The following is a 72,089-nucleotide window of genomic DNA, read 5'->3' as shown; positions in this document are numbered from 1 at the left end:
TCTTTAACTATTAGCTTCCCACGTCATTTTGTTTTCAAAAGCATAAATAACCAGTCTTTTTGTTCCGTTAATCAGGAGGCATCACTCTTGTTAAAATATTCCTCATTCTATTACTTTTTAATTCAAACTATCCTTGTTTTATGTTGTTGTATTATCATGTTGCTGTCTACTGCTTTTATTACCTACAAGTTAGTGACTAATAAGTTCCGGACCCGGATGACGGAGCAGAGAAAACGTGAAAAAAGATCGGTTATTATGGTAGCTATAGTTCTTGTGGTGTTCCTTATATCAGAAGTTCCTAGAGTGATTTTGAATGTTTGGTTTTTTTTGCAGTATGTTAATGATAATCCCAAATATAACTTGATACAAGGTCCCTATTCTGCAGATGTGATGATTAAATTCGAAAAAGGAATGGCATGGATGCTGGCTGTAGTGACGGGTGGAAATAACTTTAAAAAAATACTGAGCGATAACATTCTTTTTTCTTTTTTGATCGAAAGTATAAAATTTTCTAACTTGATTGGATGTCTTTCAAACTTTATAATCTACATTATAATGAGCAAAAAGATGAGACTCGAAATAAGTTTTCTTTTCCGAAAACACGATACCGTTCAAGGTAGACAGATTATTGAGATGCATTCATAAATGTTTTGAAGTAGCTGTTTATACATTTTGACAAGCAATCACAAAAATACAAACAAATAGACGAGAAAGTTCTTCGTTGTTCAATGAATTATAAGAATAATACCGAAGTAACAGGATGTAGGATCATAGGTCTTTAAACCTAGTTAAAAATACATATTTAGTTAAGTATTAAACTATAAAAAAATAAAAAGTAAATCCTGTTGAACTCTTCATTAGTATGCAAAACAAAGAGAGGATGAAGATACCAACGGGACATTAAAGCTCATAAGAGGCATCGCCGGTAGAGTGGTCTAAGTAGTCCAAATTCTTTATCACTAACCTGTCAACACTGAGGTTGAGTCCCCCATGTGGGAGGTGCGCTCGGCACCAATCTTTATTGGCTAGGATTGTCAGTTTTCCTGCCGATGGTCGGTGTTTTTCCCCGGCCGATCCGACTTCCTCCACAAATAAAAACTGACCGCCATGATATAGCACAATAATCTAAAAGTGGCATTAAACACCAATCAATCAATCAAAAGTAATAGACTACAAAAGTCCACAAAACGCTACATACGAAACTAAACACTGTGTAACATGAACCTCAACAAACACTGGTCGGAGTTCAAGTGCTCTGGAAGGGTAAGCAGATCCAATTGATATGATATTCCAGAACTGGCGTTTCCGTGATAGAGGGTTGATGCTTATAATGATGCTAATGAACTAAGGATACCTATTGGTAAAGTTGAAGTCATCGCTTCGAAAAGAGGACGCAATCATGATATGAGTTACCATTATGTGAAATACTCGGGTCTGTCATAAATTCTAATTCGAATCTGCCTATCTGTGTCACGATATGAACCATACCTTCTAATATCGATAATGTAATTATTACTATTTTATGGATTAACTTACCAATATCCCTGAAAAAATCGACCTCAGGTACAAGCTCATTCAAAAAAGATTAAGAAAATTACTTGTTGGAACATTAAAAAGCTGTGTAATTTTATATGCATAATAATTTTTCACACACTTACTCTAACTTTAAATATTGTTCAGGTAATTTGAATGATGCTAATACTATATGAATTCATCACTTTTACCTGTTTTGAAAATTGTATATTTCAGAACAATTTTTTATTTGATTTTTCTTTTGTGTGTACTTGTTTGATTATTTTGTAATTGTTTGTTTGTTATATTTCAATGCATTTCATGAGGGCCGCAGAAAAGATTAGTTTTATAGCTAACTGTGTAACCCTCTTTAAATAAAGAATTATCATCCTTATCATTATTAGTATTATTATACTCATTTGGTCTCAGGGATATATTTCATGCAAGTATACACTGTAATGTGGGGGTTTTTTGTAACAGGACTTAAGGAAGTGGAAATTAAAATTATCTCTTTTGTCGTAAATAAACTCATCATATTTACCAGGATTACAATAATATACGTCAGACGCGAAAAAAGACGCATCAGTGACGCGTGAATCCAAAAACATGAAAAGGCCAAATAGTTTACGAAGTTGAAGAGCATTGAGAACCCGAAATACCGAAAGATTTTGCCAAATACAGCTAAAGTAATCTATTCCTGGGGAAGAAAATCCTTCGAAAATTTCAAAATTACATATGGTACCAGTCGCGTTAATCAACAAATTCCACACAAAGAATTTCTATACATTGTAGTTTCAAATGCACAAACACTTCTAAATCCAATTACTCCTGTCAATTTTTTCGAATCAAAACAGCAATGTGGAATGATGAAATCAATATTGTGTATAACTATCCTACAATATTTCAGTAAAATCAACTTGCCGGCCTCAGAGGAGCAGCTTCCACAAAATACCAGAGACAGCCAGATCCATGGATGGACAGACAAATGGACGGACGCAAACCATATCTAAGCCCCTTCATCACATTGCCGCGGGGGACAAGCATATTTTTGATCCAAAGATTTTTATTAATCAACAGTCATTTTTATACAGATTTTCAGCAATTAAGGGTATGAAAATATTGTTTCATTTACAATTGTTTACAAATCACAGAGGCTTATTCTCAAAATTGCACTTAAATCCTTTTTTTTTTCAGATATAGAAATATCATTTGGTACAAAACGTATGTATTTATTGACCTACAGTAAACAATTTACAGAACCTTCATTTCAAAAGTTGACTGATATACCACAAGGCTATTGTATTGAATATTTATCTGTGCCTAAGAAGTTTTAGAATCCATTCAATTTATTGTTCCCTGCTACACATGAAGCAGGGCACATAGAAATGCTGGGCATCTGTCTGTCCGATCCCCATTGTAAGCACTCTTATGTCTACATTTTTTTTACAGAATATGAGTATATATGTAATGTGTTTTGATAACATCTGGTATATATATGTGCAGTACCTTGATTTTTTGACAACATAATTGTTCTTTAAACTTTGACAGGGGGGAACATATAGCACTGGTTTTTTTTTTAGGTTAAATTTCTAAAATATTAGGAATTTTGTCCTATCAAAATGGAATCCTATGTTTTTGTATGTATGAAAGGAAGACAACATTGCTGAATTTTCTATATCCCTTCATTGTAATTCCAAGAAAAATCAAGAAGCGGCTTCTTGATTTTTCTTGGAATTACAGTACATACAGATGTGTATGTTTTTTTGGTAAAACAAAAAGAATTACATATCGTCTTTAGTAGTAATTTTCTACAAAGAACCATGTTTTTGTTACAACATAACATTTGATGAAAGGGAGCTCTTCTCTTTAATCGAAACATTGCATGTATCTATCGCTAAACTATCAAGATATGGACAGAAAATTAGGACACTTACATATTTTTGTTTTGAATTTTACAGGTCGTGGTGAATAGCTTGTCTACATTGTTTATGCCATATCTTCAATTAATCCAACAGAACAGAACAATATTATATTATTATAATATTGAATATATATATATAGATATATATGATTGATCCATGGATTCCGGTAGCGATAATAGCTCACTGGTACCTACACTCTTCAATCACACAGTAATAGATTCAACCAACATGCAGTATATGATATTTGCCAGCTTTGCAAAACACGAGAAAAATTATAGATGCCACTTTATACTAAAATATAAATATATAATATGAAAACATCTAAAATTACTAAGACAGCTGTTGGCCACTCATTTCAGCACTGAAAAAGCAGCTGAGATATTCAACGATAACATACAACTCATGCACTGTATTCTGGATTGTTCAATGTTAACTAAGTTTGTGAAGTAGTCAAACAAAGTGACATTATTGAGGACATAGAAGAGATCACTATGATGTATAAACTGTAAATATTAAACCGGATTGAACTTTTAAATGGTAGTTAATGGCTAAAGAAATCCTTTTATACCGTACACCATCACCAAACACTAAATACTGATAGTGACAAATGTATATCTGTCTTATAACAGGGTGCTCCGAGGTCAACAGAGGAAATTACCAGCAACAATAACAATAGCGCCCTCGTGTGGAATCTGTGGAACCTATTTCATTCTTGATTTGTAACTTCTTGATTTGTAATCCTGACTTGTAACTTGTAGTTTTTCTTATGAAAGGAATTTCTCATTGGCTGGTAGTAGATTATAACAATTACACTGACACATTCTCCCAAAACGTGACTCAAATTCACTAAGTAGGAAATGTAGAATTTTATGTAACGAACGGAGAAAAATACGTTAACAAATGAAGAAATTGCATTTACACATTAAGAAGTTACATTTAACAAATCATGAAATGTAGAAATTCATGTAACGGATGGAAAAAATACATGTTACAAATTAAGAAATCACATTTTACAAATCAAGAAATTGCATTGTACAAATTAAGAAATTGCATTTTACTATTTAAGAAATGTATTATTATGGTATATATTCCCTTCCATACTAGATAGCTAAAAGTATATTTACACATTAAATACGCATTTCAAAATTTGATTTAGTGGTTCTTGAACATCAATATTTGAAATATGGAAATATCTTCTTAATGTCTTTTTATTTCTATGCTGATAGAGATAGATATTTATTGATTATTTTTATCATCGGGTGTGTTATATCGTATGTTAATATGCCACTCAACAGTTTTGTGTTTGGTCTACTGTGTCGAAAAAACTTGCTGTCCTTTAACAAATCCATATTTGCATATTGCTGTTCATTTTTCATTGATGTCTTTGACATTCCATAACGCATCGGTCATCACCACAATATGTCTTTGCATACACGGTAGCAATTCCTATTTGGACGAAACGTTATGTGACAAACGAAAAAGTCACTATATGTTATGGTATGTGTTTCTTGTTTTCTATAACTATACGTTTACCACGATATTTTGTTATTGAGACTGTAACCATACAAAACTGATCTTTATGTTCCGCTATAGAATCACCACTATTGACAAAATACTCCTCATTATTTTATTATTAATTTAAACTGTTTTATTGGTATTACATTGTAATATTGATTTTCTTCTCAGTAAATTAAAATCAAACTAAATATTATTTTTATATACATATGCACATTCATGGCTCTACAATCTGACAATACCTGTATCTTGGCATTGCACAAGGTAATTTTTTTCTCTCTGACTGTTAATGACGTCTTTACACTAAATCCATTGGATGTTGGATGTGTACTGTTTGATATTTTAGTCTTAGATGCATGATTTTTTTTTAATAGTTGTTATTGGCTTTGAACTAGCTGTCGGTAACTGCGAGTACTCTCAGATCTGTACTTAGTGTCTTTTTGTTGTGGAGATCTATAAGTACCCTGCCACGTCAGTTATTAGATGTATTTCTGCTTTGTATCGATCTTATGAGTTAAGCCCATTTTAACTGATTTTTATAATTTGTTCTTATGTTGTACTGTTACACCACTATCCCAAGTTATGGGGCCTTCAAACTAGTCTAACCCGCCACATTCTGTATGTGCCTGTCCCAAGTCAGGAGCCTGTAAATCTGTGGTTGTCGTTTGTTGCTGTATATCATATTTGTTTTTCGTTCATTATTTTGTACATAAATCCGGCCGTTAGTTTTCTCGTTTGAATTGTTTTATATTTGTCATTTCGGGGCCTTTTATAGCTGACTATGCGGTATGGGTTTTACTCATTGTTAAAGGCCGTACGGTGACCTATAGTTGTTAATTTCTGTGTCATTTGGTCTCTTGTGGAGAGTTGTCTCATTGGCAATCATAACACATCTTCTTATTTTCATATCCTTGTTTTATGTTGTTGCATTATCTTGCTACTGTCTAAAACTTTTTTTTACCTAAAAATAAGCGACTAATACATTTCGGACTCGGATGGTGGAGCAGAGAAGACGGGAAAACAGATTTGTTATTATGGTAGCTATAGTTCTTGTGGTGGTATTAAAAAATATTCAATATTATATATGTGAAGATAGCTGTCAGATATTCATCAAAAGACTTTCAATATCTAACCGGCTCGAGTGAGCTCGATATTAAGATCCTTTTACTTAAAAGTAATACGATTTGAATATTTTGCAAAATAAAATAAAGAAAAAAACACAGTTATTGATAATGGCTGGACCTTAAAGTCTGGTAATCGTGCATTATTAGTATGTTATATAATATCTATGTACATGATGTATGTGAAGTTACCAGCCACTTCGATATTTGTGAATCTATATTCAATATCCAACCGATTCGAGTGGGTTCGATATTAAGGTTTTGTTTAATTAAAAATAAAGAAATTTGAATATTTAATAAGATACAGAAAAAAAATATAGCCATATGCAGTGTCAAAGCAATTGAAATGAGTAACCTCATTTCCGTGGTTGTTCTCAGTGAAGAATTTAATCTACAAAAAGTACATATCGAAGCAGAAGTGTGTTTTTTTAATGAATCTATGTATTAACATAATCTTGATATTACGAAGTATTGTAATTTTTCCAATATTCAATCAAACAGAGGGAACAATGGCAGGTTGCGTAAATGGAATGAATCGAGCATTATGATCACATGACACAATATAAAAACACAAAATACCCAAATTTCCTTTGACCTTTTTTTTATTGCATTGGACATTGAAATAGTGTAACAGTGTAACAGTAAGCAAGTTCATTAACGATAAAAAGCATTAACAAAACTATTCAGTATATGTTAAGAATCAAGATAATTCTTCGTTTTTATGTGAACTTCCGTTTTTGATTTGCTCTTTTTCATAACGTTTATCCCACATCTCCTCTAATTCATATTTATCGATTATTGGCAAGACAATACGATAAAGAAAACATTAAAATTAAAGTCAAAGTACTTTATCTATTGAAAAATAACACTATCTTCATATAAAATGCAAGATTCCTTACAAGATAAAATTCAAATCTAACAAATGACATTAACAAAGATATGCGAACGGATACATAAAAATTGATTCTATAAATGAAATTCCCTTGCGTACCACACGTATGTCATGAAATAACTTCTAACAAGAAAATCTCGAAAAATAAAAAATAGAATATTTAAATCAAGTCTGAGATCCTTAAAATAAAAAGTGGTGAAAAGAACAGCCAAGATCTTCTGAGGTCTATATGAAGACAATTCTACTCGAAAGTATATATAGACCTAAGCTTTGACACTGTCTCAAATTTATAATTTCTAATTTCTAGAAATTTACAGTTTCATTTTATCATATAAGACATATTAAACCGAAGCATTGGCTACTAGGCAAATATCACCCTTGACTAATATAAAAATAAGAAGATGAGGTATGATTGCCAATGAGACAACTATCCACCAAAGTTCAAATAAAGTAAGACTTGCCTAGCAGCGATTAAGAATAATGAATAATGAATAAAAATATAAATGTATGAACCCTAATTGGCGCCATCAAGAACAGATTATGAAAATGGTCTACAACTTGTGTCAGTGATTATTTCAATTATTTTGATTTTAATCGTTCATTGTTTTCTTGTTGCTGGTAATATTAATGCCTATTTGCTAAACTAGCATTGAAAAATTTCCCTAGACACAACAAATGATTAAATTGCAAATAGTCCATTATAAAATGTTCCAAGTTTCATATGAGTATTCTACTAAAGAAATTTTAGTGATCCGTGGAGGATAGTAAGATGAAAATACCAAACCAATGCACACTATAACCAACGTATGTGCATGATCAAACAAGCTAAAACAAACTAACGAAAAAAGGGATACATTCAATATACCCATTTGCACTAGATAATGAATAAACGAGATGTCTGATATATGTCAACAACGAGATAGCAAGCCATTACATTAAACAATCAATGTCCAGGTTCTCGACTTTGGAGAGGCATATGAATGTGAAGCAGGGTAAAATAAGGTATTTGAGGTCTCAGTTCAATCATACCCCTATTTCAACACAATGTGTGGACAATATAAGGTACATATAAAAAAATCAGTACAAGAAAAAGCCCTTCACACTGATACTTATTATTACCGTTTTAAGAAAATTTGAAGTTATTGAAAGTAAGCAGAAATTACTAAACCTGCTGATAAGATATTGTAATAATTGTCGCGTCTGCTTACCTGTGGTAGTTCGTCCTAAGATGGTTTGACTAAATAACTACCGGATATTACAATATTGTTGTGTACTACATCTTTATATCAGCTGCTGTGCTTCATAGTACAGGAAGGCAAGATCTTGTGCAATTCCAAGAACAGATGAACAAAATTTCACAACAGATAAATATTTGTTTACACTTATTTTCACATAGCTGTTATGTCTTATTCAATATAAAAGTATCAGATAAACACATAATAAAGGCAAGGAAAACAAGCTAAATTTAAAATCTTCTATAAAAAGCAATGCCTTTTTATTTCTGAGTTTTCAACTCATAATAACATAAATAATAAAATTAGACAAACATTCTAAAACTGTTATTACTTTGATTATTTCTATGATAAAGAAGAAAATCGTTACTTTCTTGTTGTAGATATAGGTAAAATTTATACTTATCAATTACCCTTATTCATCATCAAATTTCTTTACATATTTCTATATCTAACAGTGGCGTCAGTATACAATAAAAACAACTTTGCTAAACCAAGTGCATACTTCACTGGTAGCTGTATGAGGAGGTTAAATAACATTTAAATATATGATATAATAGCAGCAACGGTGAATACATAAAATATACCATTGTTCTTCTCTGCTTTTGTGTTATAATCCACTTCCGATTCACCATTTTAGTGAAATTATAGGTCGTCTTTTTTCTTGCAACACATTTTTAAGTATGATCCGAACGATGTTTAAATTATTTTCTTACTTTCATAGCTTTGAAATTATTAAGCTTTTTTTTATTTTCAATTATAAATCCATATATTAATCGTGACATAAATGAAGAACAATTCAAGGTAAGATTCTAAGCTTCGCTATCATATAACCAAGACTATTACGCAAACTTCTTCGGACTCTCTAAGTTATAACTCTATCTTGTGTGATGATTTGCAGTTTAAATTTCGTTCAAAACGTACGCACGACCACGTGATGACGTACATATTAAACAGGTTCACTTGGAATAATAATACAGTGAACGCAGTATATTCATGACAAATCAAAATTGAAAATTAAAAAAAGCATCGTTTATGTTTAGTTCAAAGTTTTCTATGTAAGAATGAGAGATAATTAACAAACCTCAAAATTACGAAATCTACATTCAGCAGTATCGATTTGTTTGATTCATAAACCAAATATAAATTTTTAATTTAAACATATAGGTTTTTTATAAAAAGAGAAGCGAACAATACCAAAGGTATATTCATACTCGTAAGTCGAAGATAAACTGAAAAGTCATTGCTAAAAAACTACCAACAGACAAACAGACAAACAACAGACGTATAGAAACCATAGCATAAAAAAGTTAAGACTGATCAAAACGGAACCATCTAAAAACCGATCTTAAAACCTAGAATAGGCAATAATGATTAGCGTTTAAATAGATTGACTAATAGATAAATGTTTTTATCAAATGGACAAAATAAGGATACAGTAGTTTACCCATGTTCAAATTTCGTTTATCGATTGGCAACAGACAAATGGAGGTAACAAACAAAAAATGAGAGACTCGCAGTACCTCCAAAAGCTGCAGCTATGCATGTATCGCACGCCATGAAATATCTAGCTATTTGGTGGCCTGTTGTCTCATTGTCAATCATACCACGTTTCCAAATGGATTTTCCCTTCGAATATTTTACGGACGCAAATACGAGTTGACTAATATAAGATATCTTATTCACATATGGCGAAGGATATGTTCCAGTTGTCTTAACCACAAAGCCGTCTAATTTTCCTCGAATGTACCCTACTGAGTTACACTTATCACCGAGCTTATACTGATATGGGCATCACGAATGAGTGTAACATGTGGAGCAGGATCTGCCTACCCATTTTGGACACCTAATATCACACCTGGTTTATGGTTGACTTCATTTTTCATTGACATATGATTTTTGATTGCTTTTTGGTATCTTCTAATCTCTGTAGATTTCAATATCCTATCAACCACGCCTACTCTTTACTAAAAGTACTTTTTGAAAACTATTTAACACAAAGTAACATGAAATGTATATTGGATACACTGCATCTTCATTTTCCTTATCTATTACATAAATCGGAATTACAACCGATAGATTTGACAATAAATTTCTAAAATTATTGACATAGACTTAGTATGTAGTCTCTTATATGGTTCAATGCATTCCTTTGGGAAATTTGATTCCGAAAAGCCTAGCACGCGTCCTTTTTTACTTGTTTAATTCTTCTTGCATACATTATAAGAGATAACACCGTTGTTGATTGTTTTAGAAAAAAAATCATGCTTTTGATTTTCTAATTTGAGCTAGTTTACAAAGTTTTATTTTAGGGACTTGTATAGCTAATAGTACGTTATGGGTTTAATCTATTTGTTTTATGCCGTATTAGCTTATAATATGCCATTTGATCTTTGATGGACAGTTGTATCTTTCGCATTCATACCATATTTCTTTCGTTTCTTATAACGTTCAAAATTTCGTATTATCTATTTTTCATTTTTAATATTTTTTTAACTAAATAGTTGAACTTATTTCATAAATAATGCAAGCACAACATATCAAACGTTTAGAAATTTCAGCAAAGCATAAAGTAATCTTAGGTCTAGTTTTCTATTTTGTGTATAATGTTGTTTGTCTTTTGGTCTTTTTCCTTTTTTGACATCATGGACACGGCGTTGTCATTTTATTTTCAACTTATCAGTTTTAAGATCCCTTTAGTATCTTTCTTCTCTCTATTACTGTCTTGTAATGGAATTCTATGCGACTGTCATACAAGTGAGAGCGTTAGCTAGCTATAATTCACCATTTTCTACATAAGGAAATGCCTGTACCAAGTCAGGAATATGACAGTTGTTTTCTATTCGTTAGATGTGTTTGGGCTTTTGATTTTGCCATTTTATAAAGGACTTTCCGTTTTGAATTTCCCTTGGAGTTCGGTTTTTTTGTTATTTTACTTTGTACCGTTAAGTGGTATCTGAAAATGAAAAAAGAACATGTAATTCATATAATTTATTATTTCATAAACAGATTATTTTTCAGGAAATTAGAAAATGAATTTGGTTTTATATTCTTTTAAAGCAATAACAAAACATCGTAAAAACTGAATAATTGTTTCTCTATTATATTTCTCATCGTTAGTACCTCTGACAATTTAACAGATTGTTTCATTCTGCTTCAATGCAAACAAATTTTCAATCAATATAATAACAAGGAAGTTGAGTGATTGCCAATGAAACAATTTTCCACCAGCTTTGTCTACTGATACAATCTTCTTTTAAATCAAAGTAATTAAAATTTCCCTCGCATTTCCGATGATTCATTGTTAAGTTCTGTTGTTATGCTCTAGAGCACGTAATGAATTAGATATTAAAATCAAACAAAACGTTAAACATATAGTTTTTTTTTCCCTGCCTTGTATAACGTCATGTTGTTATATCCTGTTACTATGTAAACAGTTTCAAAAGTAACCACAAAAAATGCTCCCATATATATTATGATAAAACAAACTGGCTTATTAAAATTGATTCAGAACAAGATCACAAATGCACATTTAAAGTTTCAAATGATAGTTTTACTCTGGGAGCAGCCACATTTCGAAATATTCACGTTTTAAATGCTGGACACAATATTTCATTACATTTGTACATTGATAATATTTACAAAGAAAACTTAGGAGTTTTGCAGAATGTAATCAGTGTTCTTATTTCCAAACTGGACTTTGATAAACAATATTATTGTTTTAAGAAAAGGATGTTAGCACTAGGATACTACAACATTACAAGATGACTTTAACCGCTTATCAAATAATTGAAATTTGATAGAATACCTAGAAATGAATTGGGTAAGATATGGATTTTTTGTCGATAAAGACAAGTATTTATTGGACATGTATATTGTCGGATGTGCTATAACTTATGTATCTATGCTACTTAACAGCTGTGTGTTTTGTATATTGTTTCGAAGAAACTTACTGTCCCCTTCTACGATACTTATGCAAGGCCTAGCCTTAGCGGATTTCCTTACAGCCATGTTTACCTATGGTCTTGAACCTTTGTTTCAGTCACAATATGATTGCAGCTTCCATAGCGATGATAATGCATACTTGTGTTATTTACCATACCCATACTGTCTCATTGCAACACATTTGTCATTGTTGTCGTTGACATTCCACACTTTATCCGTCATTCTCACAACGTGTCTCGGCATACAGAAAGTTGTAGCAATCAAGTTTCCTATTTGGACTAAAGTTCATCTGACAAACAAAAAATCCACTGTCTGCTGTTTTATGTGTTTCTTGTTTTCCATGACTATTAGTTTGCCACGACATTTTGTTTTTGATATCATAAATTACGAGTCTGCATGTTCCGTTAATCTGGAAGCATCACTCGTGTTACAATATTCCTCATTTTATTATTTTCTAATTCAAATGGTGCTGATTGTATGTTGTTGCGTTGTTATGCTGCTGTGTACAGTTTTTATCACCTACAAATTAGTGACTAATAAACTTCGGACCCAAATGACGGAACAGAGGAAACGGGAAAGAAGATCCGTGATAATGGTTGTAATAATCCTCTTGGTATTCCTTATATCAGAAGTTCCTAAAGTGATTTTGTATGTCTGGTTTTTTGTTGAGTATTCTAATGCTGATAATGGGATAAAAAGTTTCTTTTTAGGCGATTTGCTTATAAGATATGAAAAAGGAATGGCGTGGATGATGGCTTTATTGAATAGCGGCTGGGACAAATTAGCAAGCGCAAATATTCTTTTCTCATTTTTGATGGAAAGTATGAAATTTTTAAACCTGATTGGATGTCTTTCTAACTTTGTTATTTATGTTATAATGAGCAGTAAGATGCGAATCGAAATAAGTTCCCTCTTCAAAAAGCCCGTTATTCGTTCAAGCTAGAGCATATCGTTGAGATACATTCGTGATTATTTGCAGAAGTTCAATTAAGGAATAATTTGACTGGTTAATTAAAAATTAGAAATTATTTACATGCAACAGGTCGTCAGCTAACATGAATTTTTAAGAATTTGCGATTTGAAAATCGGTAAACTACCGACGTATATAGATTCGACGTGTGAGAATGGGTTACTCTCTTATGTTTTATAATCATGCAATTTTGATTTTATCCTGAACGTGCATTTATGTCACTTAGATTAATCAATTGAAAAGTTAATCATGCGTTTCTTTTTTCATTTATTGTAGACTATTCTTATATTAACACTACATAACTGACAAATCCATGACAATGCTTTCTCTTGTTTCAATAAACCAAGTGTAGTATCAAAGCTTTACATAAAATTCAAATTCAAAAACAAGTCAAAACTAAAGTACCTAATAAGGTATTATTTTATCAAAGTACCAGTGTACAAATATTTTTCGTGTATGCATTTCATCAATGTCATTTGGTCTTTCATCTGTAGTTGTCTCATTGTCAATCATACCATGTCTCTTTATTGTTATAGTATAATTGTCCATTAGTCCAGTAGCCAAATATGTTAACTTGCTTTTCCAGAACATCATATTCATAAGGTAGAAAAAGATAAATTACAATTGTTTCTTTATGTGTTTATATGTATTACAATTAAACATATTTCAAAGGAAGGTATTTAAGTTTTATTATAGTTCATATTGCAACATGGAAGCAACAGTCAACAGGATGAACGTGAAAAAGATGAAATAGATACTCCAAATGGGCGAATCAGGCTGGGACGTCGATGATACAAATAAGAACTACACCACTGAATGGTTTCATAAACCATCATAGTATTCCTCTCTTAGAAAACTCAAATGTTGCTAAACTCCTGTCCTAACTCTTTTTAAAAATGTGATGTTGTCCTTTCAAACAAAACCCCATAATCATATGGTATGTTTGTAGATCACATTATCGACATTAACCCATAAGGAAATCTAAACAACAATAGGTCTGTGTCATGGTCATTGGGCATTTCAGCCAAAGGTTAAAAACTGGATCTTCTCTCAACTTTGTGAATTTGAAAAATTAGTGTTTTTATAAACGTCATGTATTACTGTGTTTTCCAAATACTCCACACAACCTTTTTCGAAATTATAAGTTATTCAAAGTGACTATGTGACTTCAAACTCTAGGGGCTGTCTGAAAAAAAGATCTACAAATCAGATTTTGATACTAAATAACAAAGGAAAGGTGTAAGTTGAAGTTCACTTCAGTTTTCTGTCCTGTTGCTTAATTCAAAGTTTGTTTACTATGTTGAACACATCTATCCAACTTGAATTAAACGATTTAACAGATACAGTTAAGTATGCCTCATGACTTGACTGCACCGTTATATTTATTAAGAAGAACGACTGAAATCGATACTGCATAAGTGTTACGGTCACGATCACGAAATGGTTGACAAATACGGAAAGTCTCTGTATCAAATAATTACAAACATGTTTTCAGGTCTTAGATATTCAGATACCAGAATAGTCGACTAATTTGTGACTGTACAGAATTTATCCTCGTAAAGTTTTGCCTGAGTGTGAATTCGCATGGCGAAGGATGCATGTAAAGCATGAGAAACACCCTCGGTCTCGCTCCTTTTGGTGGTCACCAAATTCCCCATGTTTCTGTATGTTACCTTGTTACCAAACACAAACCGAGAAAAACGCATGAACCCTTAAAGGAGCGAGAACACATGCGTCAGCAGGATAAACGTCTCCTCCTTTGTATGCATCACCCATCGTACGAATCGACACCACTCAAATGTCATACATATGTCGGTTAAAAGCCAGTTAATTAATAAGATATGAATGGTACTCCAGCTCTTCCAACACTTTACAGAATAAAATCTATCTAAACTGTTGGGGTAAATTCAGTAAAAAATCTCCCATTGACTGTAATGCTAATCTATGTCTTGAATTAAATTTATACCTGATTTACCTTTAGAAATTAGAAAATTTCATATATCATTCATGAAAGTACAAATGTAGCCCTATCATTTGCAACAATAAAAACATAGGGTCATGCGGCATTTTTGGGCATTCACATGGCCTTGTTTACAAACACTGTAGATTCGCACTTAATTCCTTCACTGACCCCCATTACTTTTCAACCCTGTAGTAAAAAAATTTAGTACATTCAGCATTTATTTTTTATTTTTTTTCAACTCTAGTTTTTATCCATCTATCAAAAAATATTTATTACAAACATTATCTACCAATCAGAAGAGCACATGACTTCAGTTTTATACAGAAAGCTCTCCCCCAAATGGGCGGTCACTGATGAGGTATATTTATTTACTGAATTTACCCCTATAAGGGACTTTTTAGTAGCTTTTCCCTCTTTTTTTGTAATAATCATGTAATGTATCCAATTTTAAAGTTCCAGTTTCAATACAACATTCATAAATGCTGAACTTGTAAAGATAGAGGAAAATTTATACTACAGCCCATACTGCGGCCAATGTATATTTGGTATATAAAGTTGCATATTGACTGTTTGTAAAAGAATGGTGTAAAATACTATGCTTAATAAATATGAATTGTTTTCTGCGTTTGCTTTGACCAGTATTGCAAGTACATCTAGAAACTAAAGTCTTGATGTACTCTTAGTTAAATTTTGCCTTATATGGAAGTTTTTGATTAAATACCCTGAAAAGACCACAAAAACACTTTTCAAAGGCTTTTTTAAGCAGTTTCATACAAAAAAAACCAACAATTATGTTTCATTTTACTAAATTTGTGTTTTAATTACTTGTAAAGTTCACAAAATGTCATTGACAATCACTCTGCAGAAATTCCTGTTACCCCAACATCAGGATGGTTTCTTCACCAAAACTAGACAGACAAAACTGAAGTAGAAAAAAGTGCCAAATATGAAAAAATAAGACTGGGTATGACCAAACTTTGCATTTGGAAGATTAAAGTAACAATATAGAATATTTAAAAGCAATTATTTAACATAGTAATCCAATTAAAAACATTTCAACACTAGTTTCATAGATGATGGGCATGTAATCATAAAAGTTATCTACAATTTTTTTTAAATAAAGAAACGCAATGCGTTATGTAAAAATAAATGAATATCTTCATGCGGTCAGATTATTCAAGTGTTAAAATACTTGAAAAGTGCTTATTTACAACTTGTTCTACAACTTAACATGGTGAAACACAGCTAAAAAAAATACACTGTCAAAGGGAGGTAATTCTGATTTTCCATATGATTTTACACATAATGAGGAGAAATATGTGCAAAATGTGTTGTAAAATGGGGGGAATATTTATGCCTTTCATTGATATCATAACTCTCAAGTGTAATTTCTATTGTTTCTTTCAATCTGGACACAAAAACTGATTTTTACCATATACCCCATGCTTCCTCTCACAGTACACTCAGTGCATCTTGGATAGCCGAGTTAAACATAGAAATTTGTGTAAAAAACAACTTCAAATGGTTCCAAAATGCTTCCATTACATTAATATACACAGGAAATAAGTTTTGTGATTATTGTGTGGCCTTGGACAAGTACAGTGACAGAATGCATATTTTCCTATAGGGGTAAATTCAGTAAAAAATCTCCCATTGACTGTAATGCTAATCTATGTCTTGAATTAAATTTATACCTGATTTACCTTTAGAAATTAGAAAATTTCATATATCATTCATGAAAGTACAAATGTAGCCCTATCATTTGCAACAATAAAAACATAGGGTCATGCGGCATTTTTGGGCATTCACATGGCCTTGTTTACAAACACTGTAGATTCGCACTTAATTCCTTCACTGACCCCCATTACTTTTCAACCCTGTAGTAAAAAAATTTAGTAAATTCAGCATTTATTTTTTATTTTTTTTCAACTCTAGTTTTTATCCATCTATCAAAAAATATTTATTACAAACATTATCTACCAATCAGAAGAGCACATGACTTCAGTTTTATACAGAAAGCTCTCCCCCAAATGGGCGGTCCCTGATGACGTATATTTATTTACTGAATTTACCCCTGTAACACTATGTTTGTTATCTCCCTTTTCACATAATTGTATTACTTTAGTTTATTGTGGTCGAGATAGACAAAAATATCAGATGGTGGTCACGATTGTCGATGATTTATCTATGGTGGTCAGGATATACAAAACCATTAGATGGTGGTAAAGATAGCCAATGACATAAGATGGTGATCACGATACTCAATGATATCACATGGAGGCCACTACAGTCAATGATACAAGATGTAGGTAACTATAGTCAGTGATATCAGATGGTGATCACGATAGCCAATGGTTTCAAATGGGCATTTAAATAAGATTTGAATCGCGATATACAATTTTATCAGATGATGATCACGATAGACAATGACAGGATTGGATCACAAAAGTCAATGATATAAGCTGACAGTCAAGACGAAAAACGAAATTAAATGATGAACACGAAATCAATGATATTATTATTTTGTAAAATCTAACTAATTTGATTCATTCAAAATTATTCATTTGTTAAACTGTTTTTTTAAAGGTAACACGAAAACTGAAAACGGCGTGATATTGCACAGTTAGTTTAAAAAAATGAAATCTAAAAGCATCAAGCCTTTGTGACACAATCATAACAAACAATCATATGAATTTTTGCTCTTTTTCGGGCGTATTAAATATAATAATATATCAATCGTAGCCTTTGTATTAGGTCGATACAAGGATATATCGATCTAGAAAGTATATAAGATTGTTAAGATAAGTTTCAGATGTTGGCCACAATAGTCAATGATATAATATGACAGACACTATAGTCAATTGATATATGGCGGTCACGATAGTCAATGATATAAGATGGTGGTCACGATAGATAATTATATAGGTTGATGAACACCGTTTATTAATACAATAGATTACGATTCGAGTTATTAAATGTCCATTCAATCAGTTTACCTCATTAATTTGTAATCTAATTAAGTAGAAAAATGGTAACTTTCAACAGAGTTGACTACATGATCAATAATACTGATCTTGAAACTTCGTATTAATATGTTCGAATGGTAATTAATTTCATCGTAAGGGGAAAGTTCTGCTAAATAATTCCAATTAAGAAAGGTGATAAATGGAATCCCTCCCTCACACGTGTTAGACATGAGAGAAGTCACATGAATTGATATCCCTAAGATTATAAAGAACTTAAAAAGACTTCCCTTTTTTCTAGGGTAATTTCATTTTTCGTAACCCCGACTACTGTTTCAGTTGCCTTTTAGTAATCCTAAAATGTCAAACATATGTTTTCTCTGAACAAGAATAAAACTAAATCAGAATATCTAACGCAAAAATATAATCTATAGCAGAATTTTTTTTTTTTAGAAATCTACATGAATTTCTGCAACAGAAGAAGTTCAATTTAATCAAAATTAAATAGTCAATCATGTTCCATTGCAAATAATGAGTATTGCTACTGGGAAAAAGTAAAATATCAAAAATACCGAACTCCAACGAAAATTCAAATCGGAAAGTCCCTTTTCAAATGGCAAAATCAAAAGCTCAAACACATCAAACGAATGGAAAACAACTGTCATATTCCTGACTTGGTACAGAAATTTCCTTATGTAGAAAATGGTGGATAAAACCTGGTTTTATAGCTAGCTAAAACCTCTCACTTGTATGACAGTCGCATAAAATTCCATCATTGGGAATGGAGGTAATATAGATCGATTAGATCACATTTGTCGTTAAATATAAAATGAGTAAATGTGATATAATGGCCAATAAGACAATTATCCACTAGAGTTGAAATGACGTGGATGTAAGCAACTATTGATCACACTATTGTCTTGATAAAACATCCTTCCAAATAATTTACACATTTAATTATTTACAATATAACGGTATTTAGCATGGGTTTAATGTTAAATCACACATTAACCTTTAATGAGCTAGATTGTTCTGAAGGTCCCGAATTGCGTTATACTCTTCTAAGTCAAAACACCTTTTCGTAATACGCCATTAACTGTCTTTGATATCGATAAATGTTGTTTAATCATCTTCTTTAGTATAATTTAGATTTTAATAATAATAAGAAAAAGAATTTTCAAATATGAACAGACGAGTTTTGCCTGTTTGAATTGTTTTGTAATGTATGCCAAAAAAAATGCTACATAATGAACTGGATCTGTATATTCTTCCGAAGCACCTAAGATCAGTCCCGGTGTTGGTGGGGTTCATGTTACTAAGTCTATAGTTTTCTATATTGTGTTTTGTCGACTGTTGCTTGTCTTTTGATCGATTTTCGTGTTTTGCCATGGCTCTGTCAGATATTCTTTGAATGTCCTTTTTATACATTCCGCCTCTTTTTCAACAACATATGTATTTGAAAGATCACTTAGGTACAATGTATCTACTAAGATTTCAATCACTTAGAACTGAAAGGTCCAATTTTATTTCTGGTATATCATCTAAATTTACTAATTCTAAATCTTTAGATGACAAATCAAAATGTATATGGTTGATATCAAATGAAGACTTTATAGTTAACATTATAGTTATCAAATGATTAAATACTTTAATTAAGACCAGAAAAGCCCAGTTAATTGATAAGATGTGAATGGTCCTGCAGCTTTTCCAGAAAAAAATCTATCAAAACTGTCCGCGCAGTGTTCCTTGTCAACTTTTTCATATATTTGTATAACTATAGTTTATTGTGGTTCTCAAATCAAACGAAATCATCACAACCATGTGAAGACTTTGATTATACTTAATTACTCTGCTCCTTTGGGACGTTAAAATGACAAGTTCCGCTATCGTATAATGAGGCAGTTTTAAGGGTATTTAAACAATAGATTATATCCACATCACAAAAACAAACATAATACAGCATATCTGATTTATAACACGAGAACAGGTATTATATATAAAATGATGTGAGGCTGGGCAATATGGAGTCCGTTTTTTATCTGACTTTTACATGAATATACTTTTTTGAATATTCTCGAATTTATATAAGTACGACTCTTTAATTCTGGACTACATGTTTTTACATTCCATTAGTTTCTTTGCCAAGTGATTAAACCTAATGATGTTCATGACAGTCAGTGATACAAAGGGTGGTCACAATAGTCAATGATATATTGGTCATGACTGTCAAATTGTGATCACAATAATCATTGATATCATATGCCAATCGTTATAGTCAATGATATTAGATTGTGATCACGATAGTCAGTAATATCAGATGCCAGTCAGGATAGACAATGATATCAGTTGGTGATAACGATCGAAAATGATTTCAGATAGTGGTAATGAAAGTCAATGACTTCAGATGGTGGTCACAATAGTCAATGACTAAAGATGCTAGACAATGATATCAGTTGGTGGTCACGATAGTCAATCAAATCATATTATGGTCACGATAGTCAGTGATATCAGATTCTAGTCACGATAGTCAATATTATCGGTAGGTGATCATGATAATCAATTTAATATGGTGATCAAATATACAATAATATAAGATGGTTGTAAGGAAAGACAATGATATCAGATTGTGGTAACGATAGTCAATGATATAACATGATGATCACTATAACCAATGAAATACGATGGCGGTAACGATAGCCATTGGTATCAGATAGTTGCCACGATTGCCAATGATATCAGATGATGGTAACGATAGCTAATGATATCAGATGGTGGTCACAATATCCAATGCTTTCAGATTGAGATCATGAAAGTCGATGATATAATATGATGATCACAATATACAATGATGTAAAACGACAGCCAATGATATCATATGGTGGTAATGATAGCCAATAATACCAGATGCTGGTCCAGATAGCCAACGCTGTCATTGTAATCACGATAGGCAATGATATACTATGTTGATCGCAATATGTTAATCATAAATTGTGTTTTCTTTACGATTACCAAATACTTTTGTTTGAACTGGTTTGGCTTTTAATAATATTTCAATAGGTGTTTCTTAAATTATTGATTAGTTTATTGTTTACATAATTAGTACATGTAGTAATGAGCTATTAATTATAGTATTAAACTCCTTCGACAATTATCTAGTCCAAGATAGTAATGATCAGAGTTTGAAGGCCATCAGACACCGACCCACAATACGTAAAATGGGTATAATTTTGTGTTTTCCACCGAATACCAAGGTTGATATGATTTGCTATGCAGCATCACCTTTGATTCCTAATGTGCCCCATATAATGGAATAACAATTATTGGTACCAGGTTTTTGCACGCAAAGGAACGTACACGTTTCAGACGTTATTTTTTCGAATATATTAAGTTTTAACTTGATTAAAGATTTGTGTTTTGATTTAATTACCTCTTTGACTTTAAGATTGGGTAAATATTTATTCCACATTCCGTAGAAGGCTGATGGCATCAAAAAATTTTCTGATCTTTCCTTCATATCTTCTGTATATCTTATATAAATCATGCACTGTCGTGTCCGATAAGGTAGTAAGAGTGTATTACAGTCGGGCATCCTGTCAACGTCATATGTAGCTAGACTCAAGCTATCAGCAACTCGCTAGCAGCCACTCCGCTAGCAGCCAGTTTCAGATATGTCTATAAACCCAAAAGTTGCATAAGATTCAAACTTACTAAAACGTTTTTATCTTAAATTACCACTACAATATCTGTTTAAACTTCAATTTAGCCGTCGAAAACACTATTCAATGAATTTTGAAATTTCATTTCCTGTTTAATATTTTAAAAACAAAAGTATGTGCTTTTAACATCGTGCAGCACGTTCTGCACGCTTTAAGACTTCACTTCAACTGTCAACACTGAAAAAATGACATTATTTAAATGTTGGCCAAATTTTCTTGGTACATGGTATCGACTTTTCCATCAAATAAATTTTGTGCGATATTGTGTGAAATACGTTTCCATATTCTCGCCATCCTGTAAAATAGTTCCTAAAAAGTAAAAATATTTCTACGCTACAAAAATACAAAGTTGTGTTCGTACTCTAATACTTTCATGTCAAACAAATCTGTTTAATCGAATCATTCTTTTTCTGTAACAGTGGGTTTCGCTTAGTTTTGATGACACGCAGGGTTTATTTTTAGTAATCAAAGTATGGTGTGCAAGGACATAACTAATTAGCTATATTAACATTTTTTTTTTAAATCCGTGCTATAACCTACCTGGATTTTTCAGTCAAGCATGCCTAAGGGTCCCAACTTTCATTTGCACCTAGTGTGGATAAAAGCATTGCCTCAGAATGTTTTTTATTAACTTTGAAAGTTAGGGTGGGGTAGGGTGTCGGACCCCAACTTTGGATCAATTTTTAAAAAAAAATCCGTGCTATACCTCACCTGGATTTTTCAGTCAAGCATGCCTAAGGGTCCCAACTTTCATTTGCACCTAGTGTGGAAAAAAATATTGCCTCAGAATTTTTTTTATTAACTTTGAAAGTTAAGGTGGGGTAGAGTGTCGGACTCCAACTTTGGATCAATTTTAAAATAAAATCCGTGCTATACCCTTCCTTGATTTTTCAGCCAAGCATGCCTAAGGGTCCCAACTTTCATTTGCACTTAGTGTGGAAAAAAGTATTGCGTCAGAATTTTTTTTAATTAACTTTGGGGTAGGGGGTCATATCTTAACTTTGGACATACTAGCTATATATATAGTATTCAAAAGAATCCCAAAGTAACTACATCCTGAATATTTTTATCAAGCCTTCCTTAGTTCCCCATGTTCTGTTTGTACCTGGTATGGAACAAAGAACTTTTATGCCACTTTTAAAACCACTATTTTGTCATCTGTTTATCTTCTGTTGTAAGTGATCGCTTAGATTTAGTCGTATGTTTCAATTGAACCGTCACCTTGCTTTTTTCGCCAATCGATAACATGCTTTCAATTAGCTCATAAATCTTCTTTTCATATTTGCGACCAATTTGTGAAAACTCTTTGCATTCCAGCTAAAAGTCATTGGCTCATCTGCTGACTTTGCTCAGGTAGATAACTGATTGAGTGGTTCTGCATATTTAGATGCGTCCTCATTAAACTATTGTTGGTTGACACACATTCAGACTTTTATAGTTGTATTCTTTTTTGGGTTCCCTTAATCAATGTTGATGTTTGGTCGTATTCTTTCTCAAAGTTTTTTATCTCACAGTTTGGGCCTACCCGGGTCTCGGGTATATGATGCGATGATCATTCGCGTCGAGGTTTACGAGAAGAGTAACAATGCTCGCTCTATATATAGTTTGATAAAACTTTGCACAGCCATATAATCTAGGTGTTTCAAACTTGTATAACCGAGTTCGTTGTATGCAAAATGTAAATAACACTTTATAAACGTTGATGATTTATTAATTGGTGCTGTCTTGGGGTTAGATAAAAGTCAATTAACAATCCATTATTGCGTGATGCTGAATCAATTGATATAGCTAATGAACATACCCAGCAAACACAAAAACATCTTTAAAATGTTTTTAAAATGTTGTGTCTAATGTCATGAAAATATTACAAAAAAACGTGAAAAAAACATTAAATGTATGGTAGAATATATATCACTAAAACGTTTTCTAATATATTTTCTAAAATATTTGCATAATATAATTAAAATGTTGTAAAGAAATATCATGATAATGTGAAAAACAATGGCGTATAAAACATTTCGATAATCTTTTAAAAAATATTTTCTAGAAATATTTTCTGAACGTTTGAAAAACATCATGAACATCAAATAATGTTATAAAAATGTTTTTTGGATGTTTTCTTGCAAGTTAGACTGTGCCTAAAAAATGTTTTCAAATTGTTTTAAGAAGATGTTTTTAGTTGATATCAAGATCATATCAATATAAAAATTTCTGTACTTTTGATTGAGTTTCCTGCTTTTTTAAATAACAAATCATTAGTTAAATTAATTTATACACAGTGATTAATTCTATATACAAACAAGAATAAATCAGTTGTTTTGCTAAGCATATGAAATTCACAATTCAAAGTCTCTAAAAACAAGAAGTATCTACAAATTTTGACACATCCAAAATGGCAGACACAACTCATCCTGGTCAAGCCACTTACCAAATATGAAGTCATTCTGTTCATCAGCATTACTAATTAAAGTAATGAAAAATTTGAGAACATTCAACATTTTGAAATACAATGTATAAGCAAACAGGAAACAGGTGCCAGATACAAAAATGTTCACACATCACAGTCCATCACTATCAAGCAGCTCATTTTAAAATATGAACTCATCTTTATCAGCTGTTTTGGGAAAAACAGTGATGAAAATATTTATTGGACAAAATCCGACAAATATAGGTGAACAGACGACAGACAGTGCAAGAAAGCCCACATTCCAACCACAATGGTATAATGTTTAGTTTTTCACTCTCAACTTTTATTACCTATCTTATACACATCATGCATATGTCAACCTGAACATGCATGACATATATGCCATTGGACATTATGCAAACATTATACACATTTTTAAGTTCAAGTTACATTGACTAAAACTTGTGTCCCAAATTCAGATTTTTCAATACAACTTCTCTTTCTAAACTAAAATGCTACACTTCTAATAGGGTTACATCTTAAGTCAATAATCATTGATACTTGGCTGAAGAGATGAGAACAAAACACCATTTTACATCAACTATTTGATTTATTTTAGAATACATTGAAAAAGTCAATCAATTGTCTTATTCAAAATCACTTGGAATGTCTTGTAGTGTCTTATATCTTTTTCTTGCTGTGCCATGCTTCTGAAAAAAAAAATTAATCTTACATTCATATACAAACTTCTTGCACATTCCTTTATCATAGAACGATTCACGTTGCCTGAAGGATATACATCCCCTCCCCTTTAAAGTTTTGAAACAAATAACGATGATAGTCTGTCGGAAGGGGACGATAAATGGCTGACCGTGTTAAGAGAGAGCAATATGCCACGCTGAACTTCATTTAGTTATTAAAAAAAAAAACATAAAAAACGTTAGACTAGATATGTGTCCAGTCAAGAGTCTTATTTCATTAAATTCGTTGATTGTTGTCTATCATAATTTTTTTCTTTTATTGTTTTGTATAAATCAGGCTGTTGTTTTTCTTGTTTTTGTTAGTTTTCATTAAATGCATTGTATATAATGTAGGGGCCTTTAAAAGCCCTGCTACATAATGTCATTAAACATCTTATTGTCCTTTTTGCATGTTTTGAGTGATAAACTCTGTAGAGTGACATAGTTTATAACTTGTCATTTGTATCTAAGGGCATATGATACAGTCCTAGAAGTATACTATAGGCACATAATAACTTATCGAAGTGTTACGCATTGTTTTCGCAATGATGATAATAATATAACTTAACTTCCGAGAAACACACAGATGTCATTAAATGAGTTGTTTATATGTATTTGAAATACTTCAAAGGAAAGCAAATATGTTGTTTATGAAAGCACACTGTTGGACTAAAGGATTGATTTAAATAAACAACTTGTTTCTATTTTGTCACAAAAAAAATAATTTATTCAAATATCCAGATATCTTTTCTGTATTGTATGCCCTTAATCTTGAATGCAATGCATTGTTTATGCTAAATATTTGAATTAAATATGGAATAACAGTAATTCTGTATAAAAATCTTACTTCAAAAAAAAATTCTACTGAAAGGTTGTAGACATTCCAAAGAACCTGCGCCACTTCCAAATTGTAAACCTGCATATTGAACTTGTCCTTTGTGGCTTTTCTTTTAGCTCCTGTTAACAAATAAAAGATACATTGTATGTACATTGTGTGTATGAAGCAATAAATATAATTTTAAGCAACAGTTTATATTATCTTGCTTGTACTGAAGTCTTGCATAGTCTTTGTAATGTTTATTAAGCTGTTAAAGGAAATTTAATTTACTGTTTTGCAAATACAACATGTACATACATACACTGATTTTACTAGAAAAAAAATCTCCATATTCAAATGGTGCTTATATTAGTGTTATTGTAACTTGTTTTTGTGCCTCGGAAACAAGGTATTGAGTCATGCTTATTGCAATAGTTGTTGTTGGTTTAAGTCTGTCAAATTTCTTTTTCATAATGTGTATTTAATGTAGGCAGTTAGTTGTTTTGTTTCAATTGTGTTGAGAAAAATTTAACATTTGTTTGTCAAGGCTTCAAAGTGGACTATATGGCATTGGTTTTCTCAGTTTTGAAAGCCGTACAGTGACCTATAATTTCTTTTATCCAAGTCATTTAAATTCTGGTGGATAACTGTCTCATACACCTTATCGCTATTTCAGTATTTGGAAATCTGTCCCGCTTGAACTTTTTACGTCAGCATACGTCATACAATAATACACCTTATCGCTATTCCCGCTTGACCCGAGAATCTATCCTGCTTGAACTATTGACGTCAAACAACAATCACTTTTCCATTGTGGCATCAGATATTTTTTATGATAACGTCAAAATTTTAAGGGAACTTGTGACAGTTGTGTGATGTCCAGTAATGGTGGACAAATAGCAATAAGGTGTATTACTTTCAATTGTGGTGTTAAATATTTTCTAATATGACGTCAACATTTTACGGGAACTTTTGTGATGTCCATGGCCAGTAATGGCGGACAAATAGCGATAAGGTGTATTGGCAATCAAACACACAAGCCACATATCTTTATAATTTTTTTATATCAATGAACAAATTCATAATTGGTGTACGTAGATGCTTGAACAGTGTCGGATTTAGAGGCCCCGACCCCCTTATGGAGCTACTTATAAGATAAATGTATAGACTATTTACAAGTATCACTCCAAACGTTTGCTTGCCTTGGGCAGGGGCCCCCTTTTTTCAAAACCATGATCCGCACCTCCAGAAACAGATGTAATTTGGTTCCGATTATGATTGAACACACCCAATGAATGCACAAGTTTCATCTTAACAGATTAATCATTCTTACCAAGTGAGTATATATCGCGTAACAAACAATTTTCTTGGCTCTCTTTGTTGATATCCTGTCTTCGTTTCGAAATTCAAATTTCAAAATCATTTCCGGTGATAAAACAAAAGTCGATTCCGGAAAAGGTCGGTTTTCCGTAAGGCATATAAACGATACGAAAATTGAACTTAGTACAGTTACAGTTTTCATTTCTTAATTTCTAAAATATACACGAACGAAATGAATAAACATTAAAGAAAGGTGATTGTCTATTAATACATTATTGCTTAATTTAATGTTGACTCTTTTGAATTTTAATATAAGAAGGAATAAAATCTGACTTCAAGGATCTTCAAGATATCAATTAAGGATTTCAACCATAGTATCTTGCTTGTCATGATATTGATGAAATGTAGTACTATATCTTATCCTAAAAAAAAACGAGCTAATTCCACAAAACGTTGTTTGTGGGGTTTTGAATAAAGTTTAAATAAAATGTTATTTTTATATCCGTAAAATGTTGAATAAAATATCAGTAAGACTATTAAGTAATGTGTATGTCAGAATATTTTATAGAAAACATTCAGCTGATATTTTTCAGATGTTTTATGTAAAACATTTTAATTTTACGTTTTAAAACATTTTATGCAAATAGCAAAACTATATTTTCTGTAAAACATTTTTTTGCAGAATGTTTTTTGGATATTTGGAAAATATTTACTTTAAATGTTGTTAAAATATAAAATACCAAATGAAGAAAATATTATTTTTTTATATTATAAAATATCTACGGGATATTTTAGAACAATGTTTGAGAACATGAATAAAAGATATTAGCAAATAATATTTTGTTAATGCTGTAAAAACATTTTACTTAAATGTTAGAAATAAAACATTTCAAAAACAATAAAATAAACATTTTTTTTATGTTTAAATGATATCTTATTGAAATATTTTGTGAGAGACGTCCATATGACATTTAAAAAATGTTTTTAAAATGTTGTGTGTTTGCTGGGTATTGTATAGGAGAAACACGACGGGTGTCATATGAGGAGCTGACCAGTCCGAAGCACCTGAGATCGCCCCGGGTTTCGACGGGTTCTTTTTGCTATGTCTCAAGTTTTCTATGTTGTGTTTTGTGTACGGGTGTCTGTCTTTTTGTAATGTTTTATTTTTTGTCATGTCATTGTCAATTTTTTGTTTTCGACTTGTGAGTTTGAATATCACTTCGGTATCTTTCGCCTCTCTTTTAATCACTTCCAAAACAAACAGACCATAACCTAGCAAAGAGAATACTATAATAAAAAGATGACTGCAAATGAAACAGTGCGGGATCAAGGAGTCTAACAAGATTTTAAAAACCACATGAGATCAATGAAAGTTCCATTCGTAGTGTACAGAAAGTGTTTTGAGAAATTTTCCCTTGACCCGAAATTGTACAAAGTAAAACACAATTCGAATAAATGGTAGGAACATAACCATAAGAGAAATAGTTAACAGGTGAAAGCAAGAGTTCATTGTGAATCATGCGGACTCATAGGGCTCGCTATATCAAAGGAGTTAAAGTAGACATGACTACCAAGCTAACATGAATACGCGACTACCTAGCTAGCCTCAATGCTAACAGTGTAATGCGTTACTTGCAGGAGAAGGCTTTTTTTTAGGATACTGGAGTCGGTTTCACAAAATAACTTACGACTAAGATTGATCGTAAATATACTGAATTGTTTATGACTTACGATCAAACCTAGTCGTAAGTATTTTTGTGAAACCGACTCCTGGACTGCAGTAAACACGGATTGCAAAATATACGCCGGAAAAATTAGACACACACTTTAATTTGCGAAGACTTCATGTATGAGATTGATACGAAGATTGGTCACCAAATCTTACTGGCCTTTACTGTGTCGACAACAACCTTCCTCGGCTGAGGAAAAGATACATGTACCAACTTTCGTATTCGATGAATTAATGATTTGCAAAGAATTTATATCACGCAACAGACTGCCTGGATTCATCAATGGTGGTCATAGAATAGTAATTGATTGTGACATCACGTTTACTGTTAAGGAAGTGACTTGAGATATGATAGCTAAAGAAGGGTTACCACAATGATTTTCCACAAGCTCCACAATCTTTGCAAATCAACGGAGTCGATTCAAGAACCGGTAGCTAATATTTAGAACAAGACAACACATGTGGTGCATCATGTAAACTTAAAGAGGTATCTGGCCCGGGGTTGAAACTTAGGAAGATACATAAAGTTATCATGTTCAACCAATTCCCACAGATGCAACCTTACATTGACAAGAAAACGAAACTCCAAGCCGAACCTATGGCAACATTTAAAAAAGAATTCAATAGGATGATGAAAGTGTTTGCAAAAGGCATGGAAAATATCCGGAACCTTGTTGGTATCCGTAGCAACACGAAAGCTTTAAAACTAGAAATCATTCCCAAATTCAAGGAACGGACTATATTCAACGAAATATTGGCTGTAATCCACAGGACACGCACCAAGTTGGTAATTGACAAACCAATCTACTTTTAGTACCTACGTTATGAGATTTTGGACCTGCTAAAACAACTGATTTTGAATTAGACTACCCCAAACCCCAATAAGGAACGCGAGCCACAATCTGTTTCACACACAATACTAACAGCCTCAATTGCAATATTCAGACCACAGACATTTATAAATAGATATATAAAAATGTACATCAGTGGAACGATATCTCCAATTACCCGACTGACAATAAATTTGAAGTTTATACTAAGGTCAACAAGAAAGCTTCTGGAATCTTTAATGAGCCGGCTGGCCAAACTTAGGTATTCTCCACGTTGCCCATGGTACCAGAAATCAAGGTAGACATTGCCTCTAAAATTGCAAAAAGAATCTATGCCCTAGACCCGTACGATTTTGTCACCATAGTGTGAGGGATACCTGGTGTTTCACAAATAACTATTGCCGACTAGCCAAACTAAGACATTCTTAGGCCATGGTACCAGAGGTAGAGGGAGACATTGCCTCTAATTGTCTTTAGCACTTATACTATAGACCCGTTGCTAATTCTTCTCCGATATCTCTTTGGACATTCGATATCTATCTTTCTGGTACAGAGCTCAAAAAGATCTTGACCACATCTTCCCTCTGTTTCTGCATTGTACAATTTGTTTAACAAAGTGCACGTGGTTCTCTAGTTAACACCCTGTCGTCATAGCACTTGAAGATATAGCAAATTCCGGACGGTGTGTGCCTCTGGTAGGGTATGGTGTCTGGTTTGCAGTCATTCATTCGGCACCAGCAATTCATGATTTCTTTCTGTTCCTCGATTTATTTCACAAAGTCTTGATTTTTTTTTCTACGATCCCTCACAATTTTTTTAATTTACGTCTTCAGGAAAGCATTCAAATTCTGCATACACTACGAAATAATGGAGCCTTCATTGATCTCATATGTTTTTTTTAATCTTGAAAGGCCCCTTGATCCGGCGTCTTGATATTTGCAGTTATCTTGGTATTATATTGCTCTTTTCCTGGGATAGGGTCACTTTGGAAGTGATTTAAGGTAGATCATAAGTATATATTTTTTTAGATAGAATTGTCTTATACTTTGCCAGAATGAAGATTTTACTATGCTTTTTTCAAAAATATAATAAAAAGTATGGGTCACCGTGCTATTTTTCTAGCTATGAGTCGGTGAAAATTGCCTTAATTTGGTTAGATTGTTCATGAAAAAACACATTTGTGTGCATAAAAAAAATTTTATGAGATAGAATTTTGAAATAAATTGTAAGAAGATAGGTTTTATAATATGGTTTAAGAAAATAAAAAGAAAAAATGGTGTCACCGAACTTGTTTTCTTGCTACAAGTAAAAATTAAAAATTTCCCTATCAGTCCAGTATAAATTTTACTAAAAGAGTTATCTCCCCTTAAATTGCTTAGTTGAACAAAATTATTCTAAAACACAAATGTTTGGTATTTGTTTAAATATTTTGGATAATGTAATAAATCAGCAAGTTTTCTTCATATATATAAACCGTCTAATTAATAAAATTGCACATCTGTCTACAAATTTGCAGATTTGGGTATATAACTAGACTGATAGTGTACAGCAATAGTACAATCCAAGATGGCGGTATACCATGAATCTACCTTAAAGAGAGGCAAAAGATAACAAAGGGATATTTAAACTCACAAGTCGAAAACAAACTGACAATGCCATGGCAAAAAAAATCAAGACCAAAAAATAAACAAGCACACATAGTGTGGCAATTCGTCTTTCTCAATCTTCAACAAGTCCACATTCAGTTCTCTTTTGTCCGAAATCGTCAGTGGTTAAATCTTTTTCTTTTCTAAACCATACACTTTGATGAATATATTCGGATTTTTTTCCCTCAAACTTGGTAATTTTCTTGAGATTCGCTGTGAAATCAATCCTTTCAAACGTTAACTCGTCTCCAATCACTGGTACTTGGTCACCCGTTCATCACTTTTAGGGTCTACCTACCCCTTTGTGGTGTATTGACGCCAAAACCAACCACTTAAAACATTACTCGTCCTGGTTCTTCACATCCATGATCGCTTTTTTGTCACCTATGTAAGACCTAGCATTGAGATCCGGCAATTGATCTATATTTGCCGATATCAAATTTTATACTAATCGACTCTTTCAGTGCCTTTTTACTTTTATCCTCTGTTCAACTTTCAAATTTCTCTCCTTTTATTATACATCATTTTCAATATATCTTCAAAGTGTTTTCGAAATCTGGACACGAAACATGCTCAGTGTCTATAACAGTTTTATGAAAATCAACAAATGTGTCAAACATTGTCAGCGAGGTTACTACTGATAAAGATAAATTGTCAAAGTTTCTTCAAGCACCTGGCAAAGTAGCAGTTGAAACTTTAGGTGGTAATCATACAAGGCATGCACTACAATATTTATTCGCAAGCCAAACAAAACCTATTAGCATGGTAACCTGTCGGTTATACAACCAATTACCAGACGAGTTGGCGCTACAATTAGGATATGAACACAATGCATCTAATACATTAGGAAAACCGACAAGTTTTGTTGATTTAGTAAAAGTGTTTCGAAAAGAAGCAGCAAAAATAGTAGGAGACACAGATATTAGCTGCATGCAAAGTAGCGAATTAAAGCAATGGAAAGATTTAATATGTACCATTCTAGGGATGGACAGAACGGCGGAAGAATTTCATAACAAATACAAGGTTGTTTTAAAAATTGCAAAATCAAAGGATTCCGTATGGGGAAAATTCTTAGATTTCTGAAATGAATGAAATAAGAAATACTCCAAGAGGTTCCTTAAAGGTTACACAGTTGAGAGATTTTTCAATGCTTTCTAGTGATAACCAAATACATATTTTGGAAGAAACTTTACAGACAAAAGACTGGAGAGTATTTAAGAGAGAAGTAGAAAGGTAAATAGATGCCTATCATGTCGTCTGCACTGTTAAAAGTTTTCACTGCCTTGCATGGTTTTCTCAAATGTTGATTTTATATATGTAAATGAACGATACTTCCTTATCATTAATTGTTCATTTGTTTGGTTTGTAAAATATGCTTCATAAAAAAGGCATTCAGCATACATTTACGTTCGTGAAGATCGGGAATATTATAAAAAAAGAACCGTGACTTTTCAAATTTCATTCACAGTTAAAGGAAAAATTGGAGCATTTCATCGACCTTGAGGAAAACTCATTTGTAATGTTATGATATCAAAAATTAGTTATGAAAAAAAGAATGTACACACCAATTTTCAAAGATTTATCACCTATAAAATCGTTCACGAAAACAAAACAAAAAAAAAACCCCAATTAACGCTTAGACAAGAATAAAGGAAATGTGCAGCCAATGTCAATAAGAGACAGCAACCTAACGACACAAATAAACAAAATATATCTAGAGACAGCACATAGCCTTAAAAATATAGACGGTCTCTATGCAATTTGTCAAGCTATTAATTGTCCATTCTATACATGCTGTGAATAAGTTAAACAGAGACTACCAAAGATCTTTCATGTACACCGTTTTATCGAAATCACAAAAAAATGCCCGTTTATTAATGTCAATCGCAAAGTCATCTCGTCAACCTTTTTCAATAGGTAGGGTACACAGGCAAATTTTGTTCACGTAAATTTCACGTGAAAATCACGTGAATTTCACATGAAATTTTTCACGTGAGATTCACCTCAAACGAGCTTATACATGAAACTCACGTGACATTTTTCACGTGAAACTCACGTTAAATTTACGTGAATTTCACGTGAATCGAGCTTTCACGTGATATTCACGTGAAATTTTTCACATGAAATTAACGTGAATCGAGCTTTCACGTGAAATTCACGTTAAATTTTTCACGTGAAATTAATGTGAATCGAGCTTTCACATTATTTTTTTTAAATGAAATTAAGGTGAATTGAGTCTCAATCACACAAATTTCACAGTATTTCAGCATATTTTAGATAAGTAAATGCTAATCTAGTACACATTCTATTTTGATATATATAAATATTCTTCTTGGTCTTGAGGATGAATTCATACTTCCATTCTACATGTTCTATTTTACTTTCTCTTTGTATCTTAAATTTCTTGGTCCTAAACAATACAAATAATATTTATTCATCAACTCCAACTCACAATATCTTCAATGCAGCAGATAGATTCAATAAAACCAAGAAGGCAAGCAAATATCCAGGGCACCATAGTTCACTCCTAGAACATTTTTGGTTGTGTTCAAGTCTCAATATTTTTGTTAATTTGATGTATGGAAGGTGATTTATTTATAGAAGATGTATGCACTGATGTATATTTCATTTTTAATATGTATGTATAAGTCTTTTTGTGTTCATCAGTTTTGAGACATTCCAATCACATTATGGACAAGTATTACTTGCAAAAGATGCCAATTCTTCTTATGAGTTTTTTGAAGAAAAAAGGTAGTTCACCCTGCCACATACTCATGTACTCTGGTCAATTAAAACAGATCATGACATATTGTTTCGACACCTGTCTATTGTTGAGGACTTTTCAGGTGTTTTTGTTGTTGTGTTACTGTCTGATTGATTTATACCTCAAACCTCATTGTATTAATAAACTGAAATAGAAAGTTCTGTGAAATATATTTGATATACCATATTGAAAGTCTTGCTGTTATTTACAACCATTTCTTTCTTATTTCATATATGGTTTTCAGTTTTTCATTTTACCACTGATCTTAAGGTTAAGTCAAAAAGAAAATAAATGGTGACAAACAACAGGCATATACCATTAAAAGATCTCAAAGTTTGGCTTCACAATAAGCTAAAAATTCTTGTTATTTATATATTTATAAAAAATTCATTTTAAAACAAGCATTTTCCATTTTTAGACAGTAACTGTCATGTTGACACAATAATTTGAATTAGAATTGTATGATATACTGAAAGTACTTGTAGTTGAAAAAAAATATATACAATATTTAATTCCTGGTGTTTAGATTTCTAGAATGCACCACGCCCATATCATGACTACATGTTAGTAATGTTCAAGTGTTCTCTCCTGCATATGTAATTGCTACATGTATTTATACACAAGGCTTCCTTCATACATTTGCACTTATCCTTCTAAGATGTTGCTTCCATGATAAAATCCTGTAGTTGCATAATCAGCCATAAACTCTTGGAATACATTTGCTGTAATAAAAAATAAAAACCCAGCATATATTATTTTGTAAAATATACATCAAATTAAATATTGCCTTACTATTCAAGCAAAAATGATAACATCAATTTAATATTTAAACTTACCGGGTACATATATGTATATACTTTTATAAATTGAGACTTGGATGGAGAGTTGTCTCATTGGCACTCATACAACATCTTCTTATATCTATGTATATAATCATACATGTATATTGTGTGTCGGATTAACTGGAGTGGAATATTAATAGTTGTTGTTTGTTGCTGCACTACTTTTTGATTACCTCTGCTATGGAGCTTGTGGAGGTTTGTAATGGTTGAAATTTGCCATGAAATCTGGAATTTGTAAACATTACAGATGGAAATCAAAATGCTCTGATCATTCTGATGATATAAACCTATTTAATATTAATTTCATAAAATTCTAGCAAGAATTGTACACAAGAGCCATAACAATGCAATTTTCCAAATAATTAATGTTTCCAAGGGGCATAACTCTTTTAAAAATGAATGATTGGCACTGATTTTAAAACTTGTCAGACATTGTTGATATAACCTATCAAAATAAGTTTCCTAAAAATTTGACAAGAATTGTACAAGACATGCAAGTGAGAGCGCTTATAAGGCCAAAGGGATAGACAGACTCCAGGTATTTGTATGTCCCCTCTGTTTTATGGTGCTTGTCCTAAAGATACAAGAATAATTATAAGTTTACGATAAGGACCAAATATACTTAACATTACCAATGATTCATAAAAATATACTGTCAAGCAATTCATATTAAGGTCAAGTTCAGATAAACCAAGCCAGACAGACATGTGCACCTTACAACATTTACAATTATTGCATACACCAAACTAGAGGCTCCAAGGACCCTGTGTCGCTCACCTGATATTTTTATTTACAATTGATGCATGAAATAATGTAACTGTTATACTTTTGCTTTAGTTTCAGAGATACAAGTCAAAAACTGCATTTTCCCTTTATGTTCTATTTTTAGCCATGTCTGCCATGTTTTTAAAAACTAGATCCCCTAATGATGATTGTGGCCAAGTTTAGTTTATTTGTCTCTGTTGTTTCAGGAGAAGACTGTTGTGAATTAAAAAAAATTACGAAAAATTGTTAAATTTTACTTTAAAGGACAATAACTCCTTATCAGGTCAATTGACTATTTTGGTCATGATGACTTATTTGTAGATCTTGCTTTGCTGAACATTATTGCTATTTACAGTTTATCTCTATCTATAATAATATTCAAGATAATAACCAAAAACTACAAAATTTCCTTTAAATTACTAATTCAAAGGCAGCAACCCAACAACAGACAGATATATTATATATCATAATCTGATAAACATATTTTACCCAATGTCAAATTGTCTCTAAATGCTTTACTTTCAGAGATATAATCCAAAAACAGCATTTTACCACTATGTTCCATTTTAAGCAATGTCTGGTAGGCGGGGTTATCAGACACACTTTTTACACTAGATACCCTAATGATGATTGTGGCAAAGTTTGGTTAAATTTGGCCAAGTAGTTCCAGAGGAGAAGATTTTTTAAAAAGTTAACAGACGACGACGCCAAGTGATGAGAAAAGCCCCCCCCCCTTTTTTTTTTACAAAAAACTCAATATCTCTAAAATAAAATTTTGAATCAAAACCAAAAGGTATACAGATCTTTAGATTAATATAACTAAGAAGTGTGTAAAATTTCAAGCAATAATCATAAATTGTTTTTGAGGTACGGAGCGACATGTGAAACCCCCCTTTTTAAAAAAAAATCAATATCTCTAAAATAAAATTTTGAATCAAAACCAAAAAGTATACAGATCTTAAGATTAGTATAACTAAGAAGTGTGTAAAGTTTTAAGCAATAATCATCAATTGTTTTTGAGATACGGCGCGACATGTGACGAAAAACCACACACCTGTTTAAGTTACTAAGTCCCGTAACTCAAAAAGTTTCAATCTTATTTTCACCAAAAAGTATACAGATTGTTTGACCATCATAAGAAACAACTATCTTATTTTTCATGAAATTTGGATAAGTCGTTCTCAAGTTACGGTGCGACATGTTTACGCCGGACAGACAGACGACATTTGTATACCATAATACAAAAAATGTACATCCCGTCAAAACTTTGACGGATGTATAAAAAGCTGATCTTTTAATTGATTATACATGTAGCATGTATAGTATACACTAAACAGACTAAATTATTAAATCTTAATATTGACCAATGAACCATCCAAATCAGATCATGCATGGTCAGATGAACTCTGTCCAGACAGACATCATGGACATGTACAACTTACAATCATTCCATACATCATATATACTTGACATATTGCCTACAAGAAATAAAAGTTAACATTGACCAATGAACCATGGAAATGAGGTCATTGTTCATTCCAAACACCAAATACAGTTGATCTACTCAAGTTCTGCTTACTATATCTGAGAAAAGGATCGACATGTGTTAATCACGACATGTGTTAATCACGTAACTTTTACCTTGACAGCTCCATGAAGTAAGGTCAGGTGATCCTGTCTCACAGACATGTACGTGTACATATAAACATTGCAAGGAACCAATATTCCAAATACAGATATCCTAATTTACTCATAATGTAAAAAAAAAGAAATTCACAAAGCAAAAAAGCCTAAACTTTTTTTCAAGCAGTCGCTGAACCATTAAAATGTGATCCAACATGGCCAACCAACATATGATGGACAGAAACATTGTAAAAAAAGGCATCTGTATACAATTTATGAAACATCCAAGTCTACTACCCTATGAAATATACATTGTAAAGCTTAATAATACAAATAGTAAAACCCAGCAGCCACTACCTTATGCATGAACTTCCCTTTTTTGAAATTGCCTTCAGTATTTTTGTTATTGTTATACCATTTGGACTATTAATACTGTAACAAATATACATACCAATTACATATACATGTATTGTAGATATAGGATCTCCTCTACGTCTTATCCCATCATTAATCATATTAATTTCATTGAAACATATGATGTGTATTACTTCCATTCCACTGACATCTGAGGAGTTAATTCTGAAAATTTAAATTCCTGTGATTATCACGTAAAACACCTGAAATTGATGCACTGCTTTCCGATAAAAAATAAATTGGCAATACAGTTCTCTCTTGGTCATGTTGGTGAATATTTCAAAAAAATATTTAACGAGAGAGAAAATAAGTGTCAGTTTTTTAAAATTTTATATTACCAATACTGGTAATTAGAATGTCACTAGTTTTCTGATTTGAATTGACATTTATTGTTATTCATTTTTTCAGGATCTTGTACAGCTGACACTACAGTATGGTTTTGTTCATTGTTGTAGGTCATACAGTGACCTAAAATTTCTTACATCCCCTTCATGTCGACTGGCAGAAAGTTTTCTCATTGGCAATCCTACCCATCTCCTTATTTTTAAAATACTAAATATTTTCTATCTGTGACAATAAAATTTTATTGATTTAATATAAAGGTATTCTGATCAACACTATGAGGCAATGTTCAAAACACTCTGTCATTGTCAGCGATCAAATTTATTTTAACTCCAATGGCAATGTATTTGTGCAAGACCCAAAAGTACTGCACATGTACATGATATACCCACATACATGTACATATACAATGTACTTAATAAATCAGTGAGACATAAAATGTAGGTCAAAAAGATATCATGCTGCATCATAATTTATACAATGCAAGTCATAATCATGTACATGATATTTGAACTTTATAATAGTAAAGGATAGATAGTCTGACCAGTAATAAAGCCACACAACACTGTGTGACAACAGTGAAATATAAGTCACCATTTATAAAAGGGCATAACTCTAGAACAGTTAAAGTGACGCCACCAAAATTCAAACTTGATCTGTGTTTTGTGGTAATAAGCATTGTGTATAAGTTTCATAACATTTGGTTGAGACAAACTTAAGTAAGAGAACGGAAACTTAAGATTTTGCAATTTTTCCATTTATAAAGGGGCATAACTCTAGAACGGGTAAAGTGACGCCACAAAATTTCAAACTTGATTTGTGTTTTGTGGTAATAAGCATTGTGTATAAGTTTCATAACATTTGGTTGAGGCAAACTTAAAGTAAGAGAACGGAAACTAAAAATTTTGCAATTTTTCCATTTATAAAGGGGCATAACTCAGTGTTCTAGCCAGGATTTGAAAAGGGCAGGGTGCTAGTCAGAAAAAGGGCAATTTTACACGTAAATGTCATTGAAAAAAGGGCAATTTAACGTGTAATTTTCATTGAAAGAAGGGCAATTGATTAAGCCTCATAATTAATTAGCATATAACTTAGACACTATGGTAATTATATAAAATCAAGTTTCAGTTAAAATGGAGTAATATAATTCAATACTTTTGGCAAAAAATTTTATGGTTTATTTCAAAGTTCATGATGTTGAGACACTCTTTAGCATCTTTAGTTTAGTATATAGGGAACTTAAACTTATATTTAACACAATATACATTTATTTCCAGTGACAGAGGGAGATATGAAGATTTGTTCACCCAAGAATATTCATATTTCATGAGGGCTCTGCTTTTCGTCCTGTTTCTAAAGCTTATACAAATAAATTATATATTTTCCGACAATGTACATATATTGTATATTTATGTTTATAACAGCTGAGCAATAATAATTCATGGAACTAGAATTTAAGCGATGACAAGATAGCAAACCAAACATTTTGTTAGTAAGGTGAAATATATTTTTTCTGTCTTGAAAGATATTTTTTTTCTTTTTATTCTCGACCGACCAACTCGACTTTTTCATGTGTAAAAAAACCCTGGCCTTACCATGCTAACTCCTGAATGGTTAAGGCCATAACCCTCCAAAATCAATCCCAACCTTCCTTTTTTTGGTATGAACCTTGAGGTTCAATTTCATAGATATCCTTAGAAATGTATGGGATTTGCTCATAATTGAAGGCCGTACCGTGACCTGTAGTTATTTACTTCTATGTCATTTGATCTCGGATGGAGAGTTGTCTAATTGGCAATTATACCACATCTTCTTATTTTTATATTATATTCAAATTAATGTATGGAAACCAGAAAATCCTTGTTTTTGGGCCCTAAATTCATTATTGTATATGCAACTTGTCATGGTAAAACTATACAACAATCAGGATTCATGACAATTACCAAATCAATATCTCCAAGTATAACAAACAAAGAAAGTGAAAAACAGATTATTTGCCTGAATTTTCTAAGTCCAATGACCATAGCTATGCAAAGAAAAACATCTCAACAGAATAAATATTGAACTTGATCTGTAAATTTGTCATGGTAAAACTATATACAATGTATAAATATCAAATCAATATTTTCAAGCATTACTTAAAGTCCCCTTGGCTTTGCTGGTAAGGGACTAATAAACATTTTAATATTTGTTATCATGGTTTTATCTATTTCAATCATGCATGTATGTTTTTCAATTTTCAGAAATAATTGTTTTTTTAAAGTTGCATGTAAATTCTCAAAGTATAACCTGTGACGAAAAGTTGGTTATACAACTTCAACTAAAGTGTGTATCCTTGTGTTTGTGCTGTGTTGTTGAGTGTATTAGTTTCAGGTCGTGCCTTTCACTCGTACACAGTGTCACTGATTACAGTGTTACAGGATTACCCTAGAAAAGAACTGGTAGCGTGATTGATGGAATCCTGGTGTAGTCTGAACGAAGTCTTGCCAGTGAACATAAACACAAAGTTGATTAAAAGTTCAATTCTCATTACTGAATTATTCAAAATCCAAAGTAACAGTAATATAAGTTTACAACATCTATTAAAACTGCAGGCTCAACAATACAGTGGCATAATCTTAAATCTCTGAAGTACATTTCTCTGGTACACAAAATCGTAACTCCTTCTCTACAGCTATTTCTCTTTTTTATACATGTACCTCTATTTGCCCTAGTAACCTGATTACAATATGGTTAAATGACTCTGAACAAAGAAATAATCAACCGGAGCTAGGGCTACAGGAGCCCGGAGTTGAGGTCAATTCATAGAATCATACATTATTTTTTCAAACCATGAGTTGGATGACGAAGATGGAATTTTTTCTTCGAGTTTTCTTGTTTTGTATCAACTTTTGAGTATACATGTGTGTGTGTCTAATAGGTGTTTATTTTAAACGGAGTTTTACAACTGTGAACTGATCAGGACAAAAGACGAAAAGTTGAAAAACATTCTCACTATTTCTGTTTATTTCTGCACTATTAAATCATTTATTTGAGTTACCTGTTTTATTTCCTCGAGTTTCTATGCGTTCATAACTCCTTGATTGTGTTTGTCTCGTTAAATAAACAGAAACAAGTACTTGTTTAAGTTGTTGTCAGTTGCAATTGGCTACCGGCGTCTTCAATTTGCATCATTCATCTGAATCATTCAAGCGTTTTAAAAACCGACCTCCGGTCCCGGATATCGTCACGAAGAATAGTTATCCATGACCATGTGCAAATAGTACATGCTGGTTTCCCCATTCAATAGTCTATTATAGACCAATATCCAGTGTTTCTTAGCATAATCAGCATCCAGACTTTACTGACTCAATTCATTTTTAAAATGATATTTACTGCTTAAAGTCCTGACTAAGTAAGACATATAAATGAACAAATAACAAATTCGTTTGTTTACAAGCATCATTTACATAGGAGCACCCCTTTAGTAGAGCATAAAGTTTAACCCTTAAAACTGTTTGATATATTTTAATATAATATAAACTATATTGTTAGATAGAATTTCAATGAAGTTATTTCATTTAGTTGAAGAATATATCGATATGTTTAATCCAATTAACAGCCTGTCTAATTGGCAATCATACCCTCACATTTATTACAGCTAAATAATATTAGAGACATTATTTAAATTAGTTTAATGCCTCTGGTAATAATTTAATGTCAATCAATAATTTTCGATAACATACATAGCACATTAATGCATTTGCCTGGGACACTATATAGGACTTAAAATATGTTTATTATCTATAAATTTTAAAAGATAATTAAAAATATTTGAAAATTATACAGCATTTTTAGGTGTAAAATTCCTGGTTTTTCATGTTTCAAGACTGTAGTTTTTTTTTTAATAAATAATATCAGATCTATCGAAGTTGTAAATTTAACCAACCATTCGCTATAAATTAACAAATTATTTCAGACAATCCTTAATTTTCTCCTTAAAACATACTTATTAATAAGCCAGATAAAAATATACATTGGCGATTTAGAACTTTTCATAGGGTGGGAGCACTAACTGACCTTAAACATGGGGGGGGGGGGGGGGGGGGGGGGGGGGGGGGCTCCAGTCATGCTTCAGTGATTCCCTATATAATCAACCAAAATTTTTCCCACAAAAGGGGGGGGGGCAGATGATATATGTAGTTACCCTAACTACCCTACTTTTTAGTCTTAATAATAGCCTACCCTAAAGATTTTTTTGTCATTTTTCATTAAGCACTGTTAAGTCAGAATGTTACTCCCATAGACTCATTGAATGTAAAAAAAAAACACAACATAAAATTTAAATAAATCCCTACCTAGTTACTACTGAAATTATAAAATTAATATTTAGTTTAAAAATTTTTTCCCATTGATTGACAAACCCTGACTACTCATTAACTCAAAAGGAAAAATTGAGAAATCTTGATCATTATAAAAAGGTTTATAAAATATTTTGAAGTGTACCAACACATAAATTGCAATCCAGTTGATACACATACAATCCCTGAAAGAAGATATTTTCTTTTTTCTTTCTTTTTTTTAGATGAGGGAGTAGTTAGCATTTACCGCTTTTGTATAATCATATTAAATCAAACATTTTTCATATTTCTGATAGCAAAGCAGTTTTAAAAATATACTGCACTTCCAATATGTATACTTTGACATGTTTGATAAACATTCAATTTAACATTTATTGACAACATTTGGCCCAATAAAATTCTTTTCAGCACACTTACTTATTTTTATTCATATGTCCTATTGTTAATCTTATGTGTGGTTCAAAGCTCAAAATTGCACTTGACTTATAAGTTTGAGGAAAAGTTTAATACACAGCAAAAAAGGGAGATAACTCAGGTTTTGAAGTGATATTCATTATCAATTTTTTTCTTTGCAATTATGGAAAGTAAAGGATCTTAATTACAGTAACAGGAATCTATTTCAAAAGCTGGAGTTACCTCCCATATTTTATAAGAGTACAAAAATAAAGGAAACTTTAAATGTGTGAAAGAAATTAAGTTTACTGATAAATGAAAATAGAAATATTACTGATAAATCAATATTAGCCCATCAATATATTCTAAGTATCTTAGGAATTTGAAATCAAAGATACAAATTCTACCATTATTGCTCTACTAGAGATAAATATAAACAGTGATAGAAAATACAACTCAAAACCAACACTGATCTTTTTGTAGTTGCATCTAATCCACTATCAAGGGAGATAATTCATGCGAAATAAAAAGATAAATATTAATCATTTGATGGTTATATGTCCCCCTTTAATGTAAATTATATTAAAGTGCTAGTAAAAATGTTCTCCTGAGTATGTTTTTAAAATGTTTATTGTGAAATTTTGTTAGAATTTGTTAATTTTTGTATTTCAAACAAATAAAATATCTATATTCTTATTCTAATTCTTCTTCAATAATTATTTTTACATTTTGGCGATTATGTCAAAATGGCAATAATTAGTGCACACACTTAATTATTTTAAACAGTGATTTTATCTTGTGCAAAACCAACCACGTAAGCACATTATATAAAAAATTAGCCTTGGTCAGATCAAATGAATTTCACGTGAATTTCACGTTAGTCAGATCATGTGAAATTCACCTGAGTCAAATCATGTGAAATTCACGTGAGTCAAATCATGTGAATTTCATGTGAGTGAGATCACGTGAATTTCACGTGAAAAAAAGTTTATGTGAAATTCACATGAATTTCACATGAGTTTCACGTTAACAAGTTCACGTTAAATTCACGTAAGTCAGATCATGTGAGTTTCACGTGAATTTCATGTGAATTTCACGTGAAAACTGTTCACGTGAAATTCACATGAAAAATTCACGTGATATTCACGTGAGCAAAAATTCACGTGAAATTCATGTGAAACTCACGTGAATTTTACGTGACTTTCACGTGAAATGAGACTCACGTGAAATTCACGTGAACAAAATTTGCCTGTGTATTTGGTGGTTGGTGTAGACTGCATCCTTGTAATTTTTTAAACTGGTGTTGTTTTAAATGTATTATTGGTATACAAGTGCAATTTCAAAGATCTCTTCGATATTTATGGTAATTAGCCGAATTACCGACTTAGATAATATCACTGGATTTATTTTATAGTGTAAGTTCAGATCGGAAGAAAACAATTGGGGAAAACGAAAGCAGATCCGTCAGATGTTGACAGAAAGATCAATGATAAGTATGTTGGCACTTTAAACGAACATACAGAATAAGTTGCATGTATCCATTGATGACGATTTTTTCTCAATTTCATCATTTCACGGGAATTCCAAATGTCATTGATTTATATGATTGCGTACTTTAATGTTTGAACTTCATTTTGGTGTATTTCCGAACGTGCATCTAAATTATAAATCCCTACTGATGACACACCACTGCCATTTTGATTTATTTTCGTTTACGATATTATTTCAAAACTGCCTTTTGTTAATTATTGTTAACAGATAATTTTAAAAATTTTATGGTTGTAATTTATTGATGAAACTTTTTAACATTATATACCAGACTCTTAAATTGCTATTGCCAGCTGGTTTAACTTTAGTCAGGGAATCAGTCACACCTCTTTCATAACAAGCATTTAAAATGTGTCTTTGTTATTTCTATATAACCCATTAGATAATTGAGCATTTCATTATATTTATCTATTGAGTCTAAAATTAAACAACTGACTGCAGATAAAGAAAAATTGGCAACTACTTCATCCACGTTAAAATCAAAGTTGACAGAAGAACAAAAGAAAAAAGAGGACTTTGAGACATTGTTGAATCAAGAAAGGAAAAAATGCAGTGCACTTGAAATTAAATTACAGCAACTGAGGAGATCAGAGAATGAACTCAAAGTTGTCTTGGATAGGCAGATTGGTAAAAATGAAAAATCTAGTTATCTGCTACAAGTTGAAAAAACAAAATACCAAACCCTGGAAGAATTGTACAATAAATTGGTAAGTTGAATACTTTGCTTTTATAGGGTTGTAATAGCCCTTAGACAAAACGCTTGTTATTTTGTTGATAATTTGTGGAATAATTCTGAAACAGACTTCTGATAGTTATCAGATCACAATCATGATGCATAAAGAGTTGTAATTTATATGAAGTCAATAGACCAGTTTCACATAAGCGACTTATCAACGCTGATCTCGAAATCCTATGCGCGTTTGAGGTTAAATCCCGCGATAATTAACAATATCATACGTGACAGGGGGCTAAATCAAATTGACTCTGATATTTAGCAACACAATAATAAATCAACTAATAATACACATCTCTCTCTCATGGTGTATGCTTGAAATTATTTAAGTTTAATTTTTGATAATCGTTTATTTGATTAACAAATTTAAAATAAAAAGATGTGGTATGATTGCAAACGAAACAGCTATCCACCAGACCTAAATGACAGACGAAAGCAACTATATATCACCATACAGCTCTCGACAATGAAAAAATTCATACCAAAAAGTAAGCTCTAAAAGATCCCAACACCAACAATTCAAACCTGAAAATAAGTCATCTTGTTGCTGCCAGTTCTGTTTTAATATTAGTAACATGGTTTTTATCTTGTAATTGCTTTCTTTTGCCTACTGTGCTATTTACATTGCCGTATATCAGTTTGATTTTTCTTGAAAAGAGAAAAGTATTTGATAAAAAGAAAATACATTTAATTTCAGTTCTGTTCCAGTATCAATTCGCAGTTTTTCTGAAATATTGTTTTGCATCTTCGGCTTGTGACATGCATGTAAAGGGGTTACGGCCAAACATATAGGTTTAGTATCATAGACTCAAACTTTTAATTTTCTTTTAAAAAAAAAAAGGTTATTATTATGGTGACTTTTACGTGAAATTTTATGGGTACAAGGACAAGTTACCGGCATTACTAAATAATCGAAATTTCCACTTATAGTAGTATGGAAGTGTAAACCAAAATTGATAGAATTTGTCCTTATATCCTTTGTCAAAGATGTAGTATATATTGTGATATGTTAAAGATATGAAAAACACAATGGTAGGTCACCGAGTTTTGTTTTTAAGCTACAGGCTGTAAAAATATGAAACCTTTTGTATGGACTATACAGAGAAAAAATTTAAAGTATCATTATATGAATATTTGAAGGTAAAATGAAAGAGGGACGAAAGACACCAGAGGGACAGTCAAACTCATAGACCGAAAACAAACCGACAACGTCATGGCCAAAAATAAAAAGACAAACAGACAAATAATAGTACAGATGACAAATGATAAAATATCAAAATGAAATGTGGGAAGATATAGCTCTTATAAAATGCTTTCAGAATACCAACAGAAAAAATTGACATGTAGTAGACAGGGCCTCGGCTCCGTGTTGAAGACCGTACTGTGACCTATAATTGTTAACTTCTTATACATTGTGACTTGGATTGAGAGTTTTCTCTTTGGCACTCATACCACATCCTCTTATTTGAATGTACATTTGTTTCAAATATTTCTGCGTCAGTGATATTCTAAACGGCCATGATAATGAAGAGAGATATAAAAGCAGTTTTAAAATACGTATCAGAAATTTCAAACATCAGACTATAATACAATGCATTCAATACCTTTTTAATACATGTATCTAAGCTATGTTCATGATCGACTTCGTCTATGCAGAGGTTCAGTCCCAGCAACCAGAGTAATTTTCTACATATTTTCAACTTTATCATTTTTCATGCCATTAAAACTAATAAAATATCCTATATTTACCACGCTTTGCCATACAAAAAGATCAAATTGCTGAATGACCCCCTTCTTAATTATTAAAATATTCCCAGTGGCATTAAGGTCCGTAATGGCCATGATAAATAAGTATAAATTAAGTACCAGGGTTAACATTCTGTATAAGGGGATGACCATTTGATTTTTAGGGGGTCGGGGGGGGGGGGTTTAGAAAATTATATTCTAGTAGGAGTTAAAAATAAATAAGTATGACCAGGCAGGATGGAAAAGAATAATCTGCAGGATGCAGGAAATAATTGTGAAAAAAGGTGAATAAATCAATCAAATAGTCGCCCTTTATCAGTAACTGTATGTATAGATAAGGGTACGTTTTTATCAATTGTCACCTGGTGAGATTGTACAAGGTAAAACGAGGATTCCACATGGCTAAGGTGTTAATTGACTTCTTAATTTATGACCTAATACTATGTAGATGAAGTGAGTCCCGTTTATTTATCTAATTTATTCTTCCCGTTAAGTGAACGACCTAAGCGTGAATTTGTGACAATTAAAGGTACAATTAAAGCCAGGCGGCATATCAGATCGTATATTACCGCAACCAATAACACAGCAGTAGTCCGTTTTAAAATCTTTAAATGTGTCATTGTTTATAAAGTTGTCTCGTCAATATAATTTTTATATTTTGATTCGAATGATGCTCATGTTGCTTCGACATGTAAACGCAAACATTTAATCAGATGATTTTTTTCCCAAGTCTGCATGGTCACTGCTTATAACCGTTAGCCCCCAGTTGATGAACTCTCGGAAATTATCGCGTGATTTTATAGTTTGGCTAATTAGATTAGACATGCGCAGTTAAATGTGAAACTGGTGTATTGACCATTCAGTCTGTTGATCTTTATTTTGCATTACATAATTAATCAAACATCTTTATCAGCTTAGAATAAATACGAGAGACAACAAAGAAAAATACAATAAACATCTTACATGTTATGTACCTGTTTTTACACATAATAATAAAATAGTGCTTATTTAAATGTTCTCAATACGCAAACTCTGAAAACAATGATGTTTTTACAGGAAGAAGCAAAAGCTTGTTTAGAACAGAAAGTTCAGGAATTTGAAGAATCTACAAGATGTCAACATACTGAAAAACACAAAAGCCAAGTAAACTCTATTGTAAGTTTTATCAGGAACATATATATTGACGGGACTTGACACTACCTGATTGTAGTCGATTTTATGTCGTGCCATAGTTAATAAAGATACGATACAGAAACGGACATGTGTTAAAAACGGACTCGCTATTATCCTAATAATTTCTGATATTATCAATAAAATGTCATTCAAACTAGTTTTATAGTGATGCTAGTGTATCAAACTTGTATTCTGTCACTTCAAATTTGTTAAAATCGCATGCATTTCATCACAGAATTGTGCAGAATGCAAACCAGGTAATAAAAAAATGGCGGCCATTACCGCGATGATTTACAAATTCCCAAACTATTATAAAACACTTCACATCAAATAAATCAAACTTATTTTGGTAATTTTATATGACAAAATATATCTACAAAATGATAAAACTTGTTTTTATTTACAGTTAGAGTTATGTGGTTTATTTGTTGAGCAGTTCTGATATTTTTTCAATCAGACGCTACCAAGATCCGTAAATCTCAGGAAGTCTCGGGGAGTCCGAGATTTTATCAATTTTATACTGAAAAGCGTATCAGATTCATTTCCCGTTAGATATACTGTTCCCAGGTTTTATTACCTACGTATATTAACCTTAAAATACAAAATGTCCTTTATTTTTTTGTTAACTGTTTTACATTTGTCATTTCGGGGCCTTGTATAGCTGACTATGCGGTATAGGCTTTGCTCATTGTTGAAGGCCGCACGGTGACCTATAGCTGTTTATTTCTGTGTCATTTGGTCTCATTGGCAATCATATCACTTATTCTTTTTATATTTAGACAGTGTTATTTTTTGTTTGTTGAACCCATGATATTAACTTTGTTGATCTGATTGTACGTAATTGACTTAAAATCTGGAAGATTTGTTGAGTTTCGTACGGAATTCTTTTTTCAGTGTAAGTGACAAAATAATTTTGACCCCTGTGTTCATATTTTCTCACTTTTTTATTTGATCAGATTCTTTTAGTCATATGCATTTGATTTACAAATGAATGTCAGTTTTTCATTCGATAATTTAACAGTTTTTCCCATTTATTATATTTTATTATAAATTTTAGTTCCAACTTGTTTATCTTATATATTATTCTATGTCAAGTGTACGTAAAGTTTTTCAATATAGATTTTTATATTAAGTTTGTTTGCTGTTAATGACTTACATATTACTGTAACTGTGACGTGCCATTGTCATAAGAAAACTTTTAATAATATCACTTTGTACACAGAATTTTTTTTATATATATATTTACAGGTATCTGGTGGATTATTGACTCCAAAACAAAAACTAACAAATGACTGTAGTGACAACTTGAACAAGAAGAAAAGGAGGATGAGTTCAAAGGTAAATAAAAGAACAAAAAAAGTGTACAAACAACTATAACAATATCTCCGATTACAGAATAATCTGGACAGTACTGGCGTAAATAGACAGTGGGCAAATTTGAACATTCTGGACATTTCTGCCTCTCCAAGATTTTTTTCTATCCAGAGCAATTTTGAAAAAAAAAAATCTTAAAACTTGTGCTTTACTCAAAACTTTTTTTTAGTCATGTGAGCCATATTAGCTGGCAGGCGGGATCATAAGACACATTTTTAAAACAAAATATTCCAATAATGCTTATTGTCTAATTTAGATAAATCTGGCAAAGCAATTTCAGAGGAGAAGATTTGCCAAAAAGTTACAGATTACGACAATAGTACACTTTTTTAACCTACTTTTAACGAGGAGTTTTACGGCTGGACAAGTGAGACCAGTCGGCCGTGTCTTTAAACCCTGTCAATCTTTTGGGTCTAGACACGAGGAAATACACTGTGTGGTATAAACGCTTTCATATGTTTTGTGTAGTTGTAAGATGCTTATTTTTCATTTATGTTATAGGAGTTTGAAGTTGGTACGTCTGTTGAAGCATTTTGGTATCCAGACAAGTGTTGGTATACTGCAAAAATATTAATGAAGACAGGAAAAGGTAAGTATTGTTTTATTAAAACAAAACTTAGATGACAAATGTTATCAGATTTGATATCAGACTGTACAAAGATCATTCTGTCGTATAAAGAAATAAAAGTGGAAATGTTTTGTACTCAATCAACACATGCAAGTTGAAAAAAATCATTTTAGTAAAGGTTTTCAAATCATGGTAGCAATCCTGATTAAGCAATTCAACAAAAAAAGTCATGACGTTTATTTTTACAGAATAATACTTGTACGAAACTTTTTTAGTTATGAACTGTTTTAAATCCATTTGCCAACCGAACGCCCAATATCAAATTTACTGTAATACAGAACTTTTCAAAAGCACTACTTTTAAGCGTTACATCGCCCTGAACATGCTATTTCCAGCTGGACGTATTTTTATAGATCTTTTTTAAGCTAGTCACATTTTTTTACGTTTTAAAATGTCCTTTTTTAAATGAGCTCATTGCGGCTTTATAATGGTCGAAAAGATAATATTCCACAGACTCAATATGATGAAAATCATATTTTTTTTTAAAGAAACAGTAGTAGCACCAGTAAACCGGTTAATCAGTTGATCAGTTAGGGTCAAACATTCATTCAAACATTAAGTCATATTAAGTCAGGGTCAAAGTTAATAAGGTCGGGTCAAGCATATTTGACATCACAAATCTACATTGTACTATATTTAATTTTACAAGGACCAGAGCAGAAGATTCTGGCAGTCATGTATTCTAAAACCAGGATTTAGGACACTAAATCTATCTGAAAATATACCGATAAAACATAACATGCTATATAATCACAAATACTCCGATAAAACATAACATGCTATATAATCACAAATACTCCTGTAAAAACATAACATGCTATATAATCACAAATACTCCTGTATTTATCAGTAATTTATATAAAACATAACATGCTATATAATCACAAATACTCCTGTATTTATCAGTAATTTATATGACAGGGGGTACTACTTTGTATTCAATCTGCGCTACAAAAAGGACACCTTCGACACAAATTGCATTTATCCCTGATTGACTTCGACGAAACAATGCAAACTTCGTGGACGTTTTTGTTTTGAGGTATTGGAACTTTCTTAACATGACAAAAGTAATTTTAAAATATTATCCCTCATTTTTTTTACAATCTACTATTCAGGAATAATTCATGACATGAATATATATTTGGTAAAGCATACACGAAAGATCTTTTAAGATAGTTGCTTCGTTATTATGAACAAGTTAGACCTGATTTATAGAAAAGAGTATTTCGGTCGAATGTCGAATGGCAAGCAACATAATAAATCAATTATTATTGTACAAAAGTTATTCTGGTTATTTAGTTATATCTATATACCTATAGTTGTAGGATTTATGAATGTGCGAATTGTTTGCATCTAACCAACTACTTCTAGGTATGTGTAAATTGTATGAATCTTTAGAGAGCTTTTTTTACGTTTTACCTAATCATCGTTTCTAAATCATCATATCTTCCTCATTAGTACTCAATAGAGAGTTACATAAAAAATGTATGAATTAATCATTAAACGTAAAAGACATCATATCAGTTTGGAAATGATTTAACCTTGAGAACTTTTTGATTAAACAGACTGAATATGGAATGATCCTAAATGGCCTTGATTTACTTTGTCAACGCTCAGACTTTTTATAAAAACTTCAACACTCCATCAGTACACACTTTTCCTTATTTTGTTCAATTTTATAAGCTAGTTTATTAAAAAGAAAAAGAACTTGTTATATTGGACATATTTCTATACGAAATTCATGCTTGTTCCTTAGTGGAAAAAATTTGTCGTGCAATGAACGTATTTGATATTTCCCGATGTCGAACAAGCTGTTTTGTTTCTACAATTGTTTCTAGTAGTAATCGAATCAACACGGGATCCTTCTAACCAGGCACACACACATGACGTCTGGCCCAGTTGACGCGCTTGGACGAAAAGCTGAGTCGATGTAATATTGGAACCACTCTGCTTGCACAGATTAACCGCCTTATGATATGTGAAGTTTTCTGTAATGTTTCCAGAGAAAGGTATGTTGATAAGTTTGCCTGAAAAATACAGTTAATGTATTTGTATATATCCCTGAGGCGAAATTATATTGTTTTTTTGCTGTGATCATTTAAAGTAACACCACGTTTCCGGATTTAGCGAACATTTATGATTTTTAATATAATATCTTACTTCCACATCTGGTACTTGAATATCGTAGTTTCAATAAGTTTTTTTAGAAAAAGTTAAACGAATTCTGGTTAAAATAAATCTGTTAACAAAATGATGGTATCGAATTCAGAATGCCATCCTTTTGGCTCCTTGGATATTTCAAAAAGTGTTATAAAACTAAGACGTAAGTATTTATATCATAGAATTCTTCACAGTAAAGCTTCAAAATTCATATATTTACTGCATAACAGCAACAACTTCTAAAAAAGCATCATTTTAAAACCTTGTCATCAATATTAAGACAGCTCCACTCAAAATAGTTTGACACAAAATATATGTTATAAAATATATGTTTTTGTTTTTTTTTGTAAAAATCGTTAATAAAGACAACAGTAGTATACCGCTGTTCAGAAGTTATAAATCAATTGAGAGAAAACAAATCCGGGTTACGAAATAATTAAAACCGAGGGAAACACATCAACTATAATAGGAAAACAACGAAACAACAGAACACTGAAGTGCAACAAAAAACAAACGACAATGCAACATACATAGAAACGAACTTTTAGATACCAACTGCCATATTCCTGACTTAGTACAGGACATATTTAGAAAAAATGGTGGGTTGAACCTGGTTTTGTGGCTAGCCAAACCTCGCGCTTTATGGCAATGTTAAATGTATCGCTAACATGACATATCCAAAATAAATAGCTTTTAATTCTGTTATTATAAATTACATACTGAACCCCTTTTAGATGTTTTATGATCACAATTGGTTTTTAGTAGGGATCGTGTCGCTTAGTCTATATTGTTCTGTGTTTTAAACACTACGGTTTGTTTTTTTGTCGTTTTTATTTTTTGTCATGGCTTTCTCGGTTGCTCTTCAACTTGAAGACTTTTAAATGTCCCTTTGATATCTTTCACTGTTTTAACAAAAGAAATGCTACAGGAATTTTAACGATATGTAATACTTTCATAAAACAAAGGCAATTATACTAACCACAAAACAGACCATTGTAGTAGCTCTGGGACCCAACAGGACAAGCTTCACAATGTTTTGTCACTTCTGAGAAATACTGTTTGTTCTGAGGACAACATAAATCTCCATTTGATTTTTGTTTGCGTATTCTACAATTTATAAGCAATTGGTGAGTAATTAGTTATAGATATAAGTAATTGGTAAGTAATCAGCCAGTTATAGATATAAGTAATTGGTAAGTACTCAGTCAGTTATAGATATAAGTAATTGGTAAGTACTCAGTCAGTTAGGGATCATAGATTTATTCTTACGAGGAAGCTCCGAGCATGCTCGGAGGATGCTCAGAGCTTTTTCAGTAGGCTCTTCTCTGCAGTTTATGTGAAAATAATTATCATGATCAATTAAGATGTCAATCAAATCTACACCACTTCTATAATAAGGAAAGTAGAGCATTATAGAGGAAGCTCAATTAACACCTGTGTAAACATCTTATCTATTCAAATACATTTTGCCTGAAATTTTACAAAACTATAGAATAGATTAGAAATTCTTCAACAGTACTGTGTAATGCTTGGAAAGAAACATCTCATGTCTCCACAAAAAGTGAAAGTCATTTAACAAAAAATATACAATTATTATATTTTTAAAATAATCATTTCTTTTTTTATAATGAAAAAAATTCTCAAATTTTATAATTAGATGATATGATATAAATAAAGTTTATATTATATAATATGCTACATAAAAGTTACCAAGACACAAACAACAGTCAGGGGGCGATACTAAACAAGTTATTTTTTTAGTTACTTATATTAATAGGTATTTTTTGTTTTTTTAAATTATTTGATATAATCTCAATTGTTATTTTAACTGTCAAAAGTGGACTAAATGTAGTTTTTAAGGATTTTTTCATCATTTCATTAAGTAAAATTAAGTATTTATCCAACTTGAGATGAGTATAGAGAGATTACTTTAAAAATAATGACAAAAATATTACTTTTATAAATTATTTTATACATCTTCGAAAAACTAAGCATACTTACAATTATTTAAGGAACATATGTAATTGTTTTTGAAAAATATTTCAAATTATAAATAACTTCAAGTCTTAATTAAATCACAAGGTTCCATCCATTTATATTTGTTCATCTCTAAGATTTTGAAGGAAAATGTTATTTTAATAGCCCCAAGAGACCAATCTATGACCAAGAAGTGTGGCATCAGAAAGGCAATTAGTGTTTCAGGAGGATTTTTAAAAATAGTTTTATACTGCATGGGGAAAATAACCAGATGTGAAAATTTGTTAAAGCTTGTAAAACCTGTATGAATGGACACCTATAGAAATAATATTAACAGAAGTTACTTATTCATGATATATAAGTAATATTTGAAACAACCTTGTTTTCAATATAACTTGTATAGGTTATTTTGAAAATTACTAGTTTAAGTAATGCACTTAACTAAACAATGGTATTTTTTTTTTTATAAAATAGCAGTTTGTTTTTTATATAAAATATTTTTGCAATTTTTAACGGACATGGCTACTAAAGCTTGTAAACAGAGAAAAAAAAGGGGATAGAATTTGGTTGGTTAATTCTGGTGATGTCTTCTTTCTTATATGCACTGAAAAATTATGTTGTTTTATTACTATAGTACAGGACAAGAAAAAACTTTACTCATGTCAAGTATTTCTTTATTTAAAACATAGATAAATTCTGCACATATTTTTGGAAAAATACCAATTAAACAAAGACTGATAGGGGGAAACAATTTTATATTAGATTTTCATTCAAGTACAGGTCAGGATAAAACTTCACTTATATAATTATGCCAAGTATTTCTTTATTTAAAATAAAACCAAATCTGCACAATTATAAAAAAAAATGACAATTAAAGTGAGACGTACTAGAGGGAAAACAATGGTGGTATTACCTCCTCAACTTTTCTTAGAGTAGCCATAATTTTTTTTATAAAAAACTTACTTTGCTATTTTATAAAAAAAAAAAAAAATTATCATTGTTTTAATAGTTAGGGGCATTACTTAAACAAGTAATTTTCAAAATTACTTGTACAAGTTATATTGAAAACAAGGTTGTTTCAAATATTACTTATATATCATGAATAAGTAACTTCTGTTAATATTATTTCTATAGGTGTCCATTCATACAGGTTTTACAAGCTTTACCAAATTTTCACATCTGGTTATTTTCCTTCCCAATGCAGTATAAAACTATTTAAATCCTCCTGAAACACTAATTGCCTTTCTGATGCCACACTTCTTGGTCATAGATTGGTCTCTTGGGGCTATTAAAATAACATTTTCCTTTAAAATCTTAGAGATGAACAAATATAAATGGATGGAACTTTGTGATTTAATTAAGACTTGAAGTTATTTATAATTTGAAATCTTTATCAAAAACAAATACATATGTTCCTTAAATAATTGTAAGTATGCTTAGTTTTTCGAAGATGTATAAAATAATTTATAAAAGTAATATTTTTGTCATTATTTTTAAAGTAATCTCTCTATACTCATCTCAAGTTGGATAAATACTTAATTTTACTTAATGAAATGATGAAAAAATTCTTAAAAACTACATTTAGTCCACTTTTGACATTTAAAATAACTATTGAGTTTATATCAAATAATTTAAAAAAACAAAAAATACCTATTAATATATATTAAGTAACTAAAAAAAATAACTTGTTTAGTATCGCCCCCTGACTGTTGTTTGTGTCTTGATAACTTTTATGTATCATATTATATAATATAAACTATATTTAAATCATATCATCTAATTATAAAATTTGAGAATTTTTTTTATTATAAAAAAAGAAATGATTAATAAATATAATAATTGTATATTTTTTGTTAAATGACTTTCACTTTTTTGTGGAGACTTTAGATTTCTTTCCAAGCATTACACAGTACTGTTGAAGAATTTCTTATCTTTTCTATAATTTGTAAAATGTCATGCAAAATGTATTTGAATAGATCAGTTGTTTACACAGGTGTTAATTGAGCTTCCTCTATAATGCTCAACTTTCCTTATTATAGAAGTGGTGTAGATTTGATTGACATCTTAATGGATCATGATAATTATTTTCACATAAACTGCAGAGAAGAGCCTCCTGAAAAAGCTCTGAGCATCCTCCGAGCATGCTCGGAGCTTCCTCGTAAGAATAAATCTATGATCCCTTATAGATATAAGTATTTGGTAAGTACTCAGTCAGTTATAGATATAAGTATTTGGTAAGTACTCAGTCCGTTATAGATATAAGTATTTGGTTAGTACTCAGTCAGTTATAGATATAAATAATTGGTAAGTACTCAGTAAGTTATAGATATAATTTTTTTGTAAGTATTCAGTCAGTTATAGATATAAGTAATTGGTGAGTACTCAGTCAGTTATAGATATAAGTAATTGGTAAGTACTCAGTCAGTTATAAATATAGGTATTTGGTTAGTACTCAGTAAGTTATAAATATAAGTAATTGGTAAGTACTCAGTCAGTTATAGATATAAGTAATTGGTTAGTACTCGGTCAGTAATAGATATAAGTAATTGGTGATTAGCAAGTCATTGGTATAAATATTTAGTGAATAAAAAGTAATATTTATAAGTGATTGGTGAGTTATAAGTAAGAGTATAAGTAATTTTTAAGTATAAAGTCAAACGTCGAAGTAATTGGCGAACAATAACTCATTTTTATAAGTAGTTGGTCAGTAAAACATTATAAGTCTAAGTAATTGTTGAGTAACGAAGATAGGTATAAGTACTATTTTCCTGTCTGTAACACCTTTTCATCTGTCTTGTTTGTCACATTAGTGTGCTATTTTCTTGAATTCCTCCTACGTTTGGTATTTTACAACTCCTATCTATCACAAGTGTGTCGGTATACTGTACTTGGGAATCATCCCTACGATTAAAACCATATTCAAAGTCCGATTTGTTGTTGCGTCAAAGATTTATTTAAAAAATTAACTTCATTTTGCATATTTAATACCAATTACTGAGGAAAGCTAAAAATTGCCTAAATATAATAAAAAATCATTATTCTATTAGGACTTAACAGTTTATCGAAAATATGTAATGTTAAGGATAAGTTTTCATCAGGTAAACATTTTAACAAAACATATGATACGTAGAGACTGCACTTACATGTTAAGAAAATGAGAATCATCAAGACATTGTATAAGATGAACAAAATACGTATTCAGTGGGTATTTTTTGTTATATTAAACAGTATGCATGTGTTTCCTTTTCGGTTATTTCCTTGTTAAGTAACTCGTTCTGAAAAGGTTATAAATTCTTTGGATTTTCGGAATATTTAAATATTTAAAATTAGTTTTTTTAACATATCAAAATTTTCACACATTTTCAGTTTATAAACTTTCAGAAGTTACTAGAAATGCAAACCATAATGAAGTGTGTCATCTGTTACCTTAGAGTAAAAAGAAACATGTATTATTCATCGGATAATACTGTCTATTTTCGTTAAATGCAACAATCATCAATACCCAGATTTATTCGAAACACTTCCAAAAGTGGTAAATACTTGACATGTTTTAAATATTTGTTACTTTATATGTCAACATAATTTAGGACCCATAATACAGATCGTCAGGTTTCGTTTTTGATTAAATTAGTCTCCGAACTATACCAGCATGAGCACAGACTCAATTATCAATCAACAAGGCATTGATGTTAACCTGTATTACAAAGAAACACGTGACACTGTCATATGTTTACGTAGCCTTGTAGTTGTGCACACTGGGATATTCACGATAGCGTTTCAGTTACAGATATCTCCCGTATTTTTTTATACAGTAATACCAGGATTATTTATACTTTATAAACATACTTCCTGTCAGCGTTATACTTCCACGGTAATTAGTAGAAAATGTTATCTGTGCATCATTCATACCTTGATATTTCTCTTTTCCGCCGTTGCAAAGGTCGAGATGGATCAACAGAGCAGAACTTGATACCAATTTTTAGAGGAACATCTGTGACTGGTTCATCTAGATGAAGTTGTTCATATCCCTCCACTCGTAAATTAAACTTTGAGTATACGGACGGTAGCAGTATACTGTTGTCTTTTTTGCCTGTAAAGCAATCATTTTTTGTTAAAAGGTTGAGCTATAAGTAACTATAAATATACCAGTGTGCATTGTACATGCATAAGTTAAACAAAATTTTAATGTAACTTTGCCGTAAAGTGTACAATACGTTGAAGATGATATGCTGGCATACAAGTATAAAATGATAGATGCATAAGCAAAAAACCCCAAAACTATATAGAGTTAACATAATGAAAATGTCTGATGCTATTTACATAGTGTTTATCGATGACGATGCGGTAATGTCATGATGTGAATGAGATATGCTGGTAATAGTTGCATTATTTTTATCTATGACGATGCGGTAATGTCATAATGAGAATTATTATTTGTATTGTGTTTACCGATGACGATGCGGTAATGTCATGATGAGAATAAGATATGCTGATAATAGTTGCATTGTGTTTATCAATGACGATGCAGTAATGTCATAATGAGAATTGCTATTTGCAATGTGTTTATCTATGACGATGCGGTAATGTCAAGATGAAAATGAGATATGCTGATAATAGTTGCATTGTGTTTACCGATGACGATTCGGTAGTGTCATGATGAGAATGAGATATGCTGATAATAGTTGCATTCTGTTTATCGACGACGATGCAGTAATGTCATAATGAAAATTGCTATTTGCATTGTGTTTATCGATGACGATGCGGTAATTTCATGATGAGAATGAGATATGCTGATAATAGTTGCATTGTGTTTACCGATGACGATTCGGTAGTGTCATGATGAGAATGAGATATGCTGATAATAGTTGCATTGTATTTATCGACGACGATGCGGTAATGTCATGATGAGAATGGGGTAAGATAACAACACTTTTGACAAGTTAAAATAATATCTAATTGCAAAATACAGAAAGGATTTCAAATAAGTAACAATATAAGTATTTAATTTCTTGCATTTAATAAGGACAGATAGATTGATGTTTTTAATAATGTCCAAATAGTCTCAACCTAAGGTTGCTTTCTGATTTTCGTGTATCCTATATCTCGGTTTAGTCATTGTAAATCGCAAATGAAACTGCAGATAAAAAATAGTATTACTTATTGAATTAGGGCATATCTGTGGAAAAGATGATCGTTCGTTCCTGCCACATACTCGGTATGGATTGGGTATTCTTTGCTGGCGGCAACTGTAACCGTGACCTTCTGTGTATGATATCTTGAGGCGGTCAGTCATCTGTTTGAGTGGTGATATGATGTAATTTGTCTCAGCATCTTGAAACAATTTGTTGTCGACGTTTGTTGGGGTGACTTGCACAAGTACCTAATAAAGAAAATAATTTAGTAAAGTAGGAAAAACATAGTCAAAACAAACCATGATACATAATCCTTTCTGAATAGTTTAGAATTTTACTCAGACACTATTTTCAAATAATGCTGGACATTTGGATTGATCTTAATTACAATATACTGTAAAAATGTGAAACAGGAAGTAGACCATACTATTTTCACGTCTATACCACGAATTGATTGACAGAGAAGACGTCATTGTATAAACGTTCAATAAGGACTTGATAACACGGTTTTAAATAGCGGTTGTAGGCTGATATGCAAATTAACCCAGTGTGTCCTATTCCCGATTGTGATACTTTGACTTAATATGGATTCGCATGGCAGGTGTTGCAAACATAGAAGTTGACGCTTATAAGTTGACATAAAATTTATAAAGTGTTGTTTTCATTTTTTACAGCAATGGGTCGATATCTCTGCTATCTACCCGAAGGTATCACTAGCTTAGTAGCTAGTACTTCGGTACTGCCATGATTTATAACAAACCTTTCTCAAATATCCGTTTTTTAATTTTGAAATTATAAGTAACTGAAGTTTCAACTCCCTTAGGCAAAGTTGACCTTAAATAAATATGGCTATTTTTAGGTCTTTTTGTTCATATAGCTCTTCACTGTTTTGGTTATTATACATTTTCGGCTTTCAAATATTCGGCTTTGAGCGTTCCTGATGAAGGTAAATCCGAAAAAGCGATTCTGACGCATGACCCAGGAATTATCTAGTCGTTAATGATTTATTGTATGGTTAAAAATGCGGATTCTTTAGATGTTAAACCTTTCAAAAGACCAATTTTGAAGTTGTATAGAATCGTGTAATAACGATCCCTATTTGACAATCTTGTTTATAAACTTAAAATGAAATCGAACAGGTTTAAAAGGAGATGATTCTATTTTTGTTTTTTTGTTTTTTTTTTAATTTACAAATAAATTGACAACGTACTAAATGTATTGAAAGGTGCAATAATATATATAACACATAGTCCACATGGTTGTTATTAATTTTAGTTTGGTAAGCTTTGTTGATTCAAACACTGTTAATTGTTAATTGCTTATTGTTAAGCAATGAACAAAAATGTGAAATGTTTTATTGGGATTTCAGAAAATACTGCATAAAAACAATGTTATCAGTATTTAAAATGCAACTTTGTTTTCGGAACTTATCGATTGCAATTTTCACAGTGTGAAACAACGCAAAAATTATTGGATTTACTGTAAGTAATTAAAATATTTACCGGACTAGCGTCATCGCTAACAATCGGCATATATATTTCAAACCCAGCCAGATAAAAGCTATGATTTCTTTGTGATGGTAAAAGTTTAGCATGCTGCATCCACCAGTTCGTTTCTGGTACTTGAAATGGAACAGTTTTACCACGAAATAACATAGAAAGGTCTAACCAAGAATAGTCGCCAGTTTTGTTCGTCCTTTTTGTTGACATTGTTATAAATTTCAATTCAGCGTGACATTCGCTTTCTCTTGATGCTAATAACTTGTCAATATCTGTAGCCAATCCGTTACACAACTGTGGCTTTCGTCCCCCCTGCTTATATTCTAAAATGTTACACAGCATTTGAACATTAGTTGTCTGTAAAATATTGTACGACATCGATGAAACTGCTACTAAGGTTTTAATAGTGTCAACGGATAAACCACTTGGATGCTGAGCCTTTGGACCTTCTCCGAGAATTTTAGAGCTTTGTATCTGAGTGAGGCTTCGCATTAAATTTGCCATTGTTTCCATAAGGTCAAACTGAAGGTCGTATACCTCTTCCTGTGTTGCTACCAATTGTTCGGCCGTTATTTTAGCTTCACGACACCTGCCTGTTGCACCAGTAATTCCTCTTATTGCATTTGCAGCTATACTACCCGTAGAAGCAATGCCCTCGCATATTTCTTCGATAAATAGTGCCCAATACGCACCTAGTTTGGCTAGATCATCTTTTGTAACTTGAGGGGAATAGGAAGTATAGTCTCTCAAAAAATTGGACTGCATTGTTTCATAACCATTTCCAGATGACTCTACAATCTTCACAGCACTATCCATTATCTTGCCAACATTCTTTATCATCTTCTCATTTTTTGCCAGTTTCTTTGCAATTTCAGTGCTGTATTCCACAAGCTTATGAAAATTAGCTGCACTCCCAATGGCATGAGTTAAAAGTCTAGATGCTTCTGCTATTTCTGTCGCGGACTCCAAAATATCGTCGGAATTCCCACTATCAAACAGCCATTTAAATGGATTTGCAGCCATTGCCATTCGCAATACCATCTTTAATACGGCTTGAAGTAAATCTTCCAAGGCACTACCAATGTAAATGACTAGTAACTTTCTTAGTTTTACCTTGAGTTCATCTACATATTTGACAAATCTATTTTGATAGTCTTCAATTCTACCTTTAAGATAACGAACGTCCGCATCTAGCTTTGCGTTTTGGTACGAGGCTACTTTCTTGAAGTATGTTCCAAGTTGTTGAAATCGGTGTTGTACATCATTCTTGATATCCATAGCAACGACTTGTAGACTGACTGCATTCTTCTCTGCTAGTTCTTTTATTTGAGTTACTTTTAAGTTTTTTATATAATCCCGAAAGTCAATATCTGAAACCAAAAACTTGCGAGGTAAAACATCAGCGTTACCTGTACCATAGGTTTGAAGGTATAAACGGAGCTCGTTAAATACCTTAGCGCATGAGCAAATCGTCCATTTGAATGATGGGAATGGCGCATTGTAATCACACGGTAAATACTGACTTTTGGGAAGTATCTTTAACAGTTTGACAGCTAGCGATAAGTCATTGGCTTTAAAATCGTCATACAGTTGAAAAAAAATGCTAAGTATTCCTGTTCTGACAGCTTCTTCTCTTGTGTTTGTGTCAAACAGGTTAACAATATCTGCCGGCATTTTAACCCTCATACTAAAGAAGTTGATATACGCTGCACTTTTAAAGAACTTAAAGTCTGATGAACTAGTTTGCCATTCGGTTTGGACAACAATGTTGCATAGATTTGTCATTGAATCTACTAAGTCAAGAACCGGTTCTAGTCTACAGATAGGCTCTGTTTCCCTGTAGTTGCAAATCTTCTTCACCTCTTGACGTAGATTTTTTGCAACTGCTGTGTCCAACGGTTTTGACCAAGTGCAGAAATTTTTCCGAGAGAGTAAATACTTACTCCATTTAGATACATATTCCCACTGGGATGTCGGACGAGGCGAAGTGATATTCACTGGGCCACAATTAAGATTTAGAAATACTCGGTCCATGTACCACGTCGACAGAAGCACTGTATACATGTACCACGAATCTTTGAATCCGGTCCCAATGTTTCGTTCTAGTCTTCTTATATCATCAATCATGTGGTTTCCAATGGTAGTTATCCTGTGGTAAGCACATTTTGGGGAAGAACTGTCCATGAATGTGCATATTTTTCCGGCCTCTTCCATCCTTTTACTGTGTGAAATGTTTCCGAAGATATTCTTGCCTACTTTTTCGAGTTGGGCATCAAATAGATTCTTGAACTCGTTAATATTGGGACCATTTTTTCGTCCTGGTAATGCAAACATTAGGCAAAATACTCTCATATCGGGATTTTGTATAATCGATTGCGTAGCCATCCCATGATTCAAAACAAAGACAAGTACTGTCACTATCAACCATGTTACCATCATCTCTGTAAAGTTAACGAGATTATGGTATGGGAACAGGAACATCATAATTTAAAGTATGTAAATAAGAGCAGATAACTTAAATTGAAGATATTTTTTTCTGTCATCACAATTTGATAGACTAAAATATTGTAATGTAGTCAATAAGTAAGGAACAAAAGTAAATCATATTGAATATCAGAGGTAACCAAATTAAGCATCTAGAAGTAATCTTGAAAGTGTAGAAATAGTAGTTGTTTTTATATGCACTGTGTATTTTATGCTCTTGTATGTTGAGCTTTCGAAATAAGGATATTGGTCTATTTGTTCTAAGCCTGGTTCAAAAATCAAGTGTATTTAATATTGTCGTTTCATAATAATTTTGTTATTCTATTGTTTGTTGATTCAGAAAATGTGTTTACACTGTTTAGAGGTATAGGAAGGTAAATAAAGGCAACAGTAGTATACCGCTGTTCAATAGTCAGAAATCGATTAAGCAAAAACAAAGCCAGGTTACAAGCTAAACCGAGGAAACAAATCAACTTGAAACTGCCTATTTGTTACAACTGCCATATTCCTGACTTAGTACAGAACATATAAAGAAAAAATGGTGGGTTGAACCCGGTTTTATGGCTGGCTAAAATGAAGGTACATCTATTTGTTTTTACAGAAAATACATTATCAATAATGATACAGTTACAGATCTTGGCTCTCCTTTTTCAGTATTTTTATTGGTTGGTAGATTTTGCCTCATTCAATTGAGTCGTTTACAACTGGTGCCCGATTGTGATTTTGTTTCGTTTTAGCTGTTAACATTTTGCTGTATTCAAATGTATGTTGTTTGAATAATGTGATAGAATTATAGTTTCAAATTATTTTATACCGTATGAACTGAAAAAGTAAGACACATAAACATGGTAATTAATAAATAAATTCTCACCTCTTAGTTTAAGATATCCGATATTTACCACATAAGTGGTAAAATGAGCGTGGGACTTGACGACCAACTATTTATACAAATACAAGCTCCGAAACAAATGATTAACTAAAACTTCTAGTTTTTAACGAAAAACCACAAATGTCTCTATTTGATAAAGTTAGCAAGATGAGATTCGGAAAGTCTGTTTCGTTTATGATAAAACGACGTTTATGTTGAAGGGTGACATCCTTTTTCCGGTCAATAGATAAAGTGTTCCGGTCACTTAGTTGGAACATGTTCGGGTTTTCCAACTATAAGAAATGATTCAAGTGATATTGTTATTTACAGTAATTTACTATTGTGCTCACTTAAATTCACTTCTCTATTTTACTTTTGAGCTTTTTATTGTTTGTGGAAGTCCTTATATAAACACTTTTAACAAGGCTGATGGTCAAATCCTTTGATATTGATATGTCAACAGTAAGATGCCTCTCTTTAATATTTATTCTGTGGAAATGATTCCATACAATAATGATCTTTTGTGTTGTTGCACACATTTTTATATGGTTTTTAGAGGCTTTGTAACCAGTTCAGTTACCAGTTCAGGCAACTTGGCCATGTGTTGTTCCTTTCTTGTAGTATTCAGGCACCTCAGAAAATCAAATTCAATGTGTCCCAGGCAGATAACCTAGCCGTATTTTGCACAATATTTTTGAATTTTGGGTCATCAATGCTGTTCATCTTTAGGCCTGGCACCTTTGGTAACTATTAGCTTGTCGTAATGTTCTATTGTATTGTTTTTTTGTGTGTTTCTCTGTTCTGTATGTTCTTCCATTTATTTGTATTGTAGTCCTGTCATGTAATATTGTCATTTTAGTGTTATATTTAACATTGACATTAAGTGGGAGGTTTGGCTAACCACAAAACCAGGTTCAACCCACCATTTTCCCTTAAAATGTCCTGAACCAAGTCAGGAAAATGGCTATTTTTTTCTAATAGTTCGTTTCTGTGTGTGTTGCATTTCAGTATTTCTGTTGTGTCTTTGTTCTCCTCTTATATTTGATGTGTTTCCCTCAGTTTTAGTTTGTAACCCGGATTTGTTTTTTTTTTCTCAATCGATTTATGAATTTTGAACAGCGGTATACTACTGTTTCTTTTCTTTATCAGTCATCAACTCCCTGTGTTTAACACTAAGAATGAACAAAAATGCCAGAACGAATTGATCCCTTTTATCCATAAAAAGTGTGAATATTAAGGCACTTCTTAGGAAGAACGATAAGAAGTTAGCAATGTCCTTTAACTCTACGTTCCGCTATATAGATGATTTTCTTTAACTAACTAATACAAAATTTGGTGACTATGTTGAACGAATTTATCCCATCGAACTAGAGGTAAAGGATACTACAGATACAGTTAAGTCTGCCTCATATCTTGACTTACATCTAGAAATTGACAATGAGGGTCGGTTGAAAACAAAACTTTACGACAAAAGAGATGATTTCAGCTTCCCAATTGTGAACTTTCCATTTCTATGTAGCAACATTCCAGCAGCGCCTGCATACGGAGTATATATCTCCCAATTGATACGATATTCCAGGGCTTGTGTTTCCTATCATGATTTCCTTGATAGAGGATTGCTTCTCACAAGGAAGCTATTAAACCAAGAGTTCCAAATGAGGAAGTTGAAATCATCCCTTCGTAAATTTTACGGACGCCATCACGAGTTGGTTGACCGTTATGGAATAACCGTTTCACAGATGATATCGGATATGTTCCTTATGTCGTAACTACAATACCCTTTCTTTTCACGAATTAGACTATTTACTGGATTTGTAATAACACAAGCAACACGACGGGTGCCGGAGCACCAGAGATCACCCCCAGTTTTTGGTGGGGTTTGTGTTGCTTAGTCTTTGGTTTTCTATGTTGTGTCATCTGTACTATTATTTGTCTGTTTGTCTTTTTATTTTTGGCCATTGCGTTGTCAGTTTGTTTTCGATCTATGAGTTTGACTGTCCCTCTGGCATCTTTCGTTCCTCTTTTTTAACGCTTAATAGAAATAGTTAATAGAAAAACATGATTAATGATTGTTGAAAGAAGTGTGTTAAGCTTAAGATTTAAATTATAGTGGAGATATAAAGACCTTAAATCATTTTGCTCCTTCAAATTGAATCAAAATGTTATTTCCTTAGAAGCATATAACTTAGTTTATGAGAAGGAGCGTCTTTCAAGTAAGACATTACTGTGGATTCATTTATATTCGTGGAAACTAATTTTCGTGGATTGAGGAAACTTTGTATTTTCGTGGTTTAATCAAGTTCTGCATACAAGCCTATAGAAAATTTGTACTTCGTTTAACATTTAAATTCGTGGTTCACCTGTAACAACGGAATCCACGGAAATTGGTATCCAACGAATAATAATGAATCTACATTATATAAGAGGGTATTATAATAAAATTAGTGATTATAAATCTTTCACTATTAGCCGTTGCTTTGTCAAGTGCTTGATAAACATGATATATATCTCTGGAAGCAGATATGCATCCGTATTCATCAATAAGGTTATTATAAAGTTGATTCATATGGAGGTTAATTGTTTCTTTAGCAGATCTGCATCCGTGACGATAATAAGATACATACAATAATGACTTATACAGTGGTAGATGTCCTTCAGATTTAATCTATTTAGAAATACTTTTAAAATTGGTTGTTTTAGAAGTAACTTCATGATATCTCGAAAAAAAAACGAAATCTAATGTCATACCTAAATAATAACATTGACGGTTTCAATTGTGTTGCACAAGACGCGCATTTTGGTTCAGTCATGCTCAAAAGCAAAAAAAAGTTAAACCAAATTTGGACAATCCAAGCTATGCAAAAGGGGGATACATTCTTTAAATAAAAACGATTTCCAATAATTCATGATTTATCCAGAAATGTAAGCTTTACTGCAAAAAAAATGAAATTAATGGAAAAGTGGTAGGTTTTCTTCAAATTTATTTTAAAGCAGAGTCATTGTATCAAAATAAGCTTTCGATCTATACTGTATCACAGCTCTGTGTGTGCTTGAGGTTCGAACAATATTTTAAACATTTCTGAACATTTGGCAACTATATAAATCTGACGAGGGATCAGAAAAAGAAACTTTGCTAGATTTTGCAAATTCAGTATGGCCTTTGATGCAGAATTTTACCAAACATGTATAATTTATAATATTGTTACCAAAAGTCCCATACGCCTTATATATAAACCTATTTTATTGAAAGTAACAGCTCATCGAATTGTAGAAGCCTTACTGTAACGCAAGGTTTGTCAGGTGTGGCAAATATTGCATTGATAGGTTGATGCTTCATAATTGAAATAGAAAATCCTTCACTTTGGGACACTTTTTACTTAAAACTGAAATTATGATTAAAAGTAATACAAAATTAAATGTAAATCGGTAGCAGAATTACTTAAAGAAACTAAATTTTTGTTATCACATGTGGTCAGGAATGCAAAGAGCTCCATTAATATTGAATTATGCTGTTAAATTAAAGCTTTCTTTTTTTATTTAGTCGTAACTATATGAAAAGTATACAGGCAGGCAGTCGTGGGTTGAATTTGCTAACACTATCTCTTTCTTTTTTCAGTATTTGCCAAATTTATGCACCATCCATACAGAAAAGCATCTTGCAAAGTTATTTTTCATCACCTTCAAATTTATCGATGATGTTCTGTCACTAATAACTCACATTGATGTCGATACAATGGAATTCTATGCGACTGTTACACAAGTGAGAGGTTTAGCTAGCTATAAAACTATGTTCAATCCACCATTTTCTACATAAGAAAATGTGTGTATCACTTCAGGAATATGGCAGTTGTTTTCCATTCGTTTGGTGTGTTTGAGCTTTTTATTTTGCCAACTGATTAGGGACTTTTTAGTTGAATTTCGGTATTTTTGTTATTTTACTTCTCACGTTTCAATCAGTGCCTATATTTCCTAGTAACTTTAGATTAAGGATACTACCGCAAGAAGGAAGTCTTCTTAATATCTTCATATTTTCGCGATATTGACACAGATCGGAGGCTTCAAACTAGAATCTGTGACATACTTAATGATTAAAAAAGAAAGACGAAAGATACCAAATGGACATTCACACTCATAAGTCGAAACTCAACTGACGACGCCATGGCCAAAAAAAAGAAAGGACCAAAAGACAAACATTGAATACAAAACTAAAGACTGAGCAACACAAACCCAACCAAAAAGTGGGGATGATCTCAGGTGCTCCAGTAGGATAAGCAGATCTTGCCCCATATGTGGCACTCGTCCTTTTTCTCATGTACGAACACATACGGTTATAAGTCTTATTCGTTAGGTCACATTCAGGGACAAGAGGACAATTTTCAATTGTAAAGTTCCATTTCCCAGAAGTAGCAGACCCTCTGCTCTATTGTATGGCGTTAAATGTCTCATTTAATACGTTACTCTCAAGCTTTTCCACACTATACGAAATTCTTTAACAGAGTGATCTCCTTAAACAAAACTTGCTTCGACAAAGTAATGAGGAAGAATGACTGAAATAGACATAACATAAGTTGCACCTTCACAATCACGAATTGGTTGACTTATACCATGTGTCGTTTTGATTGACCGATACCATGTGTCGTTGTCTGAACTCACTTGTGACATGTTTTACTGGTCTTATATCTTAACATACCAGTATAGTCGTCTGATTTGTAATTTGACCAATTGTATCCTATTGTGACATTTTTACTGAGTGTAACCTCGTATTTCGGGTGATGCATGCATAGAAAAGACGCTAACTCTGTTGACGCATCTGGTCTGTTCCTTTATAATTCCAGTGATTCCCTCAGTTTTTCTCGTCCTAATCGATTTACGACTCAGATTTGAACATTAATTACAGTTAAATTAGCAATTAGAAAAGACAAAAATGCGAGATTAATTAATGCGATTTCAAGAAAATCTGCATACAAATATATGTATTAGACATCAGAATGCGGGTTCTTATTATCGCGAAGCTTGCCCAGTCGCATTATTCGCATTGATATAAATTTCGCAATAACTTCTGAATTTACAGATCTAAATTAAAGGGGGCAAGCAGATCATGATCCACATTTGACACCCGTTGTGTTGCTCATAGTACATATTTGGTCATGAGCCTTAATCGTCGATGTCACATTCGAATACAAATGGACAGGACTGTGGTTACAACAATTGATACATATCCTTAGTAAGATATGCTAGACATATATTCCTAAACTTGTGATGACGTCCGACTGTATTTTCGAAGTAATGAATTAAACTTTACCACTTGGAATCCCTCATTTAATAGCTTTCATGTAAGCAGCAACCCTCTATCTAGGAAATCATGAGGAGAAGGACAAGTTCAGGAATATCAGGTCAACTGGGAGATATATACTCCATATGGAGGCTCTTTTGGAATGTTGCTATATAGAAACGGAAAGTTTATAATCGAGGAGCTGAAATCATCTCTGTTGCTACAAAGGTTTGTCTCAATCTATCCTCCATTGTCAATTTCAAAATGTAAATCAAAATCAATCGGGTCCAGGACCAATCCAGTATATCTTATTATAATCCTTCGTCATTAATTCCATTTTCTATGTGCATTAGAGTAATTTAGAGCTGGTAAACTCAGTGTATGATAACTATTTCTGGTTATAGAATACATTCTTCTGCATTTATTTTCATATTTTTCTAGAAATTCACACTTGCATGTTTGTAGTATAATTATTGTGTGTGTATTTTTAGAATAGGAAACCAGATCAGGTCTGGGTTTCTAATTCTAAAAAAGGTGTTTCGGTTATGGTCATGTAGACCTAGGCCTATCCTCATCAGGTATCCATTGCCTATATGTTTCCTTTCTTGTAATGTGTAGAATAGTTTCAATTTGATTTCTCTTATGGGGATCGGTCCTGGACCCGATTGATTTTGATATATATTTTGGAGCCTCGCTTCATTCCATGGTCTAACCTGAGTATTGTCTTGTTATTAACAAGACAATCTCCATATATGCTTATTATAACCCTTTGTCGAATTGCTTAACAAAACCATGGTTACGGACAAAAAACTGAAATATAGATTTGAAAAACTATATAGAACAACTCTTGACCAGAGGAAGGGACATTGAAACTACATTAAGCAATTAAGAAAAGTAAAATGGAGTATCAATAATTTACAATGAAGTAACAAATAATTATGTCCGACATAAATGTGCCAGATAAAGGGAATACAGGAAGTACTAAACCGGATATGTCCATTAAAGTCAAATGACAAGAAATATTAATTGCATCAACAGAATGTTATAAAGTTCCTGACTTATACATACAAGTCACTGGTTCTTATTTGATTCTCATGGGGATTCGACCACCTGTATATACGAATATTACAATAATAGCATGTCCAACAGCCGACAAATAATAGTTTTTTTCTAAATGAAAAATACTAATTGACTATAACTATCAAACTATAATTCTTGAACTGACCAGTAAATAATACTATTATTTTAATAGAGATACGAGATATATATATATATATGCAATGTAGGTAAAGGATTTTCTATTTATTTTCATTAGAAATAGCGATCCAGAAGATGAAAATAATACATTATTATGTGTATCTGTTACGGGCACTCCTGAACTATTTTAAGATATAGTTTAGGTTAGGTGAGGTCAACAATACACGTGCATGTATCTGTGACGTATATAGAATCAACCAATCAGCATACGAGATCTTGTAATCACGTGGAGGCAATTAGATAGAAATATTTGACTGATAAAATACACATACTTATCTATCACACAGTGCAGGATCTTTTTTAACGCTATAACATAGGAAGTAAAGGACTGTTTTGTCTTGTTTCTGTAAAGAAACAGTAATAATCATCTCTCAAATAGAGATTGATAATACAAGTTATTCTCAAATAGGATAACAACATATAATAATCTCTCAAATAGAGACTGCTATTAATAGAATATTAAAAATAAGGTAATCTCTCAAATAGAGACTGCTTTAATAGAATATCAAAAATAAAGTAATCTCTCAAATAGAGACTGCTTTAATAGAATAGCAAAAATAAAGTAATCTCGCAAATAGAGACTGCTTTAATAACTAATTTGTTCTCAAATAGAAAAAAAAAAAAAGATATTTAATCTCTCAAATAGAGTATTAAAAGCAATGAGCAAACGTTTTACATACAAAAGACATTAAAATCTAAAAGAGAGTATTTAACGAATTCAAAGAAGAAAAATTATATAAACAGACGAAATCAAACAAAAGATAAAAATGTCACGCACAATAAACCAATTGAAGAGCTTAAATAAAAAGAGGAAAAAATACCAAAAAAACAGAAAGAAGAAAAAAGATAAAAAAAACGATTGTATAAACAGGTGTCGTATCCCCATAAGAGAAATCAAATTGAAACTATTCTACATATTACAAGAAAGGAAATATATAGGCTAGGGATACCTGATGAGGATAGGCCTAGGTCTACATGACCATAACCGAAACACCTTCTTTAATATTAGAAACCAAGACCTGATCTGGTTTCCTATTCTAAAAATACACACGATAATTATACTACAAGCATGCAAATGTGAATTTCTAGAAATATATGAAAATAAATGCAGAAGAATGTATTCCATAACCAGAAATATTTATCATACACTGAGTTTACCAGCTCGAAATTACTCTAATGCACATAGAAAATGGAATTAATTACGAAGGATTATAATAAGATATACTGGATTTGTCCTAGACCCGATTGATTATGATAAGTAATGAATTAAATTTTACCACTTGGAATTCCTCATTTAATAGCTTTCTTGTAAGCAGCAACCCTCTATCTAGGAAATCATGTTGAGAAGGACAAGTTCAGGAATATCAGGTCAACTGGGAGATATATACTCCAAATGGAGGTTCTTTTGGAATGTTGCTATATAGAAACGGAAAGTTTAAAATCGAGGAGCTGAAATCATCTCTGTTGCTACAAAGGTTTGTCTCAATCTATCCTCCATGGTCAATTTCAAAATGT

General features: G+C 31.9%; 2 protein-coding genes and 3 long non-coding RNA genes across 5 annotated transcripts; 1 reads left to right on the top strand and 4 right to left on the bottom strand.

Moving 5' to 3' along the window:
- Positions 1 to 15,814: 15,814 nt before the first annotated feature.
- Positions 15,815 to 16,988, bottom strand: LOC127704544 (uncharacterized). Its single transcript, XR_007983321.1, has 2 exons — positions 16,776 to 16,988; positions 15,815 to 15,994 (listed from the first exon to the last, which is right to left on the bottom strand). It is a non-coding gene; the product is annotated as an uncharacterized LOC127704544 (long non-coding RNA).
- Positions 16,989 to 24,759: 7,771 nt separating this feature from the next.
- LOC127704541 (uncharacterized) lies at positions 24,760 to 27,282 on the bottom strand. The gene is made up of 3 exons (XR_007983317.1): positions 27,049 to 27,282; positions 25,746 to 25,855; positions 24,760 to 24,868 (listed from the first exon to the last, which is right to left on the bottom strand). It is a non-coding gene; the product is annotated as an uncharacterized LOC127704541 (long non-coding RNA).
- Positions 27,283 to 34,362: 7,080 nt separating this feature from the next.
- LOC127704542 (uncharacterized) lies at positions 34,363 to 41,317 on the bottom strand. Its single transcript, XR_007983318.1, has 3 exons — positions 41,031 to 41,317; positions 37,686 to 37,813; positions 34,363 to 34,726 (listed from the first exon to the last, which is right to left on the bottom strand). It is a non-coding gene; the product is annotated as an uncharacterized LOC127704542 (long non-coding RNA).
- Positions 41,318 to 47,617: 6,300 nt separating this feature from the next.
- On the top strand, positions 47,618 to 50,767 carry LOC127704539 (uncharacterized). The gene is made up of 3 exons (XM_052208631.1): positions 47,618 to 47,905; positions 49,172 to 49,261; positions 49,799 to 50,767. The coding sequence occupies exons 1-3, from the start codon at positions 47,792 to 47,794 to the stop codon at positions 49,919 to 49,921; spliced, it is 327 nt and encodes a 108-aa protein (XP_052064591.1). The 5' UTR covers positions 47,618 to 47,791; the 3' UTR covers positions 49,922 to 50,767.
- Positions 49,883 to 64,092, bottom strand: LOC127704525 (uncharacterized). Its single transcript, XM_052208616.1, has 6 exons — positions 64,049 to 64,092; positions 60,697 to 63,134; positions 59,220 to 59,442; positions 57,972 to 58,152; positions 53,065 to 53,192; positions 49,883 to 51,952 (listed from the first exon to the last, which is right to left on the bottom strand). The coding sequence occupies exons 2-6, from the start codon at positions 63,130 to 63,132 to the stop codon at positions 51,678 to 51,680; spliced, it is 3,243 nt and encodes a 1,080-aa protein (XP_052064576.1). The 5' UTR covers positions 63,133 to 63,134; positions 64,049 to 64,092; the 3' UTR covers positions 49,883 to 51,677.
- Positions 64,093 to 72,089: the final 7,997 nt, after the last annotated feature.

This window comes from Mytilus californianus, unplaced genomic scaffold (genome assembly GCF_021869535.1).
Source record: "Mytilus californianus isolate M0D057914Y unplaced genomic scaffold, xbMytCali1.0.p SCAF_6, whole genome shotgun sequence".
Classification (NCBI taxonomy): Eukaryota; Metazoa; Mollusca; class Bivalvia; order Mytilida; family Mytilidae; genus Mytilus; species Mytilus californianus.
The sequence above is the reverse complement of the archived record's forward strand: the minus strand, read 5'-3'. Positions and strand labels throughout refer to the sequence as shown.

Coding starts and splice junctions, on each gene's coding strand:
- LOC127704539 (XM_052208631.1), top strand. CDS start 47,792: ATGATGTTTTTACAGGAAGAAGCAAAAGCTTGTTTAGAACAGAAAGTT. Junction 47,906..49,171: donor AAAGCCAAGTAAACTCTATT/GTAAGTTTTATC, acceptor ATATATTTACAG/GTATCTGGTGGATTATTGAC. Junction 49,262..49,798: donor AAAGGAGGATGAGTTCAAAG/GTAAATAAAAGA, acceptor TTTATGTTATAG/GAGTTTGAAGTTGGTACGTC.
- LOC127704525 (XM_052208616.1), bottom strand. CDS start 63,132: ATGATGGTAACATGGTTGATAGTGACAGTACTTGTCTTTGTTTTGAAT. Junction 58,153..59,219: donor GATATGCCCTAATTCAATAA/GTAATACTATTT, acceptor ATTGCTTTACAG/GCAAAAAAGACAACAGTATA. Junction 53,193..57,971: donor CGGAAAAGAGAAATATCAAG/GTATGAATGATG, acceptor TATAAATTGTAG/AATACGCAAACAAAAATCAA.